We start from the raw sequence: 72,089 nt of genomic DNA on the forward strand, positions 1-72,089 counted from the left end.
ACAGCGTGTGGAAGCGACATCGTGGGAGAAGTACAGTCGTGGACAAGTACAGCGCAGTTAGAAGCAGAAAGGAGGAATTACATCTTTAAATCTGGAGTTGCTTTAATCAGAAAACATTACAGCTTAAAGCCTTGCAGCTGCGTGTATTTTTCTGATAAACTGAAACTCGGAGCAGCTGATTCCAATCCCGCGGCGTTCTGGGACACGGGGGAGGAGCGGAGCACGCAGCATAAACACAAACAAACAAAAGGCAGGCAGTCTTCCGAGCAACAGCGTGTGGAAGCGACATCGTGGGAGAAGTACAGTCGTGGACAAGTACAGCGCAGTTAGAAGCAGAAAGGAGGAATTACATCTTTAAATCTGGAGTTGCTTTAATCAGAAAACATTGCAGCTTAAAGCCTTGCAGCTGCGTGTATTTTTCTGATAAGCTGAAACTCGGAGCAGCTGATTCCAATCCCGCGGCGTTCTGGGACACGGGGGAGGAGCGGAGCACGCAGCATAAACACAAACAAACAAAAGGCAGGCAGTCTTCCGAGCGACAGCGTGTGGAAGCGACATCGTGGGAGAAGTACAGTCGTGGACAAGTACAGCGCAGTTAGAAGCAGTTTGAAAGCAGGTTGACAGCTGCAGAAGCTACACTAAACAAAAAAAAATGGTCTTCAAGCCAGTAATCTGTGACAACTGCATGATGTGGGAAATCCGAGAAAACCCAACAGAGCTCAACCAAGTTTGTGTAAAGTGCTGCACGATCCAGGACTTGATTCAGCGATTAAGCCTGCTAGAAAAGGAGCTGGAGGAAATGAGACAGCAACAGGAGCTTGAGGAGCTGACACACCCACAATTCATGGAAGTCTGCACCCCTAGCAGACTGAAAGCCACCAGGGAGATGGAAGAGAGTCGAAACAGCTGGGTTCAGATAGGCAGAAGCAGGGAAAAAAAGAAACTTCGTCAAACACAACCACCAGAAATCCAGACATCCAACACATTTGAGCCACTTCAACATTTAGATGACCAAAACCAACATCAAGAGAATGAAAGAAACAACACCCAGGACCCTATAAACAGTGCTGGCCAGGCAGCAAAAAGAAGGGAGGTCATGATTGTTGGGGACTCCATACTGAGAAACACAGCAAGTTCAGTTCGCAGTTTGGACCCCCTTACTACAACAGTGTGCTGCTTCCAGAGCCTCAGTCAAGCACATCACTGAGAATGTGGACAGGCTCCTAGAACGAACAGGAGATGACCCGGTAGTAGTCGTCCACATTGGTACAAACAACATTGGAAGAGACAGGCCAAGATCCCTGCAAAACAAATTCAGAGAGCTGGAAGGAAATTAAAAGACAAGACCAAAACTGTGGTATTTTCTGGGATACTGCCGGCGCCTTGCAAAGGACCATATGGACAGCTGGAAATACAAAATCAAAATGCATGGCTGAAATCGTGGTGTACACAGGAAGGCTTCACCTTTCTTGAACATTGGAGCACTTTCTACAACAAGGACTATCTATACAGGTGGGACGGACTGCACTTAAACAGAAAGGGAACCAATCTACTCGGAGAAAGGATCCTTCAGGCGGTCCAGAAGCATTTAAACTAGAAAGGAAGGGGGGAGAAAACAAAAAAACAGAAGGGAGACTACATCAAAACAAGGGCAACAACTCAGGTAAGACCACTATTAAATGTATTTATCTTAATGCTAGAAGTCTCAGAAACAAAATGTTAGAACTTGAAGCTACTGCACTAACAAGTAACTACGAAGTGATAGGTGTTACAGAAACTTGGTTGTCTGAGAGTGATGGAGACGAATATAATATTAGTGGGTACACACTGTATAGGAAAGACAGGCAGGACAGAAGAGGTGGAGGGGTAGCGCTATACATAAGAAATAGCCTTGAAGCCCAGGTGTTAAATCAGGACAAAGAAAACAATGCAGAATCAATATGGGTCAGAATAATGGACACAAATTCAAAGGGCATAATAATAGGAGCATGCTATAGACCGCCAAATTCAGACGCTGAGCAAAATAATCTGTTGTACAATGACATTAGAAATGCGTGTAGAAAAGGAGAAGCCATACTAATGGGGGATTTCAACTTCCCCCATATAAAATGGGAAAACCCAATGGGGGGCACGGCGGACGAAATTGAAATGGTGGAAATGACAAATGACTGCTTCCTAACGCAATTTGTCAAGGCACCGACTAGAGGGGAGGCATGCCTTGATTTAGTCTTTTCAAATAATGAAGACAGAATAACTAAAACAGAGGTCAGAGAGCCATTGGCCAACTCAGACCACAACATGGTCTCATTTGAAATATTTTTTAAAACCCCAAAAGTAATGACTAAAGCTAAGGTTTACAATTTTAGAAAAGCAAACTACGAAGGTATGAAACAGAGACTTATAGAAGTAGATTGGAGTAAAATAGAGAAAACATCCACAGAAAAAGGGTGGCTGTCTTTTAAAAATGTAGTACTAGAGGCACAAAACAATTACATCCCAAAAGTAGACAAATCTAAATCTAAAACAAAATGGCCAAAATGGTTTAATAGATCAATTAAAAAAAATATTCAGCGAAAAAAGGCACTTTACAGAGCGTTTAAAAGGGACCAAAAACAAAGCACACAGAAAGAGTACTTGGAACTGCAAACACAAGTCAAAAAGGAAGTTAGAAAGGCCAAGAGAGAGATAGAAATCAATATTGCTAAGGGGGCTAAAACCAATTCCAAAATGTTTTTCCAATATTATAACAGCAAGAGAACATTCAAAGAGGAGGTTAAATGTCTAAGAGACACAAATGGCAAAATCATAGATGAAGAGAAAAAAATAGCAAATATATTAAATGATTACTTTTCGCAGGTTTTTACAAAGGAGGACACGGACAACATGCCCCACATGTCTACCTGTTCCTATCCAGTTTTAAATAACTTTAGCATAACAGAGGCAGAAGTGTTAAAGGGACTAGGAGCTCTTAAAATAAACAAATCCCCTGGGCCGGATGAGATCCTCCCAATAGTACTCAAAGAAATGAAAGAAGTTATTTACAAGCCGCTAACCAAGATCATGCAACAGTCTCTTGACACAGGGGTTGTACCGACAGACTGGAAAATAGCAAACGTAATACCGATCCACAAAAAGGGAGACAAAACTGAACCAGGTAACTACAGACCAATAAGCCTGACTTCTATTATATGTAAACTTATGGAAACTATAATAAGATCCAAAATGGAAAATTACCTATATGGTAACAATATCCTGGGAGACAGTCAGCATGGTTTTAGGAAAGGGAGATCGTGTCTAACTAACCTACTTGACTTTTTTGAGGATGCAACATTGAAAATGGATAACTGCAAAGCATACGACATGGTCTATTTAGATTTCCAGAAAGCTTTTGACAAAGTCCCGCATAAAAGATTAATTCTCAAACTGAACGCAGTAGGGATTCAAGGAAATGCATGCACATGGATTAGGGAGTGGTTAACATGTAGAAAACAGAAAGTACTGATTAGAGGAGAAACCTCGAAATGGAGTGAGGTAACCAGTGGTGTACCACAGGGATCAGTATTAGGTCCTCTGCTATTCCTAATCTACATTAATGATTTAGACTCTGGTATAGTAAGCAAACTCGTTAAATTTGCAGACGACACAAAAATAGGAGGAGTGGCAGACACTGTTGAAGCAGCAAAGGTCATTCAAAATGATCTAGACCGCATTCAAAATTGGGCAGACACATGGCAAATGAAATTTAATAGAGAAAAGTGTAAAGTATTGCATGCAGGAAATAAAAATGTGCATTATAAATATCATATGGGAGATAGTGAAATTGAAGAAGGGAACTATGAAAAAGACCTAGGAGTTTATGTTGACTCAGAAATGTCTTCATCTAGACAATGTGGGGAAGCTATAAAAAAGGCTAACAAGATGCTTGGATATATTGTGAGAAGTGTTGAATTTAAATCAAGGGAAGTAATGTTAAAACTCTACAATGCATTAGTAAGACCTCACCTAGAATATTGTGTTCAGTTCTGGTCACCTCGTTACAAAAAGGATATTGCTGCTCTAGAAAGAGTGCAAAGAAGAGCAACCAGAATTATCCCGGGTTTAAAAGGCATGTCGTATGCAGACAGGCTAAAATAATTGAATCTATTCAGTCTTGAACAAAGAAGACTACGCGGCGATCTGATTCAAACATTCAAAATCCTAAAAGGTATAGACAATGTCAACCCGGGGGACTTCTTTGACTTGAAAAAAGAAAAAAGGACCAGGGGTCATAAATGGAGATTAGATAAAGGGGCATTCAGAACAGAAAATAGGAGGCACTTTTTTACACAGAGAATTGTGAGGGTCTGGAACCAACTCCCCAGTAATGTTGTTGAAGCTGACACCCTGGGATCCTTCAAGAAGCTGCTTGATGAGATTCTGGGATCAATAAGCTACTAACAACCAAACGAGCAAGATGGGCTGAATGGCCTCCTCTCGTTTGTAAACTTTCTTGTTCTTATGTTCTTATGAGAGCGAGAGAGAGAGATTTACCCCCGTCCCTTACCTGCTGTGGGGTTTTATGCCGAGGTGACAGGCTCTAATCAGTCCTAGATTTAGAGGAAAAATTTGACACAGGGGTAAAATGAATTACCCAGTGCAGATTGAGGCTGCCCATTCTTACTACTGTATTTGAAAAATGTGTATCAAAAGCCTTGCTCTATCTTCGCATGCCTGATGCTGTGGAGTGTTGTGTCATGCTTGCTGTTGCCAAGATGTGTAATGCTTTGAGTGGTGGTGTGTGTATGACAGTATTATAAATTAAACAGCACAATAAACAAGCTCTGTGGTTAATCTACAACACTGTTTCCTGTCAGTTTTGAACAATACAACAGCGTAATTGAGGTTGTACCTTTGTAAATGCATATTTATTTTATGTTTCATTTTTTCCTCAATTGAGAGTGATAAATTTGTGCTGCGTCTTAAATTCGAAGGAATGTGGTACTTAATTATTTTTCAAATATAGAAATATATGTGTTTACAAAGCTGAAAATAAACACAGCAGGTGTTTGAACCCACACCTCCAGAGAGACTGGAGCCTTAATCCAGTGACTTAGACCACTGCGCACTCCTTTCAGATATCATGCATCAGCCATAACGAGCTGGATCAACCTGCTGCACAGCCTTGCTCTATATGAACATTCCTCCAATAGAAGACATGTACAATTCTGACGTTAGATAAAAGGGAAAACTTCTGGATTCACAGACTCAAGACTGTATCTCCCCACCATGGACTGAACCTGGAACTCCACCTCAGAAGGGTCTGTGTGTCAGTGTTCTTCTAGAATCGACTCTCTCTGGAAGCCTGAATCCAGTGCCTTAGACTGCTGGGTCCCACTACCACACCTCAGTCGTCCAGCCCCCAGGTTGCATGCTATAAACGCATACATGCTTAACTCCATTCCTCAATAACAAAAACTATTATTATCTTATGTGTTTGTAAAAGCTTACTGTAATGAATGCATTGAAATATAAACACTGAATTTGCTGGATGCGCCGTCTGGGAATTGAACCTGTGTCACAAGAATGGTGATCTTGCATGATACCACTACACCATTGGCACCGACATGCATTCCTGGGAAAGAGCAAATTATCCATGTCTCTGAAGCGCATTTGAGGAAGCAACATCATCTGTACCAAGTGATGGATCTCCACAGCCAGACCCTGAAATGTGTATAAAGACATTTATAATCCAGGGCTGGCAATGGAACATGAAACAGACAATGTGACTGGTCGAGTATGGTTCCAGCTGTCAGTATGTTGGATGGATACAGACAGTTGGAGCCTTGTCACATATTCCAAATCACTGCACTGCCTCACAGAATTTAAAGTATTGTTAGCCATCTTGTTTACAGTTACAGATGTACAGTAAAGCTATAATACTGAGTGCCCAATTACCAGCAGAACAAAATCACAAAAATAGTAAGTAGACATGCAGATTTGGATGAACAATTAAATGAACTGGAAGATAGCAAAACAGAAAAAAATACAAAAAATACAAAAAAAATTGCTCTCTTTATACTCACTGAGTGCGACTCCGGTGGATCTTTTCAATGGCAATGTAAAATTCAACAAATCAAAAATAAATACAGGCTGATTAGAAAGTAAGTTTACCACACTTACTTTTGCATGTTTGAATTCAATCAATGTACTCATCTTAAATTAGTGTGCAGTTCAGTTATAAATGGGACTACTTTTGTGGTCCCTTTATTGGTGGAAAGATATGTAATAAAAATCAAAATATATTGCCCTAAAAATAACTTCTGCTTTTTTTTTTTTCAAATCCAGTTTTACCTGGATTATAAATACAATAAAGCCCTTCAGGATGCCTGTATGCGTCTATTACAGAGATGTAACGACTCAAGTCATTGTCATCAAATGATTCAACTTGACTCGAGTCCCTGCAAGCAGAGACTCAACTCCCTGCTCAAAAGACGTGACTCGACTCGAGTCTCCATCTGTCTCGAGTCATAAACAGGTTCCTGCCTGGTTGTTAAGACCGTTGCTAAGGAAATAGAAAACACCTTTCTCGCCTATTGCACCATTCTGTGACCATAATGTCACAAGCAGCAGGGAGCCCCGGAATCTAAATGTGTAGACTGGAAGCCAGATTTCTGATCACTGACGGGAAGACGGAAAGCCAGATTTCTGATCACTGATCACAGAAAATCCTGAGGAAAATTGTGATTTTTTTTTTCATGGAGAGTACACTAAAAGTACCTGTGGTGGTGGAGTTCACTTTTAATAATTATACAGTCGACCAGGAGAGAAACAAGCAGGCTGCATCCTGCCAGCACTGTAAGCGACAATATGAATAAACTGCATTCAAAACACAGCACCGGTAACTGCCATTTATTTATACTGGTAGGTTTTTAGTTTGTTTCAACAAATAAAATGGGAATAATAGTCTGTGGCAGGTTGGCTTGCAGTGGTGACATCACGGACCAGGAAGTAACTGAAACCAAACAGTGGATGGGCGGGTGAAGCTGAGTGCAATGGCACTCAGGGTGTTTAATAAACAAATGATTTTAACAAAACAACAAAACACAAAACAAAAAGGCACAAGGGCCAAATGAATAAACAAACAAACAAGTAAGTGTCGTACTGGTTAATCCAGCACGTTTTAGCAATTGTTAATTTATATTATTCTCCTTGCGCTCTTTCTCTCTCCACTCTCCCGTACTCTCCTCTACACTCACACCGAGTGCAGAGAGCTGCAGGTTTATATACTCTGGCCGAGGGATTAACTAGTTGTTAATTATCTTATTACCCCTTGGCCAGAGTCTGCACGCGTTTGGTAAGGATGCATGACTGTCAGCTAGTTAAATAATCAGTAGCTGATCAGCCATGCATCCTCACGGGGTTTTTAAATATAATAATAAAAGACGCGGCGCTTTTATCCGCGCCACAAACAAAAATACTAATAATAATAAATAGGGGCGGGACACTCCGCCACACAGTCGTACATACCGATCAATCATCTCCTGATCACTCGTTTTATCACCAAACTCCTCAATAATGCGATCCAAGTCATTATTTTATTACTATAACATCTCAAAAAAGCTCTGCAAATGTCCGTGATATTCTCTGTGCGCTGATTCAGTATCAGCCAGCTTGTTTCCTTATGGCCGCCCCTATCTGATCCCAGGGGCAAGTATGACTAATCATGACATACGCCCTTTTTTTTTTGTTTTCGGCTTGTCTCGGCTCCTGTCGCTCCCACTCGGCCATTGAATGGTTTTCTCTGCTTTTTCCGGAGAAAAAACGACTAGAAACCCGTTTTTTGCGGTTTTTTGATGATGTCGGACAGGGTCCGACATTGGACCGGATAGGAATAATTGCAATGTCGGACCAGGTCCAACATAGAACCGCAAAGGGTTAAACCAAAATTCACGGGGCGGCTGCCGGGACTAGTGTAGTACAGAGAAGGCAGAAAGGAGGAGTTAGTGCGACAGTAATGGGCGAAGGAACCCGACTTTAGATAAGTGGACTGCGGCCCGAACTTCTGAACAGACTGCGAACTGGATAGAAAATAGATCCCCCACCAGAGAGCCGTCCTCTGTGGAGGAGAGGGCTTGGTCTTGAAGGATGCGGCCCCCGGGGATCTAAAAACATGAGAAAAAACTCTGCTGTGACAGAGCTGTCTCGCGGAGACTGGAAAGGAAATAATAGTAAAAGGGGTTCCCTGCCCGGATGAGGTGAGACTGTGGTCTCCGAAGCCGGGAGCAGAGGAGCGTCCCCCAGGGAACCTGTAAAGAACAAGAATAGGTGGGTTAGTTGGGACTCGAGCACTGAGAGATTAAAGCGGGCCACATCCCAAAATGTTAAATAGAAGATAGAGCCTCACTGCGATGAGGTAAGATAAGCGCATGAGCTGCGAAAGGATAGTGTGGCCGGGGGTCCCCTCTGTGTGGAGTAGTGGTTAGGGCTCTGGACTCTTGACCGGAGGGTCGTGGGTTCAATCCCAGGTGGGGGACGCTGCTGTACCCTTGAGCAAGGTACTTTACCTAGATTGCTCCAGTAAAAACCCAACTGTATAAATGGATAATTATATGTAAAAATCTATAACAAAAACATTGTTGATGTAAAAAAACAAGTTAGAAAAACGCAACAGCCGTTTAAAGGGGTAATATCAAACACAAAAGTCCAAGTAAGGAGAAGCAATTAGGCCAATCTTGTCAAGCATCAAGCAAATAGGCACAATTGGAAAGGTGCTGGGGCCCAACATTCACACAATTCTTGCTTCTAACTTGGTGCCTTTTTTGATCGCTTCGCTCCACTTGAAATGCTCTTTGTATGACTTAAAGTGACTGAGACACACACTCACACACACAGACACACTGAGGCACACACACACTGAGGCACACATACACACTGACACACACTCTAAGACACACACACACACTGAGACACACACACACTGAGGCACACATACACTGAGACACACACTCTGAGACACATACAGACACACTGAAACACACACACTGAGACACACATACACTAAGAAACACACACACTACAACACACACAGTCTCAGTGTGTGTGTGTCTCAGTCACTTCAGGTCATACAAAGAGCATTTCAAGTGGTTTGAACTTGCAACATGACGTTCTTGAAGATCACACGGCCTTAGCCCGCTGCGCCACTGTGCATTTCAAGTGGAGCGATAAAGTGGAGCAAAGCGATCAAAAAAAGGCACCAAGTTAGAAGCAAGAATTGTGTGAATCTTGGGCTCCAGCATCTTTCCAATTGTGCCTATCTGCTTGATGCTTGACAAGATTGGTCTAACTGCTTCTCCTAACTTGGACTTTTGTGTTTGATATCACCCCTTTAAACGGCTGTTGCGTTTTTCTAACTTGTTTTTTTACATTGTTTTTGTTATAGATATCACTTCTTTTTTACTTCATCAAATAATGAATAAAGCGAGGGAAAGATATTCGAGAATGTGTATGGTAAATAGACAGATATTATATTACAGGAGAGTAATAAGTAGAGTAATATAAGAAATGAGAAAAGATTTGAAAGTAAAATAATGGTAGAAGGGACTTTTGGACAGTATTGAAAGTGTAAACATTGTATTCTTATAGTTGCATGAGTGGTGAAAACAACATGTCTATTTTGGTAGGTATTGATATATTGATATTTACGTCGGTACAAAACTTCAGTGTTATAAATGGTTCAAAATGTACATATGCATGTCCGTGCTAAAGGGTAATATACTAACACATTTTAACGCTGGAAAAAACATTATTCTTCTTGATATAGTGGTGTTATGAACGTAGGCTAAGGCATTTGTAAAGCATTAGATCGCTTCATAAAAGGCCTGTGGCAGGATGGCTGGGCGGTGACGTCACGGCAGAAGCAGAAGCACGGCAGAAGCAGAAGCAGGAAGGGAAACTGACACCAGGGAGTGCTGCAGTTAAAGGCGCTTGTGCCGTTTTATTTTTAAATAACAAAATAAATCAAAAGTTTAAACAAAAAACAATTGCTCACAGAGTGAAAATAAAAAGGTTAAACAGAACAAAATAACGAACACAAACAACATGATCAGGCTGGGCAATAGCCTTCACTGATCCTTTAAGGTTTTCTTTTAGTTTAGTTTTCGCTCTCCGTCTCCCTGTTTGCTCTCTCCTCTCTAACACCCACCCAGAGTGCAGCAAGCTGCAGGCTTTTATATGGCCGAGGGGTTTAACTGGTTAGTAATTATTCTATTACCCCTCGGCCACAATCTGCACAAGTTTATTAACTACTGTGGATGGGGCTATCCATCCACGCTAAACAAAACAAATCGGCTACGCCGTCATATTTATAAACAAAAAACATACGGCGCTTCGCCGACAAATCTAAATAATAAATACATAAACAAACACAAAATAACACGGGCGGAGGGGGAAACCCCATTCTGAAAATAAATAAACAAATGAATGTACAGGGCTCTCTACCGCCCTGCTACATATCCCCCCCCCCCCTCGTGCAATGTACAAATGACCCCAACGGCCACCTCCCCCCTCAGTCTCAAAGTCCCGGAAGAGGGGGAAGAAAGTTGTTTCTGGGGGTGGCCATGGTGGAATGTCCTCCACCCCCCACTTCGTGGCTGGCAGCTCCCTCTTCCGGGGCTCCCGCCACGCACTATCCTGCCGCGAAAGTGCGGCTGGGGGAGCTGGTCTCCTGACCTCCCCCCTCTTCTTCATGACCGGCAGTTCCCCTCCGTGGGGCTCCGGCCACCCAATTTCCGGCAGCGAAACTGCTGCAGGGGGGAGCTGATCTCCTGACCTCCCCCCACTTCTTCGTGGCCGGCAGCTCCCCTCCGTGGGACTCTGGCCACAGTGTTTCCTGCCGCGAAAATGTGGCTTGGGGAGCTGGTCTCCTGACCTCCCCCCCTTTCTTCATGGCCGGCAGCTCCCCTTCATGGGGCTCCAGCCACAGTGTAGCAACCCCAGGCGAAGCAGGACCCTCGATGACCCCAGGTGAAGCAGGAACCTCGACGACCCCAGGCGTTGGCAGAAGCACCGGACCCTCGGGAGGCGAAGGCAGCAGCAGCGGACCCTCGGGAGGCGACGGCAGCAGCGGACCCTCGGGAGGCGAACTCGGGAGTGGAGCCCCTAGCCATGGAGGCGGCAGCGGGAGCTCCACTTCTCCCTCGTACCCTGTAACTGGTGCGGAGCACCAGGCAGCCCCAGGTGATGCAGAGCAACAGGCAGCCCCAGGTGATGCGGAGCAACAGGCAGCCCCAGGCGATGTGGAGCAACAGGCAGCGCCAGGCAATCCAGGCAATCCAGGCATGGCATCCCTGAGCGGTGCGAGGCAGGCATCCTTGGGTGGTACGAGGCTGGCATCCCCAGGTCATGGCGAACTGACATCCCCAGGCGATGGCGAACTGGCATCCCCAGGCGATGGCGAACTGGCATCCCCAGGCGATGCACGACAGGGCGGCAGCGGTCCCTCAGGAGGCGACGGCGGCAGCGGACCCTCAGGAGGCGATTGCAGGAGGGGAGCCAGGAACAGCAGTGGTGCTGGGGTTATTATTATTATTATTATTATTTATTTCTTAGCAGACGCCCTTATCCAGGGCGACTTACAATCGTAAGCAAATACATATTAAGTGTTACAATACAAGTAATACAATAAGAGCAAGAAATACAATAACTTTTGTTCAAGTGTGACAAACCACAATTCAATAATACAGCAGATAATAGTGATAGTTACATCAGGATATGATTAAATAGTGATAGTTACATCAGGATATGATTAAATACAAAGTACTACAGGTTAAACACTTGGCAGATTACAGTATTCTGAAGTACAGGATTAAATGCAGTAAAATAGGGGGCAGATAAGAGCAAAATAAAGCACATTTACATGAAGGGTGATAGTGTCCCAGGATACAAACAGAGTTCTACAGGTGCTGTTTGAAGAGGTGAGTATTAAGGAGGCGCCGGAATGTGGTCAGGAACTGGGCAGTCCTGACATCTGTAGGAAGATCATTCCACCACTGCGGAGCAAGGGTGGAGAAGGAGCGGGCTCTAGAGGCAGGGGAGCGTAACGGAGGTAGAGCCAGTCTTCTAGTGCAGGCGGAGCGGAGAGGTCGAGTGGGGGTGTAGGGAGAGATGAGGGTCTGGAGGTAGTTGGGTGCAGTCTGGTCAAGGCATCTGTAGGCTAGTACAAGAGTCTTGAACTGGATGCGAGCGGTTATCGGGAGCCAGTGGAGCGAGCGGAGTAGTGGAGTAGCATGGGCGAAGCGAGGCAGAGAGAACACCAGGCGGGCAGCAGAGTTCTGAGGTTGGCCCTATTCTCAGCCGCGGTGACCCAGCGGTTTTCCCCCTTGCACTGCTCAGCAGCCTATGCAAGGGCAGCTGCGGACCGCCAGCCTTCTGTTCCGGTCCGTCCTGTCGTGAAGGGAGAGGCAGCTCCTGCTCCTCTCCCTCGGGTGGTGGTGGTGGAGGCAGAGGCAGCTCCTGCTGCTCTGCTCCTGGCAAAGGTGGCAGGGGCTCCTCCCCTTCTGGCGGCAGGGGCTCCTCCTCTTCTGACTGCGAAGGGGGAAGGGGCTCCTCCCCTTCTGACTGCGAAGGCGGCAGGGACTCCTCCCCTTCTGGCTGCGAAGGCGGCAGGGGCTCCTCCCCTTCTGGCGGCAGGGGCTCCTCCTCTTCTGACTGCGAAGGGGGAAGGGGCTCCTCCCCTTCTGACTGCGAAGGGGGAAGGGGCTCCTCCCCTTCTGACTGCGAAGGCGGCAGGGACTCCTCCCCTTCTGGCTGCGAAGGCGGCAGGGGCTCCTCCCCTTCTGGCTACAGAGGGGAAACCAGCAGGCATGCTCCCTCTGCTGGTGGCGGCGATGGAGGCGGAACCAGCAGGCATGCTCCCTCTGCTGGTGGCGGCGATGTAGGTGGAACCAGCAGGCATGCTCCCTCTGCTGGTGGCGGCGATGGAGGCGGAACCAGCAGGCATGCTCCCTCTGCTGGTGGAGGTGGGAGCGACCCGCAGTCCTCCTACTGCGATGGAGGTGGAACCAGCTGGTACTCTTCCTCTGCTGGTGGAGGTGGGAGCGACCCGCAGTCCTCCCACGGCGGTGGAGATGGAACCAGCAGGTAGTCTCCCTCTGCTGGCGGAGGTGGGAGCGACACACAGTCCTCCCAGGGCGATGGAGGTGGAACCAGCAGGAACTCTCCCTATGCTGGTGGACGTGGGAGCGAAACACAGTCCTCCCAGGGCAGTGGAGGTGGAACCAGCAGGAACTCACCCTCTGCTGGCGGAGGTGGGAGCGACACACAGTCCTCCCAGGGTGGCGGAGGTGGAACCAGCAGGTATTCTCCCTCTGCTGGCGGATACCTGGGCTGTGGATGTTCGGCCTTCCCCCTCTTGGGCTGTGGACGCACCGACTCCCCCCTCTTGGGCTGTGGACGCACTGACTCCCCCCTCTTGGGCTGTGGACGCACTGACTCCCCCCTCTTGGGCTGTGGATGCACTGACTCCCCCCTCTTGGGCTGTGGACATTCGGGCTCTTCCCACGCAGGACGGTCGGGCTCCTCCCACTCCAGGTCTGTGTCCTGGAAGACCTCCAGGCAGTGGTGCTCCTCATGCCCGTACTGCATGCACCTGGTGCACCACTCCTCTTCCTCTCGTTCCTTCCTTCCTCTCTGCCTTCTCCTCACCTCTGTCTGCATTTCTTCCTCCTGCCATATGGGGAAGGTGCCAGGAGAAATGTGCCATGGCTCCCCACAATTAAAGCACCACTCCTCCCCCCACAGGCAGGTAAGGCAGACTTGCTGCGGCTGTTGCTGCTGCAGCGGCTGCTGTCTCCTTCTCATCCTCTTTCTTCCTCCCATCCTCCTTCCTCACTCTTCTTTCTCCACAAGTACTAATAAAAAACGAAAAAACGAAAAAGAGTCCAGGAGGCGCTGGTGATCCCACGCTGGACACCACGTGTGGCTGGATGACTGGACGGTGACGTTACGGCAGAAGCAGGAAGGGAAACTGACACCAGGGAGTGCTGCAGTTAAAGGCGCTTGCGCCGTTTTATTTTTAAATAACAAAATAAATCAAAAGTTTAAACAAAAAAGAAACTTGCTCACAGAGCGAAAATAAAAAGGTTAAACAGAACAAAATCACGAACACAAACCCTTTGATCCTTTAAGGTTTTCTTTTAGTTTCGTTTTCGCTCTCTGTCTCTCTGCTCGCTCTAACACCAACCCAGAGTGCAGCGAGCTGCAGGCTTTTATATCGTGGCCGAGGGGTTTAATTGGTTAGTAATTATTCTATTACTGAATCAGCGCACAGAGAATAACACGGACATTTGCAGAGCTTTTTTGAGATGTTATAGTAATAAAATAATGACTTGGATCGCATTATTGAGGAGTTTGGTGATAAAACGAGTGATCAGGAGATGATCGATCGGTATGTACGACTTATTATTATTATTATTATTATTATTATTATTTATTTCTTAGCATATATGAAAGCTATAGCGGAAGAAAGGGTGGGGTGGGGCTGGAGATGCCTAGTGAGTGCTTTGTTGATATGCAGGGCCTTTTAAACCCGTTTGACTGTGGAAAAAAATACTTTTAAACGGTCTAAAATTAACTGCGCGTGTGAAAATAAATTGGACCTGACGCGCTTGACACACACTTAATAAATGGACTGCAAAGGGTTAACTCAGGTAAGGTAGTCCAAGATTAGTGTTGATCAGGGTTTGTGAAAGCAGCCAAATAACTGGATATTTCAAGTTATTTCTAACATTGCATTAGTCACTAATTGTTTGTTCAATTGGGGAATCAATTTAATAATTGAGAACTCAAGTGGAACACAAACAGCAGACACAGTGGGCCCGCAGGACCAGGTTTGTGAAAAACTGACATAAATGATGAGATATATGTATATATTAATATATGTGTGCATTGCACAATTATTACTTTTTACTTGTTTTGTTTGTTATGTTTAATAAACATGAAGTTCTCAAAAGTGTCCTTTAGTTTGCATCTTTCAGGTTAATCAACTTTACCAGCAATACTGAAGTCTCTCTACTTTATTATAAGCATTATTATTGAAGTGTTTAAAATGGAAATATTTTTTAAGCTTTCCCAGGATTTGAAATTCAAATGCAAATTCTTATATTTCTGAATATACAAATACCAAGTCAAATGCAAATAGTTCAGCAGATTGCATTTAAATTATTATTTATTTTTCAGCAGACACCCTTATCCAGGGCAACTTACAAATGTCACAATTATATCACATTATGTTTACATACAATTACCAATTTATCCAGTTGTTTATACTGAATCTAGGTAAAATACCTTGCTCAAGGGTACAACAGCAGTGTCCCTCACCCAGGATTGAACCCACAACCCTCTGGTCAAGAGTCCAGGTATAATGAGGTATAAACACTGCTATTTAGGAATAGAGCACTTTTTTTTACTATACACACATTCCATTTACATACAAACGTTTCACACGTCTGTGGTTTTACAGATGAGGCTGAAGTTGGCTTCTTATTCGCCAGCTTCTCATTCACTCAGCTTCTTATTCGCTGGCTTTTAGTGCATAAATGTATTTGTCTACGTTGAAGAAGTAGCCTTGAATTTAACTGGTTAAATCACGTTGGGCCAACGATTTCTCTGCCGGTAGCTGACAAGGGGCAACCCCTCTGCAAGCCCCACTTATATTTAGCCCGGCCCAACGTGGTTTACTGGGGAAGAAAAGCAGATAAATATGCCACATATGCCAAATCGCTCAGCATCTTATTCGCTCTTTATGTATCTACTTTGAATAAGTAGCCTTGCATTTAACGGGTTAAATCAAGTTGGGCTGCCGATTTCTCTACCCAGCGAGGGGCACCCCCTCTGCAAGCTACACCTGTATTTAGCCTGGCCCAACGTGGTGTACTGGGGCAGAACAGCGAGTACATTTCCCACATATGCCAATTGCTCAGCTTCTTATTTGCTCTTTATGTATCTATGTTGAATAAGTAGCACCTTGCATTTAACGGGTTAAATCACGTTGGGCCGCTGATTTCTCTGTAGGTACCTGGCGAGGGGCACCCCCTCTGTAAGCTACACCTGTATTTAGCCTGACCCAACGTGGTTTACTGGGGCAGAACAGTGAATACACTTGCTACATATGCCAATCGCTCAGCTTCTTATTCGCTCTTTATGTATCTACGTTGAATAAGTAGCCTTGCGTTTGACGGTTTAAATCACGTTGGGCCACTGATTTCTCTGCAGGTACCCAGCGAGGGACACCCTCTCTGTAATCACTAGTGATCTAGTGATCACTAGATTACTAGTGTCTCTTTGTATAAGGTCACAGAAAATTCATGATTTCACATATTTGAATGCCTACCGTGAAAAATGTAAATATTGGTGATTTCTGGCTGAGTAATGGTTAGAGCCCTAACCATTACTCCACACTGCTGCCCATGCTGGCCTTCAACAAATAACTAGTTTTCTGCTCACGGGCCAGATAATTTTGTGTGTGTGTGTGAGTGTGTGCGCGTGTGCACGCGTATGTGTGTGTATGTGTGTGTGTATGTGTGTGCCCGCGTATGTGTGTGTGAGTGAGCATGCATGCATGCGCGTCATATATAATTTAGTGTGTGTAAAGGAAAACGGTTTTGTCACTTGCACTAAAACGTTTTTAACATTTTGTTTTTCAAAGTCAGCATAACGCTATACAACACAGTCCATTTAATTACTGTATACAAGTTTTAAATGTTTACAAAACTCGACAACGTTAAAGAATTTGTCATTCAAACTTGTTTAGTTTTAATCAGTTTTGTCTGCTTGTTACTTTTTTCAGCAATTTGTCAAGGCACCGACTAGAAGGGAGGCATGCCTTGACTTAGTCTTTTCAAATAATGAAGAAAGAATAACTAAAACAGAGGTCAGAGAGCCATTGGCAAACTCAGACCACAACATGGTCTCATTTGAAATATTTTTTAAAACCCCAAAAGTAATGACTAAAGCTAAGGTTTACAATTTTAGAAAAGCAAACTATGAAGGTATGAAACAGACACTAACAGAAGTAGATTGGAGTAAAATAGAGAAAACATCCACAGAAAAAGGATGGCTGTTTTTTAAAAATGTAGTACTAGAGGCACAAAACAATTACATCCCAAAAGTAGACAAATCTAAATCTAAAACAAAATGGCCAAAATGGTTTAATAGATCAATTAAAAAAAATATTCAGCGAAAAAAGGCACTTTACAGAGCGTTTAAAAGGGACCAAAAACAAAGCACACAGAAAGAGTACTTGGAACTGCAAACACAAGTCAAAAAGGAAGTTAGAAAGGCCAAGAGAGAGATAGAAATCAATATTGCTAAGGGGGCTAAAACCAATTCCAAAATATTTTTCCAATATTATAACAGCAAGAGAACATTCAAAGAGGAGGTTAAATGTCTAAGAGATACAAATGGCAAAATCAAAGGTGAAGAAAAAAAAATAGCAAATATATTAAATGATTACTTTTCACAGGTTTTTACAAAGGAGGACACAGACAACATGCCCGACATGTTCCTATCCAATTTTAAATAACTTTAGCATAACAGAGGCAGAAGTGTTAAAGGGACTAGGAGCTCTTAAAATATACAAATCCCCTGGGCCAGATGAGATCCTCCCAACAGTCTCTTGACACAGGGGTTGTACCGACAGACTGGAAAATTGCAAACACAATACCGATCCACAAAAAGGGAGACAAAACCGAACCAGGTAACTACAGACCAGTAAGCCTGACTTCTATTATATGTAAACTTATGGAAACTATAATAAGATCAAAAATGAAAAATTACCTATATGGTAACAATATCCTGGGAGACAGCCAGCATGGTTTTAGGAAAGGGAGATCGTGTCTAACTAACCTACTTGACTTTTTTGAGGATGCAACATTGAAAATGGATAACTGCAAAGCATACGACATGGTCTATTTAGATTTCCAGAAAGCTTTTGACAAAGTCCCGCATAAAAGATTAATTCTCAAACTGAACGCAGTAGGGATTCAAGGAAATGCATGCACATGGATTAGGGAGTGGTTAACATGTAGAAAACAGAATGTACTGATTAGAGGAGAAACCTCAAAATGCAGTGAGGTAACCAGTGGTGTACCACAGGGATCAGTATTAGGTCCTCTGCTATTCCTAATCTACATTAATGATTTAGATTCTGGTATAGTAAGCAAACTCGTTAAATTTGCAGACGACACAAAAATAGGAGTGGCAAACACTGTTGCAGCAGCAAAGGTCATTCAAAATGATCTAGACAGCATTCAGAAATGGGCAGACACATGGCAAATTAAATTTAATAGAGAAAAGTGTAAAGTATTGCATGAGGGCAATAAAAATGTGCATTATAAATATCATATGGGAGATAGTGAAATTGAAGAAGGGAACTATGAAAAAGACCTAGGAGTTTATGTTGACTCAGAAATGTCTCCATCTAGACAATGTGGGGAAGCTATAAAAAAGGCTAACAAGATGCTCGGATATATTGTGAGAAGTGTTGAATTTAAATCAAGGGAAGTAATGTTAAAACTCTACAATTCATTAGTAAGACCTCACCTAGAATATTGTGTTCAGTTCTGGTCACCTTGTTACAAAAAGGATATTGCTGCTCTAGAAAGAGTGCAAAGAAAAGCAACCAGAATTATCCCGGGTTTGAAAGGCATGTCGTATGCGGACAGGCTCAAAGAACTGAATCTATTCAGTCTTGAACAAAGAAGACTACGCGGCGATCTGATTCAAACATTCAAAATCCTAAAAGGTATAGACAATGTCAACCCGGGGGACTTTTTTGACCTGAAAAAAGAAACAAGGACCAGGGGTCACAAATGGAGATTAGATAAAGGGGCATTCAGAACAGAAAATAGGAGGCACTTTTTTACACAGAGAATTGTGAGGGTCTGGAACCAACTCCCCAGTAATGTTGTTGAAGCTGACACCCTGGGATCCTTCAAGAAGCTGCTTGATGAGATTCTGGGATCAATAAGCTACTAACAACCAAACGAGGAAGATGGGCTGAATGGCCTCCTCTCGTTTGTAAACTTTCTTATGTTCTTATGTTCATTTAAATGACCCTTGTTTGTTACATTTTAAAAGATTGTTTTAAACATTACAATGTAAATGTTGACTCAGTAGCTACCATTAAATGTTTCAACCTCGGTGACTTTCTTTGATGCGCTATTAATTTTAGGCAACTTGCAATTTTTTTTTTTTTTTTTTAATGAAACTTGTACTTTTTATATAGGTATATAAATATCAATTGCTGTGCATAAACGCATCAGCCAAATCAATTAAAATGACATGTAGTTTTCTAGCTTGCTATTTATTAATTTATTTATACATTTATAATATAAACATGTATTCATTTCTACATTTATTTATTTAAAAATATTTATTTCTAAATGTATTTATTCCTCTATGCATTTATTTAAATCATTTATTCATTTCTACCAAATAAATAATTCCTTTATTTTTAATTAAACGAGGAACTACAATTTATCATAGATCAGAGATTTAGACAAGGAAGCTACATGCCACTCTTGTGTGCAATTCCATTCTGTGGTATCTACCCTAACAGGAAACTAGAAGCTGACGAGAAAGAGACTGATGGACGAGGACCGTCATTGCCACGGAAATAATCAAAGATCAGTTGTTCGCAGTCCTCCGAATCGGACGAGGAAGCAATGCGATGATATTTTGGCATTATTCAATAGGTAAGTGTTATTCGGATGCAGTTGGTTGAATAGGTAGATTCCTATTGCATTTTGAATGTCTCTAAAACAAAAAACACTAGACAGGGAAGGTGTGTGTTGTCAGGGTTTAAATAGGAGGTAATGATAGGCAGCAATTAAGGGCACCCCACCCACCCAAATTCCGCTAAAAAGGCTAACATCAATAAAAAATAACGATCTGGTTCTCTCTTGCCTATTCCAATGAATATAATTTAATTAATAGAGAATAAAAACATACCAATATAACAACTACCTAGCCTAAGTTTAATTAATAGTTTTTGTAATCTACCAGTGGCTTCTGTTGCATACACATCACTGATAATAGTGCAGACCGTGGGTCAAACCAATGTTCATGTTGGGGTCCACCTGGAGTCCTCTGAATGCCTTTTGTTTTTTTAAACCATTTAAATGCAAAACCATAAGAAAATGTGTATACAGGGTTTTTTTTTTTTGTATTTATTATTTGTCCTGCAGTTGCCTCTATTTTTTCTGCACCACTACTACTTTGTATATGATGTAGAATACGTGATTGTAAACATGTAACACTAGTACATATGTGCGCTTCTTAAGGACAGTATTATTGTCATTGCTGGTGCCCCGGCCCCTCTTTCTTTACAAATTAAGCACTGGTCAGAATTAATGACTCGAAGTGACTCGACTCGACTCGAGCTCGGCTTGTCAAAGACTTGACTTGAGCAGTTTAGTGACTCGACTCGAGCTCGGCTTGTCAAAGACTCGACTCGAGCAGTTTAGTGACTCGACTCAAGCTTGGCTTGTCAAAGACTTGACTCGAATCGAGCAGTTTAGTGACTCAACTCGACTCGCGTCCCAAGTTTGGTGATTCGTTACAACTCTGCTCTAATATCCAGACTTCTCTGAGGTTGGAGGCACTCAACTTCGTCTCATGCACAACGCCCCGAGGCGTCCGTCTATTCGATGTATATGGACACCCTGTCAGGCCTTATTTCATACTTATACCATAAGCCTGGTGATATCTGGGATACATGTTTGTTATCCCACTCGAGTGGAATAACACGAGTGTCATAACATGCTTACCGGGACTGTTTCCAATGTGTCTTTGCTTCCATTCCAATCCAGCACGGAGCTGCGCTTCGGTATTCAAACAATACTGTTTTAAAGTTGTTTTATAACAACTTTTTTAAAATGTCTGAAATAATTTCCGATTTCTATTGTTGCTTTGATTTGGAACCCAAATTCCTTGAGAATGAGTTTAGTAAAGCAATGCCAGTTACCGATGAGCCTGTGGGCCCTGCCTTAACACCGGTAACGATAGGAAACAACACAGACCTGCCTAATGAAAATGAACCATCACAATCTGTAGATTGACTAAGTTTACTCAAAAACACTGAAAACAAAAACACAGTAAAGAAAACAAAAAAAATGCTGTCCATCTAAATCTATGTAAGAAGACTTTTACAAACAGCCCATACGCAGGGTTTGAAATTCATCCGTGTCTAAGCATAGTCTGTTGACAATGAAAGGAAATACCCGCCAGGTCAAATAATCCCTGAATTCTTTGATTTAGCAAGAAAATGTGCACATTTATGTTATATATTTAAAAAAAAAAATGAACAAAACTATTTTTTTAAAATAATGCCAGTCATATATAGAAAAAATGATTAATTAAACATGTTAATAATAACAACAATTATTATTACAACTGTTAGCTAGTTTTGTTCTTAAGATACAACTGCTTTAAAAGATAATACAAATATGTATGTGTTAATAATGAAGGTAAGAGTACAAATCAACAACAAAAAAACACAATAATTACATAGTTTACTATTTTTCACACTTAAAAAAATCAACATACTAGGATGAGGATTAAAATACAAGCACATGAGACAGCTGCTTTGGCACACACTCATTCTCACATGTAGACTAAAGCATAATTAAATCATCTTAGGTTGGCAAAGAAATGGGTTTCTTTAAAAAAAAATATATATCACTGGAGCATGGCACTCAGTGTTGATTCCTATAGAGCAGTGGCCCTCACTTCCAATGAGGTCCTGAATGATTTAGAAGAAGGTTGATTCATTCATTTACAATCTGGTTGAAACAAAGACCTGGACTGGATGGACCAAAAACAAGGACCATTGTAATGCTGCTTTGAATGTTGATTTATATCAGTTTCAACTGCATTTTAAAAACTAGTATTTATGCTTTTTCAGTTGACTGGTGAAAGCAAATGACTTGCAACAATTTGTAGTGATACGGCTTCTCTCCAGCATGAATTTGCTGGTGTATTTTTAGGCTTCTTAAGTGACTGAAGCTCTCCCTACATTCAAAACAGTGATATGGCTATTCTCCAGTGTGAATTCGCTGATGCGTTTTTAGGCTTCCTAACTGACTAAAGCTCTCCCTACAATCATTACAGTGATACGGCTTCTCTCCAGTGTGAATTCGCCGGTGTATGTTTAGGTTTGCCGACACACTGAAACTCTCCCCACATTCAGTACAGTGATACGGCTTCTCTCCAGAGTGCATTCGCTGGTGTATTTTTAGGCTTCCTAACTGACTGAAACTCTTCCCACATTTAATACAGTGATATGGCTTCTCTCCAGTGTGAATTCGCCGGTGTATGGTTAGGTTTGCTGACACACTGAAACTCTCCCCACATTCAGTACATTGATACGGTTTCTCTCCAGTGTGCATTCGGCGGTGTATTTTTAGGCTTCCTAGCTGACTGAAACTATTCCCACATTCAGTACAGCGGTACGGCTTCTCTCCAGTGTGAATTCGCTGGTGTATGGTTAGGTTTGCTGACACACTGAAACTCTCCCCACATTCAGAACAGAGATACGGCTTCTCTCCTGTGTGCATTCGCTGGTGTATTTTTAGGCTTTCTATATGACTGAAATGCTTCCCACATTCAGAACAGTGATGCGGCTTCTCTCTAGTGTGAATTCGCTGGTGTCTTTTAAGACTTCCTAACTGACTGAAGCTCTCTCCACATTCAGTACAGCGATGTGGCTTCTCTCCAGTGTGAATTCGCTGGTGTCTTTTTAGAGTGCCTAACTGACTGAAACTCTCCCCACATACAATACAGTGATGCGGCTTCTCTCCAGTGTGAGTTCGCTGGTGTGATTTTAGGTTTGCTGACCGACTGAAGCTCTTCCCACAGTCAGTACAGTGATGGGATATCTTTGGCCGGGATATGCTTTCTGAATCCTTAAACAAGTCAATAGACTCCCCTTCTTTAATGTCGACAGGCTCCACTTCAGCCTCTTCTTCTTTAATGTGGAGAAGCTCCAGTTCAGTTTCTTTTTTAATTTGGAAAGGATCCAGTTCAGTCTCTTCTTTGATGTGGAAAAGATCCAATTCCAGAACTTCCTCCTGTTTAATGTAAACAGACTCCATCTTTGTTCCTTGGCTTTCACCAAGATAAGACAGTCCTGAAAAGAGAAAATAAAATGTAGTATTATGATCTGTTCTCTATTGGTGTGTTTACACTTACAACTCTGATCTGAACTGGCTTAGGTTCGATCAGATTTAATGATTCCTATCATTTGAGCCCGTTTACACTTGAGCACAGTCCTAGGCTGGCTTTGGCCCCGTATGCACGCACATAGCCCCTGAACTGCAGTGCGTGCCCGATGACATCATATCAACCACCCCTTGTGTGAAGACATTTCCCCTCCCAGAACACAGAGACGGAAGTGTTTAAATCAACAACAAGCCTGTCATTTGTGTCACTTGTGTGTTTCTACTCCAAGGTGGTCGTTCCGCGCCAATTAATTTCATTTGACCATCAGAAAATGGACCGGAGCATTGAAAACATTCATATCAGACATTTAACTCTATAAGCTCTGCGCCGTATAATATGAGGTGCACACAGGAAGGCTTCAGCTTTCTTGAAAATTGGAGCACATTCTACAACAAGGACTATCTATATAGGTGGGACAGACTGGTTCCCTTTCTGTTTAAGTGCAATCTACTTGGAGAAAGGATCCTTCAGGAGGTCCAGAAGCATTTAAACTAGAAAGGAAGGGGGGAGAAAACAAAAAAACAGAAGGGAGACCACATCAAAACAAGGGCAACAACTCAGGTAAGACAACTATTAAATGTATTTATCTTAATGATAGAAGTCTCAGAAACAAAATGTTAGAACTTGAAGGCACTGCACTAACAAGTATCTACGATGTGATAGGTGTTACAGAAACTTGGTTGTCTGAGAGTTGTCGCAAGTGACGCTGAATCAGCTAGGCTGGTCAGTAAAACCTTGACACCTTTTGCATGGAGGATCTCAGTAGCTAAGGCTCATGGTTCATCAATTGATTCAAATTCAGTTGTATTGTGTCTACCAACTGATGATGTGAGGCAGAACAGTAACTGGATACCAGAAAATATGAATAACAGTGAGTTTTGGCCTCCTTCAGGTGTTCTGGATGGAAGGCGTACCTCGCAAAGTGACTCTGTGCGAACAGAAGGGAATGTATAGTAACAATGTGTACAGATCCAGAACTATTGTACATGGTGCAGAATTAACCCTGACACACAAATTGAAACATAATCCTCTTGTTATGTGTGCATGTAATATGTGCCAAAGCAAGTCATCAGTGACTGGGCCCAAACTTTGTCCAGCTTGTAGTCATTTAGCTAAACACTGTAGAATCTTGTCTGAATGTAATGATTCTGAAGGAATTTCTTTCTCTCATCTAAATGTAGATCCAAAGGATATTAAGAGGATTGAATGCATAAATTGTGAAGGAGGTCACTTAGTGAAATGGGAACATCTAGGTAAATTGGAATGTGTAGAAGGTGTCCCAGCTAAACGTGTCCAAGTATCTTGTAGGTACGAAGTGAGGAAGATGGCTAAACTTTGGATAAAGGGGCCTGTTGTCATTTTCGCGGAACCAACCAGAGCTGAACCCGGCACAGAAGTTGAATCCTGCTGGGAACGCTGGGATATGCAGGACATACACTAGGCAATTTCAAATATGGAATGTATTGTAATATAAAAAATGAAGTGTTAGAGGAGGGATAAAGAAAGAGTATCCTTGTACCACCAGTAGATTGCTCTCTTGCTCCATGAAATAGGTCAGTCTACATCTGTTTCTAATCACACATTTAGCAATCTGAGAATTTTTAATATATATATATATATATATATATATATATATATATATAAAATGAACGATTTACTACTTGTATATTTTATCTTCAGAAAGCATGATGCTTGATAAAAAGTACCATTCCAATTAAAAAGTGAATATTAATCAAACCTACTAAATTATGTTCCAACAAAACAAGATAAGAACGAGATTCGTTACTACATATAACATTAATCCTGAACAGCCAAAGTCTTAAGAAAAAACCTGTCTCGGCTGGATCTTGTATGAACAAAGGATAGGGTCACGTCTAGGTCAGCCATTAAAAAATATAAGAGTCAAATGCAATTATACTGGCCTGTAGTTGGATTTAAATCTTAGAGGGAATTACCAAATAAATAAAGTGATATTATACATTCTAGAAGCAACTGTTAAACTGAACTAAATTAATTGAAAGATTACACTATGTAACACTATTTTTGTTCCTGGGTAGTAAGTGTTATTTCCTAATTGCTTATGCCTCAAAAGTATAGAAAATGGCTATTATTCTCCACAAACTTTGCTTTTGTGACCAGACAGTGATATTTTGAAATTTACCTATTTCCAATGAGAAAATGGGCAAATTTGTGTCTTTTCGTTCACATAAAGTCAGAAAAAAACAACATATGAATCCAAATTAACATGTATTTATACTAAAGTAATACAAAAATGACGACAAAAGATTTAGAAGCGAGTAGTTTTTCGAGATTTACGATTATACTGCAAATCACTTTCACGAATCGGCCCCCAAATGTAGTCTCCCATCATGTTCTTGTTATACTGTCCATGGTAGCGGCGTTCAAAGTCCAGGATATCCTGGTGGAAGCGCTCGCCTTGCTCCTCCGAGTACGCTCCCATGTTCTCCTTGAATTTATCAAGATGAGCATCAAGGATATGGACTTTGAGGGACATCCTACAGCCCATTGTGCCGTAGTTCTTCACCAGAGTCTCAACCAGCTCCACATAGTTTTCGGCCTTGTGATTGCCCAGGAAGCCCCGAACCACTGCGACAAAGCTGTTCCAAGCCGCTTTCTCCTTACTAGTGAGCTTCTTGGCGAATTCATTGCACTCCAGTATCTTCTTTATCTGTGGTCTGACGAAGACACCGGCTTTGACCTTTGCCTCAGACAGCTTAGGGAAGAAGTCTTGAAGGTACTTGAAGGCTGCCGACTCCTTATCTAGAGCTCTGACAAATTGTTTCATAAGGCCCAATTTGATGTGCAGTGGTGGCATCAGCACCTTCCGGGGGTCCACCAGTGGCTCCCACTTGACGTTGTTCCTCCCCACAGAGAACTTGGTCCGCTGTGGCCAGTCCCGCCTGTGGTAGTGCGCCTTGGTGTCCCTGCTGTCCCAAAGGCAAAGATAGCAGGGAACCTTGGTAAAACCGCCTTGGAGACCCATCAGGAATGCCACCATTTTGAAGTCTCCTATGACCTTGATGCCATCTCAGAAAAACGCAGATATATATCCACTTAGGCAGCTGGAACTAAACTGAACTGGTGGGCTTAAGGCCCCTGTATTTATACTACTATTTATATTACTGGAAAGTTCTAGAAGTTACTCCAAGTTTACTCAGCACTGAATCTATCTGGAATGTTCTGGAAAATAGGTAAATTTCAAAATATCACTGTCCTGGTCACAAAAGCAAAGTTTGTGGGGAATAATAGCCATTTTCTATACTTTTGAGGCATAAGCAATTAGGAAATAACACTTACTACCCAGGAAAAAAAAAAAAAAAAAAAAAATTGTTACACAGTGTTATCTTATAATGAAACAGGTTCAGTGCTAATTGATACTGTTTATAGTTCATAATAGTTAAATAGTAATTAGACACAAAGGTATTATAAATTAATAAAATAAATGATTAACCCCTTTTCTAGACAGCATATTTGAAACTAAAAATAATTATTTGATTTCATAAGATTAATAATATGTTTTAAGTATTTGCTATAAGAAGAAAACATATTATTTAAAACTGACAAGTATTATTGCTTGACTTTACTTTAGTGATAAGAAGATTAAAAGCTGGAGCAGTATTTGATTGAATTAATTGAGAAAGAGGTAGATTATTTCTTCTTCTACTGAACAACAAGACCTCTAGATATTATGATATCCATTGAATTATAGAATTTAAAAGGTGTTGTGTTGTGTTTTTGTGTTAAGTTTGTAATAATATACTATAATGTACCTTGTTATTGGTCCACTATACTATTGTCTAATGATGTTAGATGGAATCCTTATAATATGGTTCCTTGAAGCTGCTGCAGTGAAAACGGTGCCTCTCTCCTTATCAAGAAAAAAGGAATGTCCTTGAGTTCCACTTCAGCAAAACTGCAAATATTATAGACTTGTAATGTTAAGGTTTATGGAATTAGTGGTTTAGCACAGATAAGAATATATCTTGAAATAATATGCACAAATTATGGCTTTACAGACATTTATAGGTCATAAATCAAAAAGTGTTTGCACAGACTCTGGCTTTGGAAAAAGCAAGAGACTGTGGGAAACTGCGTGGAAAAGCACATTCAAAAGTCAGGTACAGGTCAGAGCCCAGTTTAGTATAATTTTTAAGGAATAAATAATTCTAATGAAAACTATTACCACTAAAACTTAGTGAAACTAATTGACTTAAATACTGCATGAGACAATCTTTTGTCAAATACTCTGTTAGACAACGGTATATGGAATTAAAACTGACTCATTAACAAAATGATAAAACAACATGAGGTTAAAAGAAACACATACCTTTAATTTAGTAAAACATAATCAATTAGAAGATGATGTCACATAATTAGAACATCTCTCATATATAACATACAGTACTGTGCAAAAGTTTTAGGCAGGTGTGAAAATGCTGTAAAGTAAGAATGCTTTCAAAAATAGACATGTTAATAGTTTATATTTATCAAATAACAAAATGCAAAGTGAGTGAACAGAAGAAAAATCTACATCAAATCAATATTTGGTGTGACCACCCTTTGCCTTCAAAACAGCATCAATTCTTCTACGTACACTTAAGAAAGTTTACAAACGAGAGGAGGCTATTCAGCCCATCTTGCTCATTTGGTTGTTAGTAGCTTATTGATCCCAGAATCTCATCAAGCAGCTTCTTGAAGGATCCCAGGGTGTCAGCTTCAACAACATTACTGGGGAGTTGGTTCCAGACCCTCACAATTCTCTATGTAAAAAAGTGCCTCCTATTTTCTGTTCTGAATGCCCCTTTATCTAATCTCCATTTATGACCCCTGGTCCTTTTTTCTTTTTTCAAGTCAAAGTAGTCCCCCGGGTTGACATTGTCTATACCTTTTAGGATTCTGAATGTTTGAATCAGATTGCCGCGTAGTCTTCTTTATTCAAGACTGAACAGATTAAATTCTTTTAGCCTGTCTGCATACGACATGCCTTTTAAACCTGGGATAATTCTGGATGCTCTTCTTTGCACTCTTTCTAGAGCAGCAATATCCTTTTTGTAACGAGGTGACCAGAACTGAACACAATATTCTAGGTGAGGTCTTACTAATGCATTGTAAAGTTTTAAGATTACTTCCCTTGATTTAAATTCAAGACTTTTCACAATATATCCGAACATCTTGTTGGCCTTTTTTATAGCTTCCCCACATTGTCTAGATGAAGACATTTCTGAGTCAACATAAACTCCTAGGTCTTTTTCATAGTTCCCTATCTCCCATATGATATTTATAATGTACATTTTTATTGCCCGCATGCAATACTTCACACTTTTCTCTATTAAATTTCATTTGCCATGTGTCTGCCCAATTCTGAATGCTGTCTAGATCATTTTGAATGACCTTTGCTGCTTCAAAAGTGGTTGCCACTCCTCCTATTTTTGTGTCGTCTGCAAATTTAACAAGTTTGCTTACTATACCAGAATCTAAATCATTAATGTAGATTATGAATAGCAGAGGACCTAATACTGATCGCTGTGGTACACCACTGGTTACCTCGCTCCATTTTGAGGTTTCTCTGCTAATCAGTACTTTCTGTTTTGTACATGTTAACCACTCCCTAATCCATGTGCATGCATTTCCTTGAATCCCTACTGCGTTCAGTTTGAGAATTAATCTTTTATGCAGGACTTTGTCAAAAGCTTTCTGGAAATCTAAATAGACCATGTCGTATGCTTTGCAGTTATTCATTTTCAATGTTGCATCCTCAAAAAAGTCAAGTAGGTTAGTTAGACACGATCTCCCTTTCCTAAAACCATGCTGGCTGTCTCCCAGGATATTGTTACCATATAGGTAATTTTCAATTTTGGATCTTATTATAGTTTCCATAAGTTTACATTTAAAATAATCTGTTATACAATGACATTCGAAATGCGTGTAGAAAAGGAGAAGCCATACTAATGGGGGATTTCAACTTTCCCTGTATAAAATGGGAAAACGCAATGGGGGGCACGACGGACGAAATTGAAATGGTGGAAATGACAAATGACTGCTTCCTAACGCAATTTGTCAAGGCACCGACTAGAGGGGAGGCATGCCTTGATTTAGTCTTTTCAAATAACGAAGACAGAATAACTAAAACAGAGGTCAGAGAGCCATTGGCAAACTCAGACCACAACATGGTCTCATTTGAAATATTTTTTAAAACCCCAAAAGTAATGACTAAAGGTAAGGTTTACAATTTTAGAAAAACAAACTATGAAGGTATGAAACAGAGACTAACAGAAGTAGATTGGAGTAAAATAGAGAAAACATCCACAGAAAAAGGATGGCTGGTTTTTAAAAATGTAGTACTAGAGGCGCAAAACAATTACATCCCAAAAGTAGACAAATCTAAATCTAAAACAAAATTGCCAAAATGGTTTAATAGATCAATTTAAAAAAATATTCAGCGAAAAAAGGCACTTTTCAGAGCGATTAAAAGGGACCAAAAACAAAGTACACAGAAAGAGTACTTGGAACTGCAAACACAAGTCAAAAAGGAAGTTAGAAAGGCCAAGAGAGATAGAAATCAATATTGCTAAGGGCGCTAAAACCAATTCCAAAATGTTTTTCCAATATTATAACAGCAAGAGAACATTCAAAGAGGAGGTTAAATGTCTAAGAGACACAAACGGCAAAATCATAGATGAAGAAAAAAAATAGCAAATATATTAAATGATTACTTTTCACAGGTTTTTACAAAGGAGGACACGGACAACATGCCCCACATGTCGACCTGTTCCTATCCAGTTTTAAATAACTTTAGCATAACAAAGGCAGAAGTGTTAAAGGGACTAGGAGCTCTTAAAATAAACAAATCCCCTGGGCCAGATGAGATCCTCCCAATAGTACTCAAAGAAATGAAAGAAGTTATTTACAAACCGCTAACCAAGATCATGCAACAGTCTCTTGACACAGGGGTTGTACCGACAGACTGGAAAATAGCAAACGTAATACCGATCCACAAAAAGGGAGACAAAACCGAACCAGGTAACTACAGACCAATAAGCCTGACTTCTATTATATGTAAACTTATGGAAACTATAATAAGATCTAAAATGGAAAATTACCTATATGGTAACAATATCCTGGGAGACAGTCAGCATGGTTTTAGGAAAGGGAGATCGTGTCTAACTAACCTACTTGACTTTGAGGATGTAAGATTGAAAATGGATAACTGCAAAGCATACGACATGGTTTATTTAAATTTCCAGAAAGCTTTTGACAAAGTCCCGCATAAAAAACGAATTCTAAAACTGAAAGCAGTAGGGATTCAAGGAAATGCATGCACATGGATTAGGGAGTGGTTAACATGTACAAAACAGAAAGTACTGATTAGCAGAGAAACCTCAAAATGGAGCGAGGTAACCAGTGGTGTACCACAGCGATCAGTATTAGGTCCTCTGCTATTCATAATCTACATTAATGATTTAGATTCTGGTATAGTAAGCAAACTTGTTAAATTTGCAGACGACACAAAAATAGGAGGAGTGGCAACCACTTTTGAAGCAGCAAAGGTCATTCAAAATGATCTAGACAGCATTCAGAATTGGGCAGACACATGGCAAATGAAATTTAATAGAGAAAAGTGTAAAGTATTGCATGTGGGCAATAAAAATGTACATTATAAATATCATATGGGAGATAGTGAAATTGAAGAAGGGAACTATGAAAAAGACCTAGGAGTTTATGTTGACTCAGAAATGTCTTCATCTAGACAATGTGGGGAAGCTATAAAAAAGGCCAACAAGATGTTCGGGTATATTGTGAAAAGTCTTGAATTTAAATCAAGGGAAGTAATCTTAAAACTTTACAATGCATTAGTAAGACCTCACCTAGAATATTGTGTTCAGTTCTGGTCACCTCGTTACAAAAAGGATATTGCTGCTTTAGAAAGAGTGCAAAGAAAAGCAACCAGAATTATCCCGGGTTTAAAAGGCATGTCGTATGCAGACAGGCTAAAAGAATTGAATCTATTCAGTCTTGAACAAAGAAGACTACGCGGCGATCTGATTCAAACATTCAAAATCCTAAAAGGTATAGACAACGTCGACCCAGGGGACTTTTTTGACCTGAAAAAAGAAACAAGGACCAGATGCTATTGCCGTTACTAAAATGCAGCTGCACCTAATAAATAAAACAAAGACCGTCGAAGCATGAGTATTATGATTAATAATTATAGTTACCACAGCATGTACCCTATTACTTCAATTTGGCGCCACAGCGCTTATTTTAAATTGATCAGAATGACTGCAGCGATTATACAAGGGAGGCCTTTATTAATAATACTACGCTTTACAAACACTGTAATATTTTATTAAATGATTTAAGACATTTTAGAAATGGCGCCATGAGGGGCTCCGATCTGCAGCACTGTACTCTTGTGTGTTTTGGGGGCTTGAATACAGTACATTTACTGACAGTTAATGAGAGCCTATTAGGTGGGAGTTGGGAGTTCAGGGGAGTACTGTACCAACGAATCAGGAGTATGTATTGGTTGCTATGGGGCGGGACAAGAAGAGGAGAGGGAACGACAGTTGAGTGTTTTTCTCACTGTAATTTACCTGCTTGTTTGTAATTGTTTGAAACCGAAACGAAATCTTCTCAGATAGTAAGCAAGTTTTTTTTTTTTTTAATATTATTTTATATATAATTGTACAGGTCTGAGTAAAATTCCAACTGAATAAAAAACAAAACAACTACACCCCCTACAAGAAGATATCTTCAGCCAACTTTCAGATAGCGCTTAGAGTGACTGGCAAAGCTCCAAGTTCCTCTGAGTTTAAGTTTTCACCATCCAAGCTGACGACGAGGTAAACAGACAGTCCTTGTTTTATCCCCTGCTCTGTTGGCACTGAACTCTGCTGAAAAAAAAGGGACGTGAAGGACTGCTGTGCTGTAAGTAGTTCATCTTGGGTTGTCTGTCAGGACTGTACTATAAAATAACATTTGCTTACTAAGGTTGTATTACATGCTGGATTGAGGTTGCAGTCTCTTTGGGGGTGTCACATGCACATAAGCAGAGTTGCACATTTCTTTCTTTATTTTTTGAGCAGGGGTAGGAAAAAAAAAACTTTACTTTTTTTATTGAGAGGGGCGTTTATTCGAGGGCGGAGTCTATTAAAAAGCTGACATTGGAGTAAGGCGTTAATTCGAGGGCGGCGTTAATTCGAAGTAATACGGTACACTGTACTTCTAAAAAAAAATGCAGAAAGATGGTGCTTCCCTAATTAGGAGGCTTGGTGATCCAGTGGTTAAAGAAATGGGCTTGTTACCAGGAGGTTCACCCCCAAATCTGCACCTTTGAACCTCAATATGAAAGCTGAGCTTCTAAGCTTTCCAACAATACCGCCCTTTTCAGTCTAGCTGCTACAATGATGGAGTAATAAGACTCAAAACGAAACCTAAGACACCCACTTCCTTAGAGATTGTTGTAGCGTTTCAGGCATTCTAAAAATTGGGTGAAAAATACAGTAGCTTTGTGTCTTAAAATATCTCTGCAGGATTTTCCCCGCACTGAAAATTGCAGATATGCGGGAGCAACTTGGAAAATGCGCGATTCCCCAATCCAGTGCTGAAATTCAAGCCCTGCAATCACAGCAATTGTTAATCAGAGATCAACAGTAACACAATGAATTACTTCAAATGTTACAGACATTACAACATGGTTTAAATAAGACAAAGTGTGAAGAACTTGCATGCTGTTTAGGTTGTGGGGCAACACCAAGAAGAAAGGGTGACAGACCCTCTCAACACCAAGAAGAAAGGGTGACAGACCCTCTCAACACCAAGAAGAAAGGGTCACAGACCCTCTCAACACCAAGAAGAAAGGGTGACAGACCCTCTCAACACCAAGAAGAAAGGGTCACAGACCCTCTCAACACCAAGAAGAAAGGGTCACAGACCCTCTCAACACCAAGAAGAATCCGACCTAAGCCCCCCTCATTCCCCACTCCCCATTTCTTCTGCAATAAATACACCCGATATTTAACTTTTAAATTATGATCGTGTTATTATATACAGTTATTTTAACGGCTTCATAGTTGCTACAGCTTCAATGAATTGAAGAAAAAAAGTCCCTTGTAAATCTGGTAGCCCTGCTTGACACACAGCACCCTGCGATCGTATAGAAAGCCGCGGTCATTGTGGTGTTATTAACCACGCTGATGCACGTACAGTACAGGACACCTGACAGTTTAGCAGAATGCAGTTCATGCACCGTGTTACAAACGGGACGGCGCTGCACAGAGCGGTACAAACTGTGTGATTAACCCTTTGCAGTCCATTTATTAAGTGTGCGTCAGGTCCAATTTATTTTCACACGCAGAGTTAATTTTAGACGCGCTGTTTAAAAGTATTTTTTTCCCACAGTCAAACGGGTTTAAAAGGCCCTGCATATCAACAAAGCACTCACTAGGCATCTCCAGCCCCGCCCCACCCTTTCGTTCGCTATAGCTTTCACATATGCTAAGAAATAAATAATAATAATAGTCGTACATACCGATCAATCATCTCCTGATCACTCGTTTTATCACCAAACGCCTCAATAATGTGATCCAAGTCATTATTTTATTACTATAACATCTCAAAAAAGCTCTGCAAATGTCTGCGATAGTCTCTGCGCGCTGATTCAGTATCAGCCAGCTTGTTTCCTTATGACCGCCCCTATGTGATGCCAGGGGCAAGTATGACTATTCCTGAGATACACATTTTATTTTTTTTTTATTGGCTTGCCTCGGCTCCTGTCGCTCCCACTCTGCCATTGAATGGTTTTCTCTGCTTTTTCCGGAGAAAAAACGACTAGAAACCCGTTTTTTGCATTTTTTTTGATGATGTCGGACAGGGTCCGACAATGGACCAGATAGGAATAATTGCAATGTCGGACCAGGGCAAAGATTCCTTCCCATCGGGTGAAACCTATGCCTGCATGTTGTTCAGTACCCGTTTGTTATGGAATGTGTCATTTGTACACAATTTTAAGACTGAAAAGCTAAAGTAATTCCTCACTTGGGGCTCACACCAGGGTGCAATACCATTAACAGACTGTATAAACCACAGTGAAAACAAACATGAAGAGAGCTTACATTCATAACACAAAACAAACATATTAGGCCCATATAAATCTACCCATTTTTTGTGATGCTTGAACAGGGTATATATAGGGAGTGTTGATAGTTTCCCCCTAAACTTGCATACTGAAAGTAGCATGTCAAAGCAAGGAGGAATCTAATCAGATATGCCTGTAATCACAACTCAGAGGCTGGTAGACTGCTGGCACCACAAACAGGACTACAGAAACGGGCAAGGGGTTCTGGGAGTTGTATTTTTTAATGTCTGCAGCACTGAAGTGTAACAATCATGATCATCACCATGCAGTTTGTAATTGTAGTGTACTGTCTAATAATAATCATCACCATGCAGTTTGTAATTGTAGTGTACTGTCTGTAATAATCATCACCATGCAGTTTGTAATTGTAGTGTACTGTCTGTAATAATAATCATCACCATGCAGTTTGTAATTGTAGTGTACTGTCTGTAATAATAATCATCACCATGCAGTTCGTAATTGTAGTGTACTGTCTGTAATAATAATCATCACCATGCAGTTTGTAATTGTAGTGTACTGTCTGTAATAATAATCATCACCATGCAGTTTGTAATTGTAGTGTACTGTCTGTAATAATAATCATCACCATGCAGTTCGTAATTGTAGTGTACTGTCTGTAATAATAATCATCACCATGCAGTTTTTAATTGTAGTGTACTATCTGTAATAATAATCATCACCATGCAGTTTGTAACTCTAGAGAACTCCTTTCAGGCGTTAATACGTCTGGTTCATCAAATCATAAGCAAAGCTGCAGCAGTTAAAAAGCTTTACTCAAGCTCAGTATTGACTATTCTGACACACTCAGTTACAGACAATATAAACAGTATGAAGCTGACTGAAGTGTAATGAATAGAGAGAGAGACACTTACTTCAGGTCTCGTCAGTGGGATGTGCAGCAGGGCTCTAGTGCTCCAGTCACTCGCTCCAACCGTCTCGTCGTGAATGTGTCCTTTCTGCTCTTCACACGAGAGCTGTTAGCAGCCACTCCACATCTGAAAATGTGTTGAAATGTTTAGTTTAGTTCAAGGCGAACAGGGATTTTTTTTGTTTTTTATAATTCATATATTTGCTTCAGTTCACTTAAACAGATGCATACAGTACTATGAGATTACAAGAATACAGTTGAAGTTACTGTGAAAGAAGCCGTTCAAGGAAGTGTAACACTATGTGCAAGCAAGGCTTGTAAACCGATTTATTTTAACCTTGTATACTGCATCAAAATACAAATATGTCTTTACTATAAAAACGTGTCTTTCAGTAGCAATATTAAAAAAAACACACACACAACATTACACGAGTTTAAAATTTAAGTCTCCCTCAATGTTTTAAATGATACCAGCAGAATAAAACCAGTAAAGGCAACAAAGACACACTTCATTGAAAGTATATTTTAAAATGATTTCAAACACATGTTCAGGTAAGTGCAAAACAATATGCACAGTATTAACGTTTTGGAAAGCGCTCATGTTACAATAATTACGGTACACTTGAACGCACTCTAGTCAGTGGAATAATAATTATTTGACAATGAAAATATATTGTATCTCTTTTTTAAAAACCCGCTTCTGAATTCCGATTCCCGATTGCTAGGCTCTAACTTCCACGATGTCTCAGGAATAGAAAAATACATGCACGACAAAAAATAGCCAAACCGCCAAATACAACATTTACCCGCTAGATTTTTTCAAAGCGGGCACAATGTGGCTGGAAAACCGCCAATCTGGCAGCACTGTGCCCGTGGCACGCAGCCAACAACGCCGCTTCAGAAACACAAAACACACATAATAACAATGCGCTGCTACCCCACAGCAATCTGACTCTTTTAAAGGAATATAACAGCTTTCTGTAGTTAAAACATACTTTACAGCTCAATAAAGACTCCCTTACCTCATCTCTCATCTCCCTCAGTGTCTGAACGGGTCTGTCTTGCACAGAACGGGGGAGGCGCTGCGGAACGAGGAATATACCAATCGCAAAATACAAACTGTTCAGTTCAATTCGGTTTGGCAATTCATCTAATATGGACAGCAAATTGAATTGTGCCATCAGAGATATTTGAATTAAAATTGAAAAATATTTTCAATTGTAACCTCATAAACGAGCTTGTAGCTCTAGTTTTTCCAGTGAATACAATTTGAATTCAGGTAAGCCCCTCCCCCACGCCAGAGTTGGTATAGCCCTCTATTATCAACCTGGTCGCTGTGAGTGAACTTCAACAGCGCCGATGTGGCGAGCTTTTCGCTGAAATAGTCAGTGTTTTGTGTATCGATGTTGCTATTTCCCGTCCTCTTTTTCAGAGCGACATGTTCAAACACTAACACGATACCCCTGTTTATGTTTTTAGAATTATATTAGGTTAATTGAAGTTGAGTGCCGTTGTCACACACAGATCCAAAATGGCGTAGACATGGGCGCAGTTTCATAGTTTTCTTTTCGCTAGTCTTGGAGGTTCAGGGTGTGTGAACTTGTTTTTGGTAAACAGCACAGGGTAGCAGAAAGGTCATTCTTTACGAGTAAACTTCAAGGCAGTAACCTCTGCAATTTCTACCACATGCTTTTATTTCGTTTCTCTTAAATTGTATTATTGTATCCTATTCTTTATACAGGACAGTAGTCTGCTCCCTGCTGTCCAGTGGCACAGATTTAGAATCTTCCTCAGACTGCGCTGAGAACTAAACCAGACAACAGACACGCCTCCACAGCAGCAGAAGAGTCACCAGCAATGAGACACGCCAAGGAGTGCGCTGCTCTGTGAGACTCGAGGGGCCGCATTATCAAAGCGTTTCCTCCAGGCTTTAATTAACTTCTATATTTTAAAAAGGACAAAACATCATGTTAATGTTACAACATGAAAAACTAAGCACATGGAGAGTGCTGAAGAGGGCTTGAAATACAGTGTATTACTCAGCTGTTTGGCGCTAGTTTTGTAAAATGAACAGGTGGTTTACCTCTTTAAAATAAATAGGAGTTCATTAAAGACTAGCATAAAAGCTTTGAAAATATGTACTGAGCTGTCTTATTGTGATTAAAAAGCGTCCCATTCCACAAGTAAAACCCGAGAGGCATTAGAAAACTAAAGCTCTTAGAATGGAATGCTTTTTATTATATGAATAACTACCCAGTGGAGTGACAGAAAAGGTTAATAAACTAAATGTATTGAATGAAGAATGAAATCAGATGTATATATATATGTTTTCTATTATTTTGTTTATTTCCAGATTAGCGGATACTAAAACATTTCTCATTTTGAATTCATCAATAAAAACATGCTGAACTGCAGCGGCAACACTAACGCTTTGTGACTGTGGAGCTCAGCTACAGACCGCGTGTGATTCTGATTTCATTATTTATTGTGTTTAACACTGTGGAGCTCAGCTACAGACCGTGTGTGATTCCGATTTCATTATTTATTGTGTTTAACACTGTGGATTAATATTGGAGTACAATCCATTCCACTCCAGCCTCTGATACTCAAGAGCTTTCTCCCAGTGTACCCCAAGAAGATGCAGCCTTGCAGCCTCCCACCAGCGAGGCAAATCCAGCTTGTCACCTTTGGCAGCTCCTGTCCAAACTGACCCTGCTGTCATCTAAAAGCAGGTTGACAGCTGCAGAAGCTAAACTAAACTTCCAAAAAAATGGTCTTCAAGCCAGTATTATTATTATTTATTTATTTCTTAGCAGACGCCCTTATCCAGGGCGACTTACAATTGTTACAAGATATCAAATTATTTTTTACATTCAATTACATTATTTTTTACACGTTATTTTTACATACAATTACCCATTTATACAGCTGGGTTTTTACTGGAGCAATCTGGGTAAAGTACCTTGCTCAAGGGTACAGCAGCAGTGTCCTCCACGGGGATTGAACCCACGACCCTCTGGTCAAGAGTCCAGAGCCCTAACCACTACTCCACACTGCTGCCCCAGTAATCTGTGACAACTGCATGATGTGGGAAATCCGAGAAAACCCAACAGAGCTCAACCAAGTTTGTGTAAAGTGCTTCACGATCCAGGACTTGCTTCAGCGATTAAGCCTGCTAGATAAGGAGCTGGAGGAAATGAGACAGCAACAGGAGCTTGAGGAGCTGACACACCCACAATTCATGGAAGTCTGCACCCCTAGCAGACTGAAAGCCACCAGGGAGATGGAAGAGAGTCGAAACAGCTGGGTTCAGATAGGCAGAAGCAGGGAAAAAAAGAAACTTCGTCAAACACAACCACCAGAAATCCAGACATCCAACACATTTGAGCCACTTCAACATTTAGATGACCAAAACCAACATCAAGAGAATGAAAGAAACAACACCCAGGACCCTATAAACAGTGCTGGCCAGGCAGCAAAAAGAAGGGAGGTCATGATTGTTGGGGACTCCATACTGAGAAACACAGCAAGTTCAGTTCGCAGTTTGGACCCCCTTACTACAACAGTGTGCTGCTTCCAGAGCCTCAGTCAAGCACATCACTGAGAATGTGGACAGGCTCCTAGAACGAACAGGAGATGACCCGGTAGTAGTCGTCCACATCAGTACAAACAACATTGGAAGAGACAGACCAAGATCCCTGCAAAACAAATTCAGAGAGCTAGGAAGGAAATTAAAAGACAAGACCAAAACTGTGGTATTTTCTGGGATACTGCCGGCGCCCTACAAAGGACCATATGGACAGCTGGAAATACAAAATCAAAATGCATGGCTGAAATCGTGGTGCACACAGGAAGGCTTCACCTTTCTTGAACATTGGAGCACATTCAAGGACTATCTATACAGGTGGGACGGACTGCACTTAAACAGAAAGGGAACCAATCTACTCGGAGAAAGGATCCTTCAGGTGGTCAAGAAGCATTTAAACTAGAAAGGAAGGGGGGAGAAAACAAAAAAAACAGAAGGGAGCACATCAAAACAAGGGCAACAACTCAGGTAAGACAACTATTAAATGTATTTATCTTAATGCTAGAAGTCTCAGAAACAAAATGTCAGAACTTGAAGCTACTGCACTAACAAGTAACTACGATGTGATAGGTGTTACAGAAACTTGGTTGTCTGAGAGTGATGGAGACGAATATAATATTAGTGGGTACACACTATATAGGAAAGACAGGCAGGACAGAAGAGGCGGAGGGGTAGCGCTATACATAAGAAATAGTCTTAAAGCCCAGGTGTTAAATCAGGACAAAGAAAACAATGCAGAATCAATATGGGTCAGAATAATGGACACAAATTCAAAGGGCATAATAATAGGAGCATGCTATAGACCGCCAAATTCAGACGCTGAGCAAAATAATCTGTTATACAATGACATTCGAAATGCGTGTAGAAAAGGAGAAGCCATACTAATGGGGGATTTCAACTTTCCCTGTATAAAATGGGAAAACACAATGGGGGGCACGACGGACGAAATTGAAATGGTGGAAATGACAAATGACTGCTTCCTAACGCAATTTGTCAAGGTACCGACTAGAGGGGAGGCATGCCTTGATTTAATCTTTTCAAATAACGAAGACAGAATAACTAAAACAGAGGTCAGAGAGCCATTGGCAAACTCAGACCACAACATGGTCTCATTTGAAATATTTTTTAAAACCCCAAAAGTAATGACTAAAGTAAGGTTTACAATTTTAGAAAAGCAAACTACGAAGGAATGAAACAGACACTAATAGAAGTAGATTGGAGTAAAATAGAGAAAACATCCACAGAAAAAGGGTGGCTGTTTTTTAAAAATGTAGTACTAGAGGAGCAAAACAATTACATCCCAAAAGTAGACAAATCTAAATCTAAACAAAATGGCCAAAATGGTTTAATAGATCAATTTAAAAAAAATATTCAGCAAAAAAAGGCACTTTTCAGAGCGTTTAAAAGGGACCAAAAACAAAGTACACAGAAAGAGTACTTGGAACTGCAAACACAAGTCAAAAAGGAAGTTAGAAAGGCAAAGAGAGAGATAGAAATCAATATTGCTAAAGGGGCTAAAACCAATTCAAAAATGTTTTTCCAATATTATAACAGCAAGAGAACATTCAAAGAGGAGGTTAAATCTCTAAGAGACACAAATGGCAAAATCATAGATGAAGAAAAAAAAAATAGCAAATATATTAAATGATTACTTTTCACAGGTTTTTACAAAGGAGGACACGGACAACATGCCCCACATGTCGACCTGTTCCTATCCAATTTTAAATAACTTTAGTATAACAGAGGCAGAAGTGTTAAAGGGACTAGGAGCTCTTAAAATAAACAAATCCCCTGGGCCAGATGAGATCCTCCCAATAGTACTCAAAGAAATGAAAGAAGTTATTTACAAACCGCTAACCAAGATCATGCAACAGTCTCTTGACACAGGGGTTGTACCGACAGACTGGAAAATTGCAAACGTAATACCGATCCACAAAAAGGGAGACCAAACCGAACCAGGTAACTACAGACCAATAAGCCTGACTTCTATTATATGTAAACTTATGGAAACTATAATAAGATCCAAAATGAAAAATTACCTATATGGTAACAATATCCTGGGAGACAGCCAGCATGGTTTTAGGAAAGGGAGATCGTGTCTAACTAACCTGCTTGACTTTTTTGAGGATGCAACATTGAAAATGGATAACTGCAAAGCATACGACATGGTTTATTTAGATTTCCAGAAAGCTTTTGACAAAGTCCCGCATAAAAGATGAATTCTCAAACTGAACGCAGTAGGGATTCAAGTAAATGCATGCACATGGATTAGGGAGTGGTTAACATGTAGAAAACAGAAAGTACTGATTAGAGGAGTGTGGCAATGTGCCCCGCCCCTGTGTGCATTTGTGTGTTATATGTTGTATGTTGCGTGCGTGTGTTAATGTTGTTGTATAGAGATTGGTACACGGGATATAAACGGGTCTGTGTTTCACGTGTATTTAAAAATGTAGATTTGTATTTAGGCACGAGGAGGGCACAAATCACTTCACGTGCTGGTTAAATGTAATATATTAGCACGGGGTTGCACAGAATTAATTCACGTGCTGGGATTCAAGTGAATAATTAATTAGTAATTGAATCCCAGCACAACAGTATATATAGACAAATTTTCATTCACTCGGGGTTAGGTGTTCAGTGAGTGGAGAACGGGATTGGAGACGGAGGTAATAATAATAATAATAATAATAAGAATAATAGTTAAGTGTTTTCACTCACCGTGTTTTGTCTGTGTAGTCCGTTTTGTTTGTCTCTTTATTTTGGCGTGTAGTGCCATGTCCAGTGTTTTTGTGTTTCAAACCTTTTATTTTCTCTTCTGTTGATTAAATCCTGAGCGCGATCACGCGCCCAGCTTCACCAAACCACATCTCTCTGTTTATTTATTTCCTGCATCTGGTCTGACGCCACCCACTCCGGCCGTCTTTGTGACACGTGGTGTCCTGCGTGGGATCTACAGCGCCTCCAGGACTCAGGCCAGAGCGGGAACTGCAGTTTTTGGGGTAAAAAAAAAAAACAAAAAAACAAAAGAAAACCACCAACCGAAGGAAAAAAAAAAAAAAAAAATGGCAGATGACTACAGGAAACTGCGGGACTGGATTCTGGAGAATGCTGGGCTGGAGGCCCAGTCGATACCAGTAGCCGTCCGGTTCCTGCAGTTGATGGACAGCGAGCGATGGGAGGCGTATGCGAGGGAACAGACCGTAAGCACCTGGGAGGAAGGTGTGGGGTTGGTCCTCAGCTACCTGGAGGCAGTTATAAGTGGAACAGCAGCCCAGGTAGCAGGTCCACCAGCAGAGGAAGAATGCCTGCTGTCCCCGTCTCCACCAGCAGAGGAAGAATGCCTGCTGGTTTTGCCTCCACAGCCCAAGTGGGAAGAGCCTGAGCGTCCACAGCCCGAGCAGGAGGAGCCTGAGCGTCCACAGCCCGAGCGGGAGGAGCCTGAGCGTCCACAGCCCGAGCGGGAGGAGCCCGAGCGTCCACAGCCCAAGTGGGAGGAGCCCGAACGTCCTACGCCTGAGTGGGAGGAGCCCGAACGTCCTACGCCTGAGTGGGAGGAGCCCGAACGTCCTACGCCTGAGTGGGAGGAGCCCGAACGTCCTACGCCTGAGTGGGAGGAGCCCGAACGTCCTACGCCTGAGTGGGAGGAGCCCGAACGTCCACAGCCCAAGAGGGGGGAGTCGGTGCGTCCACAGCCCAAAAGGGAGGAGTCGGTGCGTCCACAGCCCAAAAGGGAGGAGTCGGTGCGTCCGCAGCCCAAAAGGGAGGAGTCGGTGCGTCCACAGCCCGAAGAGAGGGAAGTCGGGGCTTCCACAGCCCTAGGACCCAAGCTGCCAGCAGAGGGAGAATACCTGTTGGTTCACCTGCTGCTGCCATCCCAAGAGCCAGAAGGGGAGGAGTTACAGGTGCAACCCCCTGAATTTTTCTGGGGGGGGAGAAGGGCAGGATGCTGGTGTCCCCCAGCAGCCTCTATTTATGCTGCTGAAGGGAGCACGGGGCACACCAGCCCAGGCGCCACAGCAGAGAGAGCCAGCACCGCCACAGCCTCCCTCTGAGTGGCCAGCATCAGCCCCATGGCCTCTGCATCCACCGCAAGGAGCAGAGCAGCAGGAGCTGCCTCTGCCTCCGCCACCTCCACTGCTTCCTCCACTAGGAGCAGAGGAGCAGGAGCTGCCTCTGCCTCCACCACCGCCAGGAGCAGAGGAGCAGGAGCTGCCTCTGCCTCCGCAACCACCACCGCAAGGAGCAGAGCAGCAGGAGCTGCCTCTGCCTCCGCCACCACCACCGGAAGGAGCAGAGGAGCAGGAGCTGCCTCTGCCACTTCCAGGAGCAGAGGAGCAGGTGCTGCCTCTGCCTCCACCATCACCAGAAGCAGAACAGCAGGAGCTGTCTCTGCTTCCCGTACCTCCACCACAGAGAGTACGGTGGCCGGAGCCCCGGAAAGGGGAGCTGTCGGCCACGAAGAAGGGGGAGGAGGTCTGGAGACCACCAACCCCAGCAGCAGTTTCGCTGCCGGAGATCGTGGGGGAGGTCCGGAGACCTGCTCCCACTGCAGCTTCTTTGCTGCTGGAAGTACTGTGGTCGGAGCCCCACCAAAGGGAGCTACCGGCTACAAAGACAGGGGGAGAGGTCAGGAGACCACTTTCCCCAGCAGCAGTTTCGCTGCAGGAATGGACCAGCATGCTGTCAGCCGGGCCACTACCGGCAGGGGTGCTGACAGCATGGCCAGCCATGGGCCCACTGAAGCCTCCCTTCCCAGCCCGAGACTTTGTTCTGGACTGCTGGATTTTTAAGGGGGGAGGTGGCCATTGAGGCCATGTGTGCTGCGCACAAGGGGGGGTATATGTGGCAATGTGCCCCGCCCCTGTGTGCATTTGTGTGTTATATGTTGTATGTTGCGTGCGTGTGTTAATGTTGGTGTATAGAGATTGGTACACGGGATATAAACGGGTCTGTGTTTCACGTGTATTTAAAAATGTAGATTTGTATTTAAGCACGAGGAGGGCACAAATCACTTCACGTGCTGGTTAAATGTAATATATGAGCACGGGGTTGCACAGAATTAATTCACGTGCTGGGATTCAAGTGAATAATTAATTAGTAATTGAATCCCAGCACAACAGTATATATAGACACATTTTCATTCACTCGGGGTTAGGTGTTCAGTGAGTGGAGAACGGGATTGGAGACGGAGGTAATAAGAAGAAGAAGAAGAAGAATAATAGTTAAGTGTTTTCACTCACCGTGTTTTGTCTGTGTAGTCCGTTTTGTTTGTCTCTTTATTTTGGCGTGTAGTGCCGTGTCCAGTGTTTTTGTGTTTCAAACCTTTTATTTTCTCTTCTGTTGATTAAATCCTGAGCGCGATCAAGCGCCCAGCTTCACCAAACCACATCTCTCTGTTTATTTATTTCCTGCATCTGGTCTGATGCCACCCACTCCGGCCGTCTTTGTGACAAGGAGAAACCTCAAAATGGAGTGAGGTAACCAGTGGTGTACCACAGGGATCAGTATTAGGTCCTCTGCTATTCCTAATCTACATTAATGATTTAGATTCTGGTATAGTAAGCAAACTCGTTAAATTTGCAGACGACACAAAAATAGGAGGAATGGCAAACACTGTTGCAGCAGCAAAGGTCATTCAAAATGATCTAGACAGCATTCAGAATTGGGCAGACACATGGCAAATGAAATTTAATAGAGAAAAGTGTAAAGTATTGCATGCAGGCAATACAAATGTGCATTATAAATATCATATGGGAGATAGTGAAATTGAAGAAGGAAACTATGAAAAATACCTCAGAGTTTATGTTGACTCAGAAATGTCTTCATCTAGACAATGTGGGGAAGCTATAAAAAAGGCCAACAAGACGCTCGGATATATTGTGAGAAGTGTTGAATTTAAATCAAGGGAAGTAATGTTAAAACTCTACAATGCATTAGTAAGACCTCACCTAGAATATTGTGTTCAGTTCTGGTCACCTCGTTACAAAAAGGATATTGCTGCTCTAGAAAGAGTGCAAAGAAGAACAACCAGAATTATCCCAGGTTTAAAAGGCATGTCATATGCAGACAGGCTAAAAGAATTGAATCTATTCAGTCTTGAACAAAGAAGACTATGCAGCGATCTGATTCAAACATTCAAAATCCTAAAAGGTATAGACAATGTCAACCCAGGGGACTTTTTTGACCTGAAAAAAGAAACAAGGACCAGGGGTCACAAATGGAGATTAGGTAAAGGGGCATTCAGAACGGAAAATAGGAGGCACTTTTTTACACAGAGAATTGTGAGGGTCTGGAACCAACTCCCCAGTAATGTTGTTGAAGCTGACACCCTGGGATCTTTCAAGAAGCTGCTTGATGAGATTCTGGGATCAATAAGCTACTAACAACCAAATGAGCAAGATGGGCTGAATGGCCTCCTCTCGTTTGTAAACTTTCTTATGTTCTTATGTTCTTATGCTCCATCTGTCAAGGGAACTGAACCCACAGTGTCTCCGGCACCCCCAGGATTCTTCAGCAAAGTAAACCAGCAGCACCATCAGTGTCCAAACTGCCACCAGCTCAGCACATAACTGACCTGATTCCATCTGTTCTTAATGGACCTTGTCTTTGGGTAACTTCAGCAGCAGTAACACCAAGGCTGTGGAAGATCCAGCAGCACCAGGACTCCCTTCTCCTGTGCTCAGAACCATCTCCAGTGTGCATCGAGGATCACTGCTCTGATTCAGTGCCAAACCTGGACAGCAGTGACATTCGAAGGTTTAACTTCACTCCACAGATCAGACCTGTTAGTGCCCTGCCCTTTAGCATGCAGGTCTCACTTCCTCAGGGTGGAAACGAAGCTCAGGTCAAGTCAGAGTCACTGGAGGGGGTGAGGCCCTCAGGGATTGGCTGCTGAGCTTGCTCACACAGGGGAAGCATCTGGTTGGCTTGTGAACCGGCAGAAGAGAGAGACAGAGAGAAAGAAAGGTGGTTTTGTTTTAACAAATTAAAACAAAATCTGTCTTTCAATTATTCCCTTCTCCAAAAACTCAGATCAGCCTTTAGAACCTTCCTCTCTCTCTGTTGCCAGCTCAGTAGCCAATCAGCAGCTTCCCCTAGGTGATTGACATGCTCAGCAGCAAGTCCCTAAGGTTCTTCCCCACCTCCAATGCCCTCCTTCTCCCCGGCCTGTCCCACCTTGACCAGGAGCAGAGAGAGGAGACGATTAATCTCAGGAACTACCAGTAGCATCAACCTCCTCAAAAGAGAATTGCTTCTCCCACGCAACTCCACTACTCCGCTCACTCCACTGGCTCCCGATCACCGCTCGCATCCAGTTCAAGACTCTTGTACTAGCCTACAGATGCCTTGACCAGACTGCACCCAGCTACCTCCAGACCCTCATGTCTCCCTACACCCCCACTCGACCTCTCCGCTCCGCCTGCACTAGAAGACTGGCTCTACCTTCTCTACGCTCCCCTGCCTACAGAGCCCGCTCCTTCTCCACCCTCGCCCCGCAGTGGTGGAATGACCTTCCTACAGATGTCAGGACTGCCCAGTCCCTGACCACATTCCGGCGCCTCCTCAAGACTCACCTCTTCAGAAAGCACCTGTAGAACTCCTCTGTTTTTCCCCTGGGACACTTATCACCCTTCCTTAAATGCGCTTTACTTGCTCTTATCTGCCCCCTTTTTTTTACTGCATTCAATCCTGTACTTTAGAGTACTGTAATCTGCCAAGTGTTATTTAATCTGTAGTATTTTGTATTTAATTATATCCTGATGTAACTATCACTGACACTGTTATCTGCTGTATTATTGAATCGTATTTTGTCACACTTGTACTTGCTTGAACCAAAGTCATTGTATTTTATCTTGCTCTTAATTGTATTATTACTTGTACTGTGATTCTTGAAATGTATTTGTTTACGACTGTAAGTTGCCCTGGATAAGGGCGTCTGCTAAGAAATAAATAAATAATAATAATAATACATTAATTCAGTTCTGTCAACCTTGAACATGTGAGCCCTTCACACAGGAGAGCAAGCTTATAGAACAGTTTAATAAGCTGTGTGTGCTCTGAGTGTTATTGCTACTAAATAAAGCAGGGGCTGTTCATTCCAATGCTGTGTGGTGTTGTCATTATTACACATGTAATAAACAGTAGCTTCAGGGGCTCTGCTAATAACACTTTAACTATGAAATCCTGTTCCTTGTGAAAGTGAGAGATAATGGAGCTGCAGGCAGGCAGGCAGGCGGGCTGTGTGTAAAGTGTTGGTAGGGTTAACATTAGGGGTGTGCAGAGAAGCCATTACTCTTCTAAAAGCTGGGTTTCTGAAGTGAGCTGGGTTGAAATATTCCCACTAGGGGTGTGCAGTTGTCATTTCTGTCCCCTCTGAACTGTGATTTTCAATATGAACCTCTCCTGACTCCCTGTGCATTGATAGAGCAGCTCAGCCCTCTCTGATTGGTTGTGCAGTAGTGAGTCACAATCCAGGTGGCTGTGATTGGCAGCATCCATCACTGATCATATTAGTGCTTACAGCCCTGTAAACAACAGGAGCAGACAGCATACAAAGACAGCAGCGGTGGCAATGGAAATCACTCTGCTATCGATTGAAAATAAAAACCATGTCTGCCTGGAAATCACTCTGCTATCGATTTAAAATAAAAATCATGTCAGCTTGGAAATCACTCTGCTATCGATTTAAAATAAAAACCATGTCAGCTTGGAAATCACTCTGCTATCGATTTAAAATAGAAACCATGTCAGCTTGGAAATCACTCTGCTATCGATTTAAAATAAAAACCATGTCAGCTTGGAAATCACTCTGCTATCCTTGTGGTGGTACTCAGGGTTTCAGCCTCAAATCCACAGCACTATGACAACAGAATATCACAGCATGTGCCTGAGACAGCTGTCTAGCTTGATCGACTTGCAGGGACATAGTGTCAGCCATCCCGATGTAGGAACATTCCGCACTCGCAGGGACGAAGAAGATGTCCAATCAGTTCTCAACCTTCTTGAAAACAATTGGATGAATCCCTTTAACGACCAACTCCCCAAACTGAAGTTAAAGTCTTTCAGCAAAGACAAGGACCAAATCCTCCAACAAGGAAAGCATCCTCAGAGCAGATCAGCGTGTATTTGGACGAATGCTACTGACAGCCAGCTCTAGAAACATGGACATGGAACAGTAGCACCGCTGCCCTCGTCCTTGAAAAACTGTGACGGAGCTTTAAAGAAGCCAATCAAAGCGAGGCATCTAGAGAAGCAGGTGTCATCACAGGAGCCATCTGAGACTGGCATTGATGTCATCACAGGAGCCATCTGAGACTGGCATTGATGGAATGGCACTTGTGCAGAAACTAGAGGGTGACAAGAGCACACACGCAGAGTTATCAGAACAGCTCTTGACAACTGCCTTGCAAAGTGACCTGCAAGTGAAAGAACTGATGTGGTGTTCAATGAGATGGGAGCCCTCCATCAAACAGCAGAGAGAGTGAAGAGAGGTACAGATTGTGGAAGCTCCTTCTCCAAAATAGTGGCAGCACATAGAGTCAAAGACTGGAGGCGTCTCTTGTCATGCCCAGCCAGCAAAGAGAATCAGCTGACCCATTTCTGTGCAGAGGACTGGCAAGAAAAACAAGAGGAAAGTGCTGTATCTGACCTACGGAGGTGAATGGCTCAGGACAGCCAGGGAACTTGTTACATGATCCTGCACACCCAACCAGCTAGCTGCTGCACCTCTTATTAGATTTATTAATAGTATCACTGGTCCTCCTTCCTTTAAAGGAGTGCTATCTTTTAAAATACATTCCCTCACCTCTTATTAGCTTTACTGAATTCGACTAAAAGCAGAGCTTAGCTCTCGCTGTTACTTATCCAATGCTGCCATCGTTTGGCCATTTAGTAGAACTTATTTCTAATAAAACTAACTTTTTTTTTTTTTATCTGAACACAGCTCAGTGACAAGCGGTTGCTGGTGCCCTCTGCTGTTTACAATGGGTAGTACAGGTAGTGAAATTCAGCAATGACTTTTATTATTTATTTATTTATTTATTTATTTATTAGCAGACACCCTTATCCAGGGCTGCTTACAATTACAAGTTATCAGAGTACAAAGTATCACATTATAAAATATCACATTACAGAATATCATAATACAGATAAGAGCAGGTATGAAAGTACCATTAAATCAATTCAAGAAAGAGCAAAATAATAAAGCACACAGTAAATTATCAGAGTGAATTCCACTAAGAGCAGTTAAACCTTACAGAAAACTTTATTATTTATACACAGTACTCTCTTGCTTATCCTGTAAATATTCTGTTTGCTGTATTTTAAGAATGTATCTGAAATGTCTATTTTTGCACAGGGGTTAAGGTTAATATGAGTCATTTCAAAGGGCAACTGAGCTGTGCTAGATTTATTAGAACCAACAGTTTCACTAATTGGCCACACAATGGCAGCATTGGATAAGGAATAGCGATAGCTCCGTTCTGTCCAGGTTTACAGCACAGGAAGCCCCGCGACCCGACACCCCCCCATGTGAGTTTAATTATTCATTCTTAAAACCAATACTATTTTAATCCACAACAAAGACTGATTAAACAGCCTTTGTACAACAATTGTCCTGCAGTCTCCAGGTCAGGGAGCTGTGTGGGTGATGGAGTGCGCTGCAGAGCGGATTTCCACTTGATCACACAAGGGAATATAAAGAATGCCGTGTTCAGAGCTGACTCTGCAATTTAGTGTGTGGAGATATTGAAACCACTGAAGCTGTTTAAAAAAAAGTAAAGAAATGTACGTGATATCTAACTCGCTGTTTGACAAATAACAATTCAAAAATATAACCATGTGTGATGCTTATTTCCCTACAAGCCCTTGTCTTTACCTACAGGAGCACACCGACTCTTACGGGGGTTTGAAACTGCACATCACTTTGCGCATACCCTTACTCTTGTCTGTCCCACAGGAGTTCCCTGGCTGTAGTTTATGTGGCTTTTCTTTGATCTCATGCAGTGTTATAGGAGTGTGCAGAGCTGACTGCTAGTCTGTGATGGTTGATTCTAGTGTGTGCAGAGCTGACTGCTAGTCTTTGATGGATGATTCTAGTGTGTGCAGAGCTGCTAGTCTGTGATGGTTGATTCTAATGTGTGCAGAGCTGCTAGTCTGTGATGGTTGATTCTAGTGTGTGCAGAGCGGCTAGTCTGTGATAAGAAAGTTTACAAACGAGAGGAGGCCATTCAGCCCATCTTGCTCGTTTGGTTGTTAGTAGCTTATTGATCCCAGAATCTCATCAAGCAGCTTCTTGAAGGATCCCAGGGTGACAGCTTCAACAACATTACTGGGGAGTTGGTTCCATACCCTCACAATTCTCTGTGTAAAAAAGTGCCTCCTATTTTCTGTTCTGAATGCCCCTTTATCTAATCTCCATTTGTGACCCCTGGCCTTGTTTCTTTTTTCAGGTCAAAAAAGTCCCCTGGGTTGACATTGTCTATACCTTTTAGGATTTTGAATGTTTGAATCAGATCGCCGCGTAGTCTTCTTTGTTCAAGACTGAATAGATTCAATTCTTTTAGCCTGTCTGCATACGACATGCCTTTTAAACCCGGAATAATTCTGGTTGCTCTTCTTTGCACTCTTTCTACAGCAGCAATATCCTTTTTGTAACGAGATGACCAGAACTGAACACAATATTCTAGGTGAGGTCTTACAAAAGCATTGTAAAGTTTTAACATTACTTCCCTTGATTTAAATTCAACACTTCTTACAATATATCCGAGCATCTTGTTGGCCTTTTTTTATAGCTTACCCACATTGTCAAGATGAAGACATTTCTGAGTCAACATAAACTCCTAGGTCTTTTTCATAGTTTCCTTCTTCAATTTCAGTATCTCCCATATGATATTTATAATGCACATTTGTATTGCCTGCATGCAATACTTTACACTTTTCTCTATTAAATGTCATTTGCCATTTATCTGGCCAGTTCTGAATGCTGTCTAGATCATTTTGAATGACCTTTGCTGCTGCAACAGTGTTTGCCACTCCTCCTATTTTTGTGTCATTTGCAAATTTAACAAGTTTGCTTACTATACCAGAATCTAAATTATTAATGTAGATTAGGAATAGCAGAGGACCTAATACTAATCCCTGTGGTACACCACTGGTTACCTCGCTCCATTTTGAGGTTTCTCCTCTAATCAGTACTTTCTGTTTTCTACATGTTAACCACTCCCTAACCCATGTGCATGCATTTCCTTGAATCCCTACTGCGTTCAGTTTGAGAATTAATCTTTTATGCGGGACTTTGTCAAATGCTTTCTGGACATCTAAATAAACCATGTTGTATGCTTTGCAATTATCCATTTTCAATGTTGCATCCTCAAAAAAGTCAAACAGGTTAGTTAGACACAATCTCCCTTTCCTAAAACCATGCTGACTGTCTCCCAGGATATTGTTACCATATAGGTAATTTTCCATTTTAAGTCTTATTATAGTTTCCATAAGTTTACATATAATAGAAGTCAGGCTTATTGGTCTGATTCATTGCTCCTGATCCAATCTAAATAAATCTGCATGCTGTTTGGATTAATAGACTTCTCTTCTCCTAGACAGGCAGCACAAACAGTGGAGCCGAGCAGTAAAGCAATAAAGAAAAAGCACTTCACAACAGTTCAGTGTAAAATCAATGCAAAGTTTATTAGTGGCTTCTGAATAGTGAAATGTGTAAAGGTGTTCTCTTTTAATAGCATCATCTACACTTCACACTGTCTCATAGAATGCAATTGATACACAATATATAAAGCTTCAAACATTCTATTTTAATGGCAGTGCTGATTTATATGTACAGCTCGGACAAAGGATTAGCATCACTGAGAATTGTTGGTATAATTTAAAAAAAAAACTATATGAACAGAATTCAGAACTTTTATTTAACATTGTGTAATCAAAGAAACTACATAATGATATCACAAAAGTCTACTGGATGCCATAATAGTAGTACAGTACATCATACATTTTTTTCAATTTCTGTCACTTTTTCATTCAGTATATGGAAAACTAAAAAGTGCTGTTAATTTCAACATGTTAACATAACATTATTCAGCAGGTTTCATTTGACTTTATGAAGCAAAATTAGTTCATTCTATAGAGTGAGGCAAAACCTTTGGTCATATCTGTAGTCTATTTCTAATAGACTTCGCTGTGCTTTTTAATATGAAACGTGAAAATGTCTAAATTGCAACACAATGCAAAGAGGTTCTAAATAATACATTCATAGAAGAAAAAAACATCAATAAAACAGAGTTATATGTATAAGGCTTCAAATAAGTCTATAAACTAACATTAAAAGCACCCCAAATCAATCATAAAAGCTTACTTTAGTAATACGCCAAAAGAAACTCAACACGTACAAATGATTAGGTTTATTAAGGCTCACAAAAGTAGGAAGAATATAAAAGTTAGAAATCATGGTACCAGAATTATAAGTATAGACACAAGCAGGAGTAACACATTTAAACACACATTTTCATAAACACGCAGACTCCCGTATGGTTACGTGCACGCAGGATTCACACACAGTACATACAGTGACTGTGTTAAGCAGCGTCTGTTGTGTTGGTTGCAATGAATATAGGAGGCTGTGTGGTCGAGTGGTTAAAGAAACGGGCTTGTAACCAGGAGGTCCCCGGTTCAAATCCCACCTCAGCCACGGACTAGTTTGCTATATTGACACACCTGAATTGGAAATAAGGAGGCTGTGTGGTCCAGTGGTTCCCACCTCAGCCACTGACTCGTTGTGTGACCCTGAGCAAGTCACTTAACCTCCTTGTGCTCCGTCTTTCAGGTGAGATGTAATTTTAAGTGACTCTGCAGCTGATGCATAGTTCACACACCCTAGTCTCTGTAAGTCGCCTTGGATAAAGGCGTCTGCTAAATAAACAAATAATAGTAATAATAATAATGAAGGTGGCATTTTTGTTTCAAGTTCAGTTCAGAAGCAGTTTCAATTGCTTTTAGTATTAAGTTGTAATCTAGAGTTACTTCACAACTTGTAGATAAATTCAATCAATGTTTAAATGGTTCTGATGTTCATAGTTGTTGTTTTCAAATGCACACAATATCATCAGATAAAGTCTTATCCTGTTTCAATTGTTCATCAAAGTAGAATTGTTTGTATTTCTAATCTTAAAGTGTTTAACGTTTTTCCTTCTGGTTTGCATGTAGATATTTCCTATACAAACATAGCATTTTATTTGAATCTTAAAGTCTTTGAAAGGTAATACTTATTCTGGAGTTGGTGTTGAAAAACACAGTTGGAATGCAGTTGATCTTCTCTGTAACACAGAGAGCTGCAGTTGGTCTGCTCTGTAACACAGAGAGCTGCAGTTGATCTTCTCTGTAACACAGAGAGCTGCAGTTGGTCTGCTCTGTAACACGAGAGCTTACAGTGCTTCAAATGGAGCCCCATTCAAGCGACAGGCTTCATTGTGAGAGGAGTCTGAATCCAAGATAAAGACAACAAGCTCATGCTTGCTTTTATTTGAATATAGCGTCCAAAGAGGAGTTTACTTTGGTGATCCAATCACTTCCGTGTAAAACAAGAAGCGAATCCCTGACTGAAATCAGTCCTTTCATTGGCTTACAGTTTGAATGACGCTTACTTTTACACAGCAATGTGTGTCATTAACACAGGTAGCTCCCGCTTCTCCATGCAGAGAGATAGAACGGGATTCATAATATTTATAGAACAAAACTTCATTCTGTTCTAACTTTAGTTATATTGATCAGAGTAGGATACACATTTCAGTTTCATTTCAAGCAAGTTAAACATGGTATACAACAATTAAAGTAAAATCATTTAAGAATTATTTTCACTTTAAACTTATTTAAAACACAGTAAACATTTCAATTTTATTGGGAAAACATACTTAAACAACTCTTAAACTTGCATCCGCAAGATTAGTAATTAAAATAATAAAACCAATTTATCTTAAACTTCTGTTACATTTCAATCTCCTAGTTTTAGTAAATATAAAACCCTGAGATTGTTAAACAAGTTAATATGATACCCTAGTAAAGGTTTGTTTTTCAATTCACTTTTAGAATAAGGAAATTAGGAATTATATTCACATTAATGTTCAATGTTTCATGGTAAATTAATTTCATGGGAGAGTCATGACAGCTCGTGTCCACCAGGTGTCACACTTCTTAAAGTTGTATATTTGCTTTCAGACAGACAGTCTTAATTGAAAGATAAGAATCAGCTCTGTTTGTTTATAACAGACGGGCAGGTCAGCACAGCAGGGAACGATAGGTTGCGGATGCAACCCCGGTTCCCTGAAAGAGAAAATAACCATCAAGTATGGAATATTGCCATCAGGCAGTAGGGATTGGCTGAGCTTTATAGCAAAGCTGCCGATAGGCCTCTGCACGAGCTGCCACGTAAGCCCGCCCCCTGGGAGCTTACTATACGCAGTGCGCAGAGACTCTCTTCCTCTTTTGCTCTTCAGGCCGTGAAAGCCTCCAGAGCGACCTCGCGGCTTGATGGTTATTTTCTCTTTCAGGGAACCGGGGTTGCATCGGCAACCTATCGTTCCCTTTCAAGTAAAAAATAACCATCAAGTATGGGAACAGTGTACCCAAGCCGTCGCGAGGGAGGATTCTCGGCAGTAGGACAGACTTACGTCATAACGCAATTGCGTAGGCAACACATCTACGCGTATGCGGAACCGCACCTCAGCGTCTATGCTCGCAATGACACCTGTCCTAAGGTGGAATAATCAACACCATATCGTGACAATACTCAATTTGACCGCCAACTAGGGCGTCATAGAGTGTAACACGGATGCTTCGAATGACTGAGCAGAGGATTCCAGTACATTTAAATGGTAGAACCTCATAAAAGTATGCAGTGTAGCCCAACTGGCTGCAGCGCAAATGTCAGACACCGGCACCCCTCTAAAGAGGGCCCAGGATGTCGCCATACCCCTAGTGGATTGTGCCTTCAACTGCCCTGGTGGCGGAAGGCCTGCAGATTCATATGCTAATTTAATAGCATCCACTATCCAATGGGAAAGGCGTTTTTTAGACAACGGCTGACCCAAAGTCCTAGAACCATGGCATATGAACAACTGTTCTGTTTGCCTCACAGTCATTGTATGGTCAATATAACACCTCAGTGCCCAAACAGGGCAGAGCATGTGTAACTGGTCTTCCTCTGGGGAATAAAAAGGCCGGATTTGGACGCATGGAGACCTTAGAACCATCTCCTGCGAAACGAGTACATGATGAGTGCACTGAAAGTGCATGTAACTCGCCCACGCATTTTGCTGATACCACTGATAGCAAGAACGCAGTTTTCATAGACACGAGCTTCATATCCACGCTGTGGAGAGGCTCGAACGGTGCCTTGGTAAGGGCTTCTAACACCACATCAAGGCTCTATGACGGTAAACTGGTCATTTATTATTATTATTATTTATTTCTTAGCAGACGCCCTTATCCAGGGCGACTTACAATTGTTACAAGATATCACATTATTTTTACATACAATTACATTCTTTTTTACACATTATTTTTACATAAAATTACCCATTTATATAGTTGGGTTTTTACTGGAGTAATCTAGGTAAAGTACCTTGCTCAAGGGTACAGCAGCAATGTCCCCCACCTGGGATTGAACCCAAGACCCTCCGGTCAAGAGTCCAGAGCCCTGACCACTACTCCACAGTGCTGCCCATTATTGCTGCCGTGCTTTATTTCTGTTAGAATATGGATATAGTTGCTTTAATAATCATGTGTGTAGGAACAATGTCAAAGTTTGCACATGAGCAGTACACTATCAGAATAACTTTTCTGAAAAGTGTGTTTACATGACATAAATTACGTTAATTTTCAGAATATTCTATGTGGTGTTTTTCAAAAAACTCACTTTTGGAATCCCCCCCCCCCCCAATATATTTTTAGAAAACTGCGTTTACATGACTCTTGATATCAGAAAACGATATGTTCATGTAAACGCACGGATTGACTGCAAATGACAGAGATCTGAAATGCGTGAATCATTAAGCGCAATACTGTAACACTGAATACAGGTAGTGTAGTAACCAAAAAAGTGTGCAGAATTGTACTGAGGGTGTGGTTGCTTTATTTAGTTTAATGTTCTCCTCTATCCAAGAGGAATGAAAATACACACTGCCTGAAGACTTTAGAAATAGTAATATTACAAAATCTCACATGCAACCCCATACCAACCTGTACAATCCAACAAAGTGAAGTGGTAGCACTGTACTGACTCCAGCCTGCCTTGTTATCCTTGGTTCTGGAGGAGAGAGGTTTCTTTTAGTTAGTTCCTCCACCAGCAGTCCCATAGGATTAATGACAGCCCATAGCTCAAACAGGTCTTTACCAATCAATTGGTCATCCTTGGAGGCCGCAAGGGTCTTGCGCCCTTCAGGAACTGAGATGCCAGAAAATGGCAACCTGGTGATAAACCGTCAATGCGTACATGGCATGCCGATATGGCGGCTAAATACTCCTTAAGTATAGAGGGAGATTTCCCTTCATCTAACAGTTTCTGTAAAACTGTAATATCACTGCCATAGGGCAGGATATTGGGTCATGGCCCTCTTCCAGACACCAATCTTGAAACAACTGCTACTTGTACGTATACTGCGACCTAGTAGAGGGCGCTCTAGCACTCTGAATGGTCGTAATCACCGCCGTCGAGAGCCCTAAGGCTGACAGGCGCTCCTGTTCAGGGGCCAAGCCCATAGCTGCATGAGTTGGGGTTCAGGTGCCAAAGCCCTCCTTGGGCCTGGGACAATAGGTCCGCTCGCAGGGGAAGCTCCCTCGGGCGACCGTGCAGCAACTGCACCAGGCTCGGGAACCATATTCTCCGAGGCCACCGAGGAGCGATCAGGATCACTGTCGCTTGCTCTACCCTGACCTTCTCTAAGAAGGCGGGGAGCATCGGAATCGGTGGAAACGCATATAGGAGTCCTGGCGGCCATTCGTGAGCCAGTGCATCGACTCCTAGGGGGCTGTCGAGGTCCCTCACCAAGAACCATAGGGGGCAGTGCGTGGTCTCTTGCGAAGCGAAGAGATCTACTTGCGCTATGCCGAACCATTCCCAAACGCGCGCTACCACCTGAGGGTGAAGACGCCATTCCCCCGCAAGAGGGCCTCCTCTGGATAGGAGATCCGCTGCATAATTGACCTGTAGGTGAACTGCACACAGAGAGGTCAAACGCGGTTGTGCCCATAGCAACATCCATGTTACCATCCGGTGAAGGCGAGGAGACTGTAGGCCGCCCTGGCGGTTGATATACGCCACAACCGTGGTGTTGTCTGACCGCACTAACACGTACTTGCCTAGAAGCACTGGCAAGAAGTGCCGGAGGGCGAGGTCCACCGCTCTGAGTTCCAGAGCATTGATGTGGGCTGACCTCCAGGGTCCTGACCACACTCCGCGGGTCCCTGAGCCGTTCCAGACTGCTCCCCAACCCCGGAACTGAAGGGTGTACCCGGTGAATATAGTTTTGCGCACCCAGATGTCGTTGGTGCATTGTTGCCAGAACTGGAACTGTGGGACAGTGTAGGGGTGGGTTATCAGCTGCCTGGAGTTTTCAGGGCTGTTTCGGCTACGCTCGTTCGCGAGGGGCCTGGCCAGAGCCATGAGGGTGTGGCCTGCCACCTCCTCTAGGGCGCCACCCTCCACGCTGCGGTCTTACAAACACGGGTTGGCCGCACGCTGATGGACCTGAAGGGGAGGTCTTACTACCCCGTAGTTGCGCCTGTTGCTGTGGCGGTGTCCTGCGCCACTGGTATTCCTGAGGCCGCTTCGGCTGGAACGGCTTATTTGGCCACATTTTCGCCATTTGCTGCAACGTCTCCCGCGCCTTGGCGGAGCGTTTCAGCATCTCCTCCACCGCTGGGCCAAATGTGTGCCCCGGTGTGATTGGGGCAGCCAACAACGGGGCCTTGTCAGGTTCCTGCACTCTCACCTGCGAGAGCCAGAGCTGTCTTTTGGCCACCATCAGAGATGCGATGCTCCTGCCCTGAGCCCGCGCATTGAGCTGGGCCAGCTTTACCAGCAGCTGACTGACCGTCCCCAACTCGCTTCTGAGGGCCGCAGAAGGGCACTCAGGCAGGTCTCTAATGAGTGCAGCTTGATAGACTGTCAACAAGCTGGCCACATTTGACAGTCTGACCGCCTCTGTGGCCGCAGCGTACCCCTTTTTTAAATGTACCTCTGTGGTCCTGCACTGCTTATTGGGGCATGCAGGATCCTTTGTCAGCCCCGATAACGTTGGCGTCTTCACCAACGCAGTGAACGCAGCGTCCACCAGTGGGAAGGACGCCAACCCAGCTTCACTTGCCCCCTGCATGCTAAAGGCAGAGGCCTTGCGAGAAGTCGCAGGGGCAAAGGCCGGAGCCCCCCAGGTGGACTGCACCTCCTTAATAAAGTCTGGGAATGCCGGAAGCATCCTGGACTGATGGGGCTGGGCTGAAGGCGACTCAAACAAGGAATGTCGTAGTAGTTCCGCCATAGGCCACTCGATGCACAAGTGGCGGGTTGCTCATCGGGTCATCGGTATCCAGCACCTTGAGCTCGATGTCCTGCTCAGAGTGCTGGGAGGCTACCTCAGTCTCCATACTCTCCCCTTCCAGGACGTCAGATGCGTCTCTGGAAACTGCATCGACATCCCACGCCCCTTGGGGTTGCACTGGAGGGGCGACGACCGGTGCAGGTTGTGGAGGGGCCACTGGCTGGCTAGCAATGGGCCCAGTTGGTTGTTCTCGACTCGGGGCACCACATTTGCTAGGGACATGAGGATGGACTGCTGCCCTATCATGACCTCCATGAATTGAGACATTTTGGAGGTTAGCTTCGCCACCCCCAACCTGTCTCTGTATCGCTTGTCCCGACGAGGGGAACGAAAGCGTCCCCTCCGTCGAGGCGATCTGGAGTGCGACCTAGACTCCCGACAGGTGCGTACCCTACGAGGGGAGGGGCTGCGTTCCCGAGCGCGTCTGGTGGGAGACCTCTGACCAGCTGTTAGCTGGGAGGACGGGCTCCTGGAGAGCTGTAGCCGCCCTGGCGGCGTCGCCGTAGACGACGGCGGGGCAGAAATGGTGTGGGATGATCCCGAAGAGGGAGAGTGCCCACCCACTGCTTTCTTCGCTCTTTGGCGGAGGGTGCGTGTCTGGAAGCCAGCACAGATGGCAAAAAGCCCTATCCGCCAACGCGGATGCGGCGTGCTCTGGCCCCAGACACGTTACACAATCATCGTGCGGATCGCTGGCAGGCAGCTTTGCCTGACAGGTCACCCAGCGATGAAAGCCCGACATCTCTGTCAAGCGTTGCTCAACGAACGCCGAAGCGTCGAGCGTCAACCCTCGAAGGTGCGTCGAGCACCAAGCATCGAGCGCCGACGTGTCAAGCACAGAGCGTCGAGCGCCAAGGCGTCGAGCGCCGAAGCGTCAAGCACCGAGCGTCGAGCGCCTAAGCGTCGAGCACTAAGCACCGAGGTGCGTGCGTCGAGCGCCGAAGCGTCGAGCACTGTGTGCCGAAGCGTCAAGCACCGAAGCGTCGAGCACCGAGCGCTGAAGCGTCGAGCACCGAGCGCCGAAGCGTCGAGCACCGAGCACTGAGTGCCGAAGCATCGAGTGTCGAGCACCGAAGCGTCGAGCACCGAGTCCCAAGCGCGGAAGCGCTGCACCAAGCGCCGAAGCGCTGCACCAAGCGCTGAGGCGCTGACACCATGCGGAGTGCGAGTACCAAGCGTTGAGACGCTAACACGAGACGCCTAAGCGTCAGCTGACCTGCAGAGCGGAGACGCTAGTGCTGGTACAGTGTCTGATGCTGAGTTAAAAAACTTACCTTAGGTGCTTAAGGGAGTATGTGCTCGGTGGTCGTCTTCCTAATAGTGAAAAAAGGGATTTTTTTTTTGGGACGCTGCAGCAAACTATATAGTGCTTAGTGACTGTAAGGGGCAGGCCGTACAGCTACCATGCGGTAGGGTTGGAACACACTGCAGTGGATTACATATATAGAGACTGCAGAGCAGGCTCCACACACATGCGGTCTAGCCAGAGGCAAGACTGAGGCTGCAATGCACGCATGGCCAAAGGCCAACGCAACGCGCGTCCTAAACAATATATATATAACAAATATATAATTTATTACAAAAAACCCCAAAACACTGCAAGTCATACAAAGAGCATTTCAAGTGGAGTGAAGCAATCAAAAAAAAGGCACCAAGTTAGAAGCAAGAATTGTGTAAATGTTGGGCCCCACCACCTTTCCAATTGTGCCTATTTGCTTGATGCTTGACAAGGTTGCCCCAATTGCTTCTCCTGACTTGAGCTTTTGTGTTTGATATCACCCCTTTAAACAGCTGTTGCATTTTTCTAACATGTTTTTTTACATTGTTTTTGTTATATATATATATATATATATATATATATATATATATATATATATATATATATATTGAGAGGAACAGTAGTTCCTCGTAGAAGTTAGAAAAATTTGTCTGAAACTACCGAGAGTCTCTATACAGCTCAAAGAGTTGAGCTGTTTTTACCATGTTGCAGCGGCAAAACTAAATCACTTAGAATTACCATCTGTACCAGTATCAAAAGTCTGAAACTTTCTTACCTCAAATGCGAAATAAAATGTACATACCTCTTGTACACAATGAGACATAAGTCGTCAAACTAAGGTAAAATTGTTATTCTCCTCCTTCCTCTTCCGTCTACTTTTTAAGGGTTGTAGCGACTATTCAAACAGAAAAGCAAAATAACTGGACATCTACCAATCCTGTGATTCCACATGTTGGTCAACGTCAAAACAAACCAGGGTATGCAAGCAGTTTGATATCCACACCATTTATATTAAACAAATTATTTATGTTTTAAAACAGCACATATCGCAGGAAAAAAAAATTCCATAGTTTTAACTTGCAACGTGAGGTTCTTAAAGAGCACACGATCTTAGGCCGCTGCGCCAATGCGCAGTTGTTGGAATGCATTCATTTTTTAAGCTTACATCCAAGCCTGACCAGCTTCGATTTCCTGTGAAAATTTCTAGTTTCCTGTTTGTTAGGGTAGATACCATAGAATGGAATTGCACACAAGTGTCATGTAGCTTCCTTGTCTAAATCTTTGATCTCTGATAAATTGTAGTTCCTCGTTTAATTAAAAATAAATAAAGGAATTATTTATTTGGTAGAAATAAATAAATGGTTTAAATAAATGCATAGAGGAATAAATACATTTATAAATAAATATTTTTAAATAAATAAATGTAGAAATGAATACGTTTATATTATAAATGTATAAATAAATTAATATATAGCAAGCTAGAAAAACTACATGTCATATTAATTGATTTGGCTGATGCGTTTATGCACAGCAATTGACATTTATATACCTATATAAAAAGTACAAGTTACATGTAAAAAAAAAAAATACAAAAAAAAATTGCAAGTTGCCTAAAATTAATAGCACATCAATGAGGTTGAAACATTTAATGGTAGCTACTGAGTCAACATTTACATTGTAACGTTTAAAATAATCTTTTAAAATGTAACAAACAAGGGTCATTTAAATGTGTTGGCTGAAAAAAGTAACAAGCAGACAAAACTGATTAAAACTAAACAAGTTTGAATGACAAATTCGGCAACATTGTTGAGTTTTGTAAACATTTAAAACTTGTATACAGTAATTAAATGGACTGTGTTGTATAGCGTTATGCTGACTTTGAAAAACAAAATGTTAAAAACAGGGTTTAGTGCAAGTGACAAAACCGTTTTTCTTTACGCGCACACACACACACAGACAGACACACACACTCACACACGCACACACACACGCGCACGCACGCACACACACTCACACACGCACACACACACAGACACACACACGCACGCGGGCGCGGACACGGACACACACACACGCACACCCACACACACTCACACACACATACAGACACAGACACACACACACACAATGATCTGGCCCGTGAGCAGAAAACTAGCTGTTTGTGGAAGGCCAGTGTGGAGTAGTGGTTAGGGCTCTGGACTCTTAACCAGAGGGTTGTGGGTTCAATCCCAGGTGGGGGACACTGCTGCTGTACTAAAATAAATAACAATAATAATAATCGTGCATCTTGTTGCAGTTTCAACACTCGTGCTTTGTATTTGTTGTATAAAAAAATGTCCATATGCAGAAACTGCTCGTGCTGCATCCACAGAGTTTGGTGGAATTGACAAATAGCGTGCAATTTTTGCCATATTTCGGAATCTTATTTCATACCTCAGCCAGAAATCACCAATATTTACATTTTTCATGGTAGGCAGTCAAATACGTGAAATCGTGAATTTCCCGTGGCCTTATACAACGAGACACTAGTGATCCGTCGCTTGCAGCATCTGTGGAGTAGCGGTTAGAGCACTTTGTTCTTGACTGGGTTCAATCACATGTGGGGGACTGTCATAAAGACGGCCAGAGTGGGTTGCGTCAGAACCAGAAAGGAATTCAAACACAGACAGAGACGGTGGTGATGATGAGCTGAGTGCAATGGCTGCACTCAGCGTTTATTAACAAAAAAAAGGTTTGAAACCAGCACAAAAACAGGACACGGCACTACACGCCAAAATAAAAAGACAAACAAAACGGACTACACAGACAAACAAACAAATATACTATTCTGCTGGGATTCAATTACTAATTAATTATTCACTTGAATCCCAGCACGTGAATTAATTCTGTGCAACCCCGTGCTCACATATTACATTTAACCAGCACGTGAAGTGATTTGTGCTCTCCTCGTGCCTAAATACAAATCTACACTTTAATACACGTGAAACACAGACCCGTTTATATCCCGTGTACCAATCTATACACCAACATTACCACACGCAACATACAACACATAACACACAAATGCACACAGGGGCGGGGCACTTTGCCACAGGGACACATTGCTGCTTTATCTAGATTGGTCCAGTAAAAACCCCGACTGTATAAATGGGTAATTGTATGTCACAATTAAGTTGGCCTGGATAAGTGTGTCTGCTAAAATAATAATAATCATATGGGTGTTTGGTTGGTACTTGGATGGGACTGCCTGGCAATACCAGATACTTCAAACTTTTCTTTGAAGTTTTGCTTGTATTATTAACAAATAGTAGATTAAACAGCAAAAATGAGCTGATTTACTTTTAATTTATTGAAATGGACTGCAAAGGGTATTAATCGCTGTTGAAATAATTGCATAAGAGAAGTTATAAATATATTTATTTCACGCCTCCACCCGCTGTTTTAATTGCATTTGGATTCCAGACACCACCTGAGACGTGAGCGCAACAAACTCAGCAATGCATTGATCATTAATACATTTTAAAAACAAAACATCAAAGTCACAGCATGCATTATATTCGGGCCGGGACATTTCAATTTGATGAGAATAAGCAGTGTGACATTAACAGAAGTGACATTAAATATGACTGATTATGGCTACGTCTGCCTTCTTTTCACACATTTACACTGTAAAACACAAGGCTGAAGTTGGCTTATTTGCCAGCTTCTTATTCGCAAGCTTTTAAGTGCATAAATGTATTTGTCTACGTTGAAGAAGTAACCTTGCATTTAAATGGTTACATCACTTTGGGCCTCCGATTTCTCTGCTGGTACCTGACAAGGGGCAACCCCTCTGCAAGCCCCAATTGAATTTAGCCCGGCCCAATGTGGTTTACTGGGGAAGAACAGCGGGTAAATATGCCACATATGCCAATCGCTCAGCTTCTTATTCGCTTTATGTATCTATGTTGAATAAGTAGCTTTGCATTTAACGGGTTAAATCACGTTGGATCACTGATTTCTCTGCAGGTACCTAGCGAGGGGCACCCCCTCTGCAAGCTACACCTGTATTTAGCCTGGCCCAACGTGGTTTACTGGGGCAGAACAGCGGGTACACTTGCTACATATGCCAATTGCTCAGCTTCTTATTCGCTTTATGTATCTATGTTGAATAAGTAGCCTTGAATTTACGGGTTAAATCATGTCAGACCGCTGATTTCTCTGCAGGTACCTGACGAGGGGCACCCCCTCTGTAAGCTACACTTGTATTTAGGCTGGCCCAATCTGGTTTATTGGGGCAGAACAGCAGGCAATCATGCCAGATATGCCAATCGCTCAGCTTCCTATTCGCTCTTTATGTATCTATGTTGAATAAGTACAGAAATTGGTGGCACAAAGTGATTTAACTCTTTAAATGCAAGGCTTTTTCCAGCGAAGAAGTTGTGCAATTGGCATATGCGGCATGTTTGCCCTCTGTTCTGCCCTAGTAAACCACGTTGGGCCGGGCTAAATACAGGTGTAGCTTACAGAGGGGGTGCCCCTCGCCAGGTACCTGCAGAGAAATCAGTGGCCCACCGTGATTTAACCTGTTAAATGCAAGGCTACTTATTCAATGTAGATACATAAAGAGCAAATAAGAAGCTGAGCGATTGGCATATGCATCAAGTGTACCCGCTGTTCTGCCCCAGTAAACCACGTTGGGCCAGGCTAAATACAGGTGTAGCTTGCAGAGCGGGTGCCCCTTGCTGGCTACCTGCAAAGAAATTGGTGGCCCAACGTGATTTAACCTGTTAAATGCAAAGCTACTTATTCAACGTAGATACATAAAGAGCGAATAAGATACTGAGCGATTGGCAGATGTGGCATATTTACCCGCTGTTCTTCCCCAGTAAACCACGATGGGCTGGGCTAAATACAAGTGAAGCTTGCAGAGGGGTTGCCCCTTGTCAGGTACCGGCAGAGAAATCAGTGGCCCAAAGTGATTTAACCAGTTAGTAGTAAAGGCACGACAGCGTCTGTCACTTTTCTAAGCCCCGCCCCATTTGATTGATTTCTGACCTTAAGCCCCATCCCTTTTCATGCCTCTGATTGATTTATGACCCTTAAGCCCCTCCCCTTTTCCCCACGCCTTGAGTGATTTATGGCTCTAAAGCCTCGCCCCTTTTTCCCATGCTTTGAGTGATTTATGACCCTTAATCCCCTCCCCCTTTTCCCACGCTTTTGAGTGATTTATGACCTGTCCCTTTTTACCGGACGTCCGTCAAAAATAGCTGGAGTGACCTTACGGAGTGACCTTCGCAAGAATCCTCAAGATTGTCAAGGGCCTTCTGGCCTCTCTACTGGAAGTGATCAAAAACCGGGATCTGCAGAAAAATTGTGCCGGTTGCGCCGTGGACCACCCCAGCCACAGATGTCATAGCTGTCTCTTTGAAGCAGACTACGGTTATTTCAACAGGAGGTTTGAAGAAATAATAGCTAAAATACATGTAACTTGGTTAAAGATTCTGGTTTCTAAGGCTCTTCATCTACTCGATTTTTTCTTACCTCTGAACAAGATTCAGAAGCTGGTTGAAGATTGTTTAATTGAACTGAGACCTGAACCTTACATAAAAGAGTAGCTCCAGCAGCTGCAACAGGACCTGGACGAAAGGACTCAAGAAGTGGTTAACAAGATAACTAGATCTTTCTATCACAGAAACTTTACAGAACCCCAGGCTCCTCTGGCTTATTACGGGGCTTTTGACTTTGAAGATGGGGAACCGCATGACTTGGGACAGAATGCAGAGTGAGTTGGAGGGTCTTCTGTTTGAACTCGTAGTTGACAAATTGGCTTGCCGGGCCCACTTTAAAAAACCATTGTCTGTCGATGCAAAACGTTTCACTGAGCTAAAAAGAGCTACACTTGAAATACACGCCTTGGTGGATCCTAAATATTGGGCTGAAATGATTGCTGATTCTGTAAAATGTGAAATACCTTTAAATGTTTTTCTAACTGTGCTGATCCCTGAAATGTTTTACACTGTGTACCCCTGTAAATGGGAGTATTTACTGGTGTTGTATACATACGTGTCTGAAGCCTGTCTTTATCATCTCGTCAATGGTCTGAATACTGATATCTCTAGAGCTGTAAAAGATACTGTATCTTGTTTAATGCATTACTATGAAAGGCAATGTCGCCTGTTTATGCGTCGTTTAAAGTATCCAATTATAATTGTTAATCTGTAAACTGAGTGAATAAACCCTTTTGTACTTTACAATCACTGCATTTGTTTGACTTTTTTTCTGAAGGGATGACTCTTCAGCAAATGAAACAAATTTACTATGATGTTTCAAATCCTGGGGGTTTGGAGGCCGACAGTCTCTACAGAGAGTTCTTAGGGAGGAGGGGTGTAGGGTTAGTGATAAGGATATAGCTGAATGTTATCTGAACAAGACACTTACACCCTACATAAACCCTCTAGAATAAACTTTAAAAGAAACTGCGTATTTGTATCTAATATTGACGATCAATGGCAGGCTGATTTAGTAGATACAGACATTCTCAAATTTGTTGGTACCCCTCCACAAAAAACGAAGAATGTACAATTTTCTCTGAAATAACTTGAAACTGACAAAAGTAATTGGCATCCACCATTGTTTATTCCATATTTAATAGAAATCAGACTTTGCTTTTGATTTTTTATTCAACATAATATTGTAAATAATAAAACAAATGAAAATGGCATGGACAAAAATGATGGGACCGCTAACCTAATATTTTGTTGCACAACCTTTAGAGGCAATCACTGCAATCAAACGTTTTCTGTAGCTCTCAATGAGACTTCTGCACCTGTTAACAGGTAGTTTGGCCCACTCTTCCTGAGCAAACTGCTCCAGCTGTCTCAGGTTTGATGGGTGCCTTCTCCAGACTGCAAGTTTCAGCTCTTTCCATAGATGTTCGATAGGATTCAGATCAGGACTCATAGAAGGCCACTTCAGACTAGTCCAGTGTTTTGTTCTTATGCATTCTTGGGTGCTTTTAGCTGTGTGTTTTGGGTCATTATCCTGTTGGAGGACTGTGGCAAAGTGCCCCGCCCCTGTGTGCATTTGTGTGTTCTATGTGTATATATGCGTGCGTATGTTAATGTTGGTGTATAGATTGGTACACGGGATATAAACGGGTCTGTGTTTCACGTGTGTTTAAAGTGTATAATTATATTTAGGCACGAGGATGGCACATCACTTCACGTGCAGATAAAATGTGTATAATGTGTGGCACGGGGTTGCACGTAATGAATTCACGTGCTGGGATTCAAGTGAGTAATTAATTAGTAATTGAATCCCAGCACAACAGTATATATAGATGCACAGTTTCACTCAGTCGTGGTTAGGTGTTCGGAAGAGGAGAACGGGAGAGAGAGAGAGGAGAGTTAAGTTAAAGATCGTAAAAGTGAAGATAAGTGTGTGTACTCACCGTGTTTGTTTGTCTCCGAGCACCGTTTGTGTTTAGTCCGTTTTGTATGTCTGTTTATTTTGGCTACCAGTGCCGTGTCCTGTTTTGTGCTGTTTACAACCCTTTTATTTGTTAAATAAACGCTGAGTGCAGCCATTGCACTCAGCTCATCACAACCACCGTCTCTTTGTTTGAATTCCTGTCTGGTCTGACGCAACCCACTCTGGCCGTCTTTGTGACACATGGTGTCATCGTGGGATAGCCGCGCCTCCAAGCGTCAGACCAGGAGGGGTTTTGTTTAAAAAAAAAAAAAAAAAAAAAAAAAAAAAAAGGATTACAAATATTGTTTTTGGGGGAAAAAAAAAAAAAGAAAAAAAGAGAGTCAATGGCAGAAGACGCCATCAAACTGCGGGGCTGGTTCCTGGAGAATGCTGGGCTGGAGGCCCAGTCTCTGCCCATGGTCGTCCGGGCTCTGTGGATGATGGACTGTGAGAGATGGGAGGCATATCAGGAGGAACACACCCCAAACACCTTGGAGGAAGGTGTGGAGATGGTCCTCAGCTACCTGGAGGCAACCATAAATGGAACAGCAGCCCAGGTAGCAGGACCACCAGCAGAGGAGTACCTGCTGTCCCCATCTCCACCAGCAGAGGGTGAGTACCTGCTGTCCCCATCTCCACCAGCAGAGGGTGAATGCCTGCTGGTTTTGCCTCCACAGCCCGAGCGGGAGGAGCCTGAGCGTCCACAGCCCGAGCGGGAGGAGCCTGAGCGTCCACAGCCCAAATGGGAGGAGCCTGAGCGTCCACAGCCCAAATGGGAGGAGCCTGAGCGTCCACAGCCCAAATGGGAGGAGCCTGAGCGTCCACAGCCCAAACGGGAGGAGCCTGAGCGTCCACAGCCCAAGTGGGAGGAGCCTGAACGTCCTACGCCTGAGTGGGAGGAGCCCGAACGTCCTACGCCTGAGTGGGAGGAGCCCGAACGTCCTACGCCTGAGTGGGAGGAGCCCGAACGTCCTACGCCTGAGTGGGGGGAGCCCGAACGTCCACAGCCCAAGAGGGGGGAGTCGGTGCGTCCACAGCCCAAAAGGGAGGAGTCGGTGCGTCCACAGCCCAAAAGGGAGGAGTCGGTGCGTCCACAGCCCAAAAGGGAGGAGTCGGTGCGTCCACAGCCCAAAAGGGAGGAGTCGGTGCGTCCACAGCCCAAAGGGAGGCAAGTCGGGGCTTCCACAGCTCTGGGACCCAAGCCACCAGCAGAGGGGAAATGCCTGCTGGTTCAGCCCCAAGAGCCGGAAGGGGAGGGGTTACAGGCTCAACCCCCTGAAAATTTTTGGGGGGGAGAAGGGCAGGATGCTGGTGTCCCCCAGCAGCCTCTCGCTATGCTGCTGAAGGCAGCACGGCGTGCACATGCCCAGCCGCCACAGCAGAGGGAGCCAGCACCGCCAGGAGCAGAGGAGCTGGAGCTGCCTCTGCCTCCACCACCTCCAGGAGCAGAGGAGCAGGAGCTGCCTCTGCCTCCGCCACCACCACCGCAAGGAGCAGAGGAGCAGGAGCTGCCTCTGCCTCCGCCACCACCACCGCCCGGAGCAGAGGAGCAGGAGCTGCCTCTGCTGCCCGTACCTCCGCAGGGAGTACGGTGGCCGGAGCCCCAGAAAGGGGAGCTGCCGGCCACGAAGGGGGAGGAGGTCTGGAGACCACCAACCCCAGCAGCAGTTTCGCTGCCGGAGATCGTGGGGGAGGTCCGGAGACCTGCTCCCACTGCAGCTTTTTCGCTGCAGGAGTTCTTGTGGCCGGAGCCCCACAGGAGGGAGCTGCCGGCTACGAAGAAGGGGGAGGTCGGGGGACCACCTGCCCCCGCAGCTTTTTCGCTGCAGGATGGGACCAACAGGCTGTCAGCCGTGCCACTACCGGCAGGGGTGCTGACAGCATTGCCAGCCAAGGGCCCACTGAAGCCTCCCTTCCCAGCCCGAGACTTTGTTCTGGACTGCTGGGTTTTTAAGGGGGGAGGTGGCCGTTGAGGCCATGTGTGCTGCGCACAAGGGGGGGTATATGTGGCAAAGTGCCCCGCCCCTGTGTGCATTTGTGTGTTCTATGTGTATATATGCGTGCGTATGTTAATGTTGGTGTATAGATTGGTACACGGGATATAAACGGGTCTGTGTTTCACGTGTGTTTAAAGTGTATAATTATATTTAGGCACGAGGATGGCACATCACTTCACGTGCAGATAAAATGTGTATAATGTGTGGCACGGGGTTGCACGTAATGAATTCACGTGCTGGGATTCAAGTGAGTAATTAATTAGTAATTGAATCCCAGCACAACAGTATATATAGATGCACAGTTTCACTCAGTCGTGGTTAGGTGTTCGGAAGAGGAGAACGGGAGAGAGAGAGAGGAGAGTTAAGTTAAAGATCGTAAAAGTGAAGATAAGTGTGTGTACTCACCGTGTTTGTTTGTCTCCGAGCACCGTTTGTGTTTAGTCCGTTTTGTATGTCTGTTTATTTTGGCTACCAGTGCCGTGTCCTGTTTTGTGCTGTTTACAACCCTTTTATTTGTTAAATAAACGCTGAGTGCAGCCATTGCACTCAGCTCATCACAACCACTGTCTCTTTGTTTGAATTCCTGTCTGGTCTGACGCAACCCACTCTGGCCGTCTTTGTGACAAGGACCCATGACCTGCGACTGAGACAGAGCTTTCTGACACTGGGCAGTACGTTTCGCTCCAGAATGCCTTGATAGTCTTGAGATTTCATTGTGCCCTGCACAGATTCAAGGCACCCTGTGCCAGGCGCAGCAAAGCAGCCCCAAAACATAATCAAGCCTCCTCCATGTTTCACTGTAGGTATGGTGTTCTTTTCTTTGAAAGCTTCATTTTTTCGTCTGTGAACATAGAGCTGATGTGACTTGCCAAAAAGCTCCAGTTTTGACTCATCTGTCCAAAGGACTGTCTCCCAGAAGGATTGTGGCTTGTCAATATGGATTTTAGCAAATTCCAGTCTGGCTTTTTATGTTTTTCTTTCAAAAGTGGAGTCCTCCTGGGTCTTCTTCCATGGAGCCCACTTTTGCTCAAAAAGCGACGGATGGTGCGATCAGAAACTGACGTACCTTCACCTTGGATTTCAGCTTGTATCTCTTTGGCAGTTATCCTTGGTTCTTTTTCTACCATTCGCACTATCCTTCTGTTCAATCTGGGGTCGATTTTCCTCTTGCGGCCGCGCCCAGGGAGGTTGGCTACAGTTCCATGGACCTTAAACTTCTTACTAATATTTGCAACTGTTGTCACGGGAACATCAAGCTGCTTGGAGATGGTCTTGTAGCCTTTACCTTTACCATGCTTGTCTATTATTTTCTTTCTGATCTCCTCAGACAACGCTCTCCTTTGCTTTCTCTGGTCCATGTTCAGTGTGGTGCACACAATGATACCAAACAGCACAGTGACTACTTTTCTCCATTTAAATAGGCTGAATGACTGATTACAAGATTGGAGACATGTGTGATACTAATTAAAGAAACTAATTAGTTTGAAATATCACCATAATCCAATTATTTATTATCTTTTCTAAGGGGTACCAACAAATGTGTCCAGGCCATTTTAGAATATCTTTGTGGAATAAGCAATAATTCATCTCTTTTCACAGCTTCTTTGCTTTATTCTATGACATACCAAAGGCATGCAAGTATACATGATAAAATAGCTTTTAATTTCATCACTTTTCATGAGGAATGAAGCATTATTTCAATGAGCTGTAAGGGTACCAACAAATTTGAGCACCTCTGTATGTCTAGTCTGTCAAAGAAAAATAACTGCAACAAGTTTATGTTAACATGCATAGATGTTTTATCCAAATTTGCATGGGTTCAACAAAACAGATGGGTGTGTGACAAAGGCTTTCAAGAAAATCCTTGAAAGCGGTCGTTCACCCAAAAAACTGCAAACTGATAAAGGTAAAGAATTTTTAAACAAGTCCTTTCAAAACTTGTTAAAAAAATATAGTATAGCACACTTTACCACCGGTAATGAATTAAAAGCCTCTATTGTTGAAAGCGAAAACTAATGTTTTAATATGAATAAAGTATTTTCGTTACCTACAGGACTCTGTAACGAGGTTACGTCTAATTGATAGTTCTGCTGTACTGTATGCAAATGTTTAATGGCTAATCTGATTATCCATCCTTCAAGTAACAGTATTTAAACCTTGCACGATGCCGATCCCGTAAAACCTAATTTTGGATAAAACTCTCCCTGCCTGACTGCCTGATCTGCGTTGGAAAATATTGTATGCTTTGGACTCTCTAAAATATAATGGATTACTTCGACAACAATTTAGGTAAGTGCTTTTATTTTTAAATTGTATCAAAGGTGCTTGTTTAAAATGTAATACCGTTTGTTGTCTGATGTTTAAAAAATGTTTTGGCTACTTAGTACCCGTTTTGTCTGTATATTTAGATATAAGAATATGTGTCTTAAATACTTTAGATCGCGAGATGTTAAAAATGCTGTTATTTTTTTTTTTTTGTTACGGGTACTATGTTTGTTCTGAACGACTGTTTGAATCTCTGGGGGTGGCTGTGTTATATATATATATATATATATATCTTGTGAGCGAGCTTGCCACTCACTCGGGTTCGTGCCCCTTTAAGAACTGCGACCCAGGACAGAGAAATGGAGGTTTAAAGCGCGGCTGCGCTATTTTTATTAAACAGAAACAAAATAAACACAAAACAAAAACCTAACTCAGTTTTTGGAGCGCTTACTATACACACTGGAACCTGACTCACTCGCAGGACGGCTAAGCCGTTTACCTGCCCCAAACCTTCACAGGTTTAAACTGTACCTCTTTCTCCTGACTGCTCAGAAGCAGAGCACCTCTCCTGCTTCCTTCTACTCAGCAGCCCGGAGCATTCTGGCTTCACTCCTTAAATACCCTGCA

At 42.8% G+C, this 72,089-nt stretch overlaps 1 protein-coding gene across 3 annotated transcripts; it reads right to left on the reverse strand.

The window, feature by feature from the left end:
- Positions 1-12,365: 12,365 nt before the first annotated feature.
- Positions 12,366-36,733, reverse strand: LOC117435130 (zinc finger protein 239-like). 3 transcript variants are annotated; one of them, XM_059002792.1, is made up of 3 exons: positions 36,305-36,733; positions 35,287-35,409; positions 12,366-23,164 (listed from the first exon to the last, which is right to left on the reverse strand). In XM_059002792.1, exon 3 carries the CDS (start codon positions 13,605-13,607, stop codon positions 12,366-12,368), a length of 1,242 nt encoding a protein of 413 aa, XP_058858775.1. In that variant the 5' UTR covers positions 13,608-23,164; positions 35,287-35,409; positions 36,305-36,733. The 3 variants fall into 3 exon arrangements, with proteins under 3 accessions (XP_058858775.1, XP_058858776.1, XP_033913986.2); XM_059002793.1 differs by lacking the exon at positions 36,305-36,733 and adding an exon at positions 36,089-36,278; XM_034058095.3 differs by having other exon boundaries at positions 21,088-23,164; positions 36,305-36,504.
- Between the last annotated feature and the right edge of the window lie 35,356 nt (positions 36,734-72,089).

Source organism: Acipenser ruthenus, chromosome 28, assembly GCF_902713425.1.
Source record: "Acipenser ruthenus chromosome 28, fAciRut3.2 maternal haplotype, whole genome shotgun sequence".
In the NCBI taxonomy this organism is placed as follows: Eukaryota; Metazoa; Chordata; class Actinopteri; order Acipenseriformes; family Acipenseridae; genus Acipenser; species Acipenser ruthenus.

Coding starts and splice junctions, on each gene's coding strand:
- LOC117435130 (XM_059002792.1), bottom strand. CDS start 13,607: ATGAGGAGCACCACTGCCTGGAGGTCTTCCAGGACACAGACCTGGAGT.